The sequence below is a fragment of the Symsagittifera roscoffensis genome, chromosome 4, assembly GCF_963678635.1.
Source record: "Symsagittifera roscoffensis chromosome 4, txSymRosc1.1, whole genome shotgun sequence".
Classification (NCBI taxonomy): domain Eukaryota; kingdom Metazoa; phylum Xenacoelomorpha; order Acoela; family Convolutidae; genus Symsagittifera; species Symsagittifera roscoffensis.
Genome location: NC_087065.1, coordinates 14,304,469 through 14,375,334, shown reverse-complemented (window position 1 = coordinate 14,375,334; position 70,866 = coordinate 14,304,469). Strand labels below are relative to the sequence as shown.

The 70,866-nt window shown below is 35.5% G+C and overlaps 5 protein-coding genes and 1 pseudogene across 7 annotated transcripts in view; 5 read left to right on the top strand and 1 right to left on the bottom strand.

Annotated features, from left to right (window-relative positions):
* The window catches only part of LOC134844206 (dolichyl-diphosphooligosaccharide--protein glycosyltransferase subunit DAD1-like), a 7,882-nt gene extending 726 nt beyond the window's left edge, over positions 1-7,156 (top strand). Inside the window, exon 2 of the mRNA XM_063860786.1 lies at positions 6,931-7,156. Within this exon, the coding sequence (XP_063716856.1) occupies positions 6,931-7,058 (128 nt within the window). The 3' untranslated portion in view covers positions 7,059-7,156. The remainder of the gene's footprint in view (positions 1-6,930) is intronic.
* Positions 1,641-3,977, bottom strand: LOC134844201 (heat shock 70 kDa protein 1B-like; annotated as a pseudogene).
* Positions 7,157-7,805: 649 nt separating the features above from the next.
* Positions 7,806-12,662, top strand: LOC134845304 (uncharacterized). The gene is made up of 5 exons (XM_063862271.1): positions 7,806-8,353; positions 9,469-9,619; positions 9,869-10,177; positions 10,693-10,970; positions 11,099-12,662. Exons 1-5 carry the CDS (start codon positions 7,952-7,954, stop codon positions 12,581-12,583), a joined length of 2,625 nt encoding a protein of 874 aa, XP_063718341.1. The 5' UTR covers positions 7,806-7,951; the 3' UTR covers positions 12,584-12,662.
* Positions 12,663-17,718: 5,056 nt separating this feature from the next.
* On the top strand, positions 17,719-20,362 carry LOC134844548 (NADH dehydrogenase [ubiquinone] 1 beta subcomplex subunit 5, mitochondrial-like). Its single transcript, XM_063861275.1, has 4 exons — positions 17,719-17,972; positions 18,867-18,928; positions 19,546-19,652; positions 20,051-20,362. The coding sequence occupies exons 1-4, from the start codon at positions 17,723-17,725 to the stop codon at positions 20,238-20,240; spliced, it is 609 nt and encodes a 202-aa protein (XP_063717345.1). The 5' UTR covers positions 17,719-17,722; the 3' UTR covers positions 20,241-20,362.
* Positions 20,363-24,735: 4,373 nt separating this feature from the next.
* On the top strand, positions 24,736-49,852 carry LOC134844753 (probable mitochondrial glutathione transporter SLC25A40). The gene is made up of 6 exons (XM_063861568.1): positions 24,736-25,563; positions 26,207-26,974; positions 47,906-48,034; positions 48,511-48,698; positions 48,953-49,090; positions 49,380-49,852. The coding sequence occupies exons 1-6, from the start codon at positions 25,453-25,455 to the stop codon at positions 49,831-49,833; spliced, it is 1,788 nt and encodes a 595-aa protein (XP_063717638.1). The 5' UTR covers positions 24,736-25,452; the 3' UTR covers positions 49,834-49,852.
* Positions 49,853-53,613: 3,761 nt separating this feature from the next.
* Positions 53,614-58,260, top strand: LOC134844009 (mitochondrial dicarboxylate carrier-like). Of its 3 annotated transcripts, none has more exons than XM_063860452.1 (4): positions 53,614-53,912; positions 54,534-54,954; positions 57,161-57,322; positions 57,606-58,260. In XM_063860452.1, the coding sequence occupies exons 2-4, from the start codon at positions 54,793-54,795 to the stop codon at positions 58,227-58,229; spliced, it is 948 nt and encodes a 315-aa protein (XP_063716522.1). In that variant the 5' UTR covers positions 53,614-53,912; positions 54,534-54,792; the 3' UTR covers positions 58,230-58,260. The 3 variants fall into 3 exon arrangements, with proteins under 3 accessions (XP_063716522.1, XP_063716521.1, XP_063716523.1); XM_063860451.1 differs by having other exon boundaries at positions 54,505-54,954; XM_063860453.1 differs by having other exon boundaries at positions 53,694-53,715; positions 54,417-54,954.
* Positions 58,261-70,866: the final 12,606 nt, after the last annotated feature.

The window sequence follows — 70,866 nt, the reverse complement described above, 5'->3', positions numbered from 1 at the left end:
CCATTTTAGGCGAAGTGGTTTCATATACCAACTGAAATATTGGTTTCATATTCCTTTTATAGGCGAAGTCCGAAATGTTCCTACTGCTCTGTAACTTGAGGAATAGTTTTTTTTCCGACTAATTGAAAAATGCGGAGGAACTTTGTATTCGAGTGTTTTTGTTTTTTTTTCTTTGTTTTTCATGCAAAATCAGGCACCATAAATAATTATTGGAAATGTTCGAGTGAAATATCATATTAAAGCCCGTTTAGTCGTGATTTGAACGGCATTAAAAATTTACAAAAAGTTGTCCCGGTATGTAACTTTTTTTTGTCTTAATTCGAGCAAATAAAGCGAGCGAGCAGGCTTACAATAGCGGTTTTAATAGCTTTATAGCTTTCAGTGGCTTAATTTAAGCCGGGTAAAGTTAGTTTTTTTCAAGTAAATTTATTTTGTTAGAGTTTTTAAGCGTCTATTAGGAATCAAAAATTCAAAAACACTGGAAAAAATTGCAAGATTTTAAGAAATTTGATTTTGATTTATTTTGTTTTCTTAGTCATTTTCTACCAAAAATTGGTTTCTAATTTGCTTATTTTACTATGACTATGACTGTCGAGTATGCCTTAACTCCATTTTTTGTTGATATCCTTTCATCACACCACGCAGAAACAACGACACTAATTTGAAAAACTTTTTTTGTTGTTTTTATTCAAGACTATGGTCAGAACATTCTGTTCTACTTGCCCTGTAACAGTTATCCTTGTTTACACAAGCGAAGCGTAAGGTATAATTACGAAAAACATTTCCAACCTAAGCCGCTAATAAATTGTTCGTTTGGTATATTTCATTTAATCATATTTAAGCCTATTCAAGCATAGGCAATTTAATAGCATATGTGCCTGCATTTTTCACTAGTCTTTTTTCATTTTACCCCACGTTTTACGGCCTTCGAAAGTGTCAGTAGGGTGATTTTTGACATTTGTTTTGAATTTTTCAATTTTCTCAAATATTGAATGCGCAAATCGGAGATGAAGATTTCAATCAAAAGAACAAATCATGGGGATCTCCCCTTTAAGCGGCTGATCCCTAAATTTTGGTAGAAAAAAAACTTATGGCCCCAAACAAGCTCATTTTTTGGGTCCAAGTTTGATTGGCTGAATTTTTCAAAACCGGATTATCGAAATAGTTTTTGTTTGGTCGAATTTTTTTTGCTTAGCATTGGCAATTTGATAAAAACAGGCTGTTTCATTGGTGCCTAGTTTCAGTAGAATTTGAGGGGTTTGAGTTCTATTATTTTACTCTAACTGTTAATGTTTTCAGTAAAATTGTTGTGTTGATCGACATGTTCATGTGTTTTCGAGATCATGATTATGTTGCGAAGTTTGTTTAAATCGAAGGAGGTAATTTCTTTCCGAAATGTAAGGCGAATAAGTCGGTTTAAGGCGGATAAGTCGGTTGCTAACGTAATGATAGTTTTTTTTTGGTAACAATATGCAATACATGTTAATTCGAATATTGCATGTTGTATATAGTGTTTTACTCTATGAAGAAAAAAAATCGTAATTAAACAAATGAATTTGCTACCTGAAATTAAACAAGTAAAATAAATTACTATCTAAAAATCATAACTTTCAGTTTGAGTTTCGCAGTTTTTAATCATATTCAAATTTAGATTCTCTATCAGCAGTGGTTCAGTCCACCTCCTCAACTGTAGGTCCACTTCGACCTTGAGCAGCTCCATTCATGCCTCCCATTGTAGCACCTGCTCCCCCGTTGTTCCCTTGTCCACCACTGTACAACTTGGTCATCACTGGGGCCACTTTGTCTTGAACTTCCTTCATCTTGTACTCAAACTCGTCTTTTTCGGCCAACTGATTTCGTTCCAGCCAAGTCTCGGTTTCCTTGATGATGTCGCAAACCAGCGATTTGTCCTTAGGGTCCAGTTTGTCAGCTACGGCAGAGTCTTCGACTGATGATTTGACGCTGAAGATGTAGCTCTCAAGAGCGTTTTTAGCCGACACTCTAGCCCGACAAGCATCATCCTCGGCTTTAAACTTTTCGGCATCGGCAACCATTCGGTCAATGTCCTGTTGACTCAATCGGTTCTGATCGTTCGTGATTTTGATCGACTCGTTCTTTCCGGTACTGGTATCTTTGGCAGTAACTGTCAACATGCAGTTGGCATCGACGTCGAAAGACACTTCAATCTTCGGGACGCCTCGAGGAGCTGGTGGGATTCCTTGCAAATTGAAAGATCCAAGAAGGTTGTTGTCCTTGGTCATTGCTCGTTCGCCTTCGAAGACTTGAATTGTGACAGCTGGTTGATTGTCGGCATATGTCGTGAAAGTATTCTGAGCGCGAGTTGGAACCTTGGTGTTTCTCTCAACTAGTTTAGTCGTCACTCCGCCAGCTGTTTCGATTCCTAGTGACAGAGGCACAACATCGACCAGAAGAACATCGGTGATTGCCTCGTCTTTCACATTGGTCAACACAGCCGATTGTACCGCAGCGCCATAAGCGACCGCTTCATCGGGGTTGATCGAGCAGTTCAGCTGCTTGCCATTGAAGAAGTCTTCGAGAAGTTTCCTGATCTTAGGGATCCTGGTTGATCCTCCGACCAGGACCACCTCGTGAATGTCGTTCTTGCTCATTTGTGCGTCCTTCAGGGCTCTTGTCACTGGATCCAAGGTGCTTCGGAAAAGATCAATGCAGAGGTCTTCGAAGCGGGCTCGAGTTATGCTGGTATAGAAGTCAATTCCCTGGAAGAGTGATTCGATCTCAATTGTCGCTTGCGCACTTGAAGATAGAGTTCTCTTAGCGTTTTCAGCTGCGGTTCTGAGTCTTCTCAGGGACCGTTTGTTCTGGGAGGGATCCTGTTTGTGCTTTCTCTTGAACTCTTCAATCAGATGCTTCACAAGTCGGTTGTCGAAATCCTCGCCTCCCAAATGGGTGTCGCCTGCCGTCGATTTGACTTCAAACATTCCATCCTCAATTGTGAGAACTGAAACGTCAAATGTTCCTCCTCCCACGTTCCTTTCACCAGTTGCCTTCTTGTCCAAACCATAGGCAAGTGCAGCTGCTGTTGGCTCGTTGATGATTCTCAAGACGTTGAGTCCTGCGATTGCTCCGGCATCTTTGGTGGCAGCTCTTTGAGCATCGTTGAAATAAGCTGGAACTGTGATAACAGTGGAAATCAGCGTCCTAGGTATGCTTCCGCTGTTTCTTTCATTTTGGTCAGAACCATTGAGCTGATTTCTTCGGCGTGGAATTTTTTCGTCTCAGCTTTGTATTCGACTTCAATTTGAGGCTTATCGTTATTGTTGAGCACTTTGAATGGCCACAGCTTAATGTCTTTTTGAACAGTTTCTTCGGTGAATTTTCGTCCAATGAGTCGTTTAGCGTCAAAATTGTGTTGTTTGGGTTCATAGCTGCTTGATTCTTGGCCGCATCCCCAATCAGGCGTTCCGAGTCGTTGAAAGCGACATAGGAAGGAGTGGTTCGATGACCCATGTCATTGGCGATGATTTCCACTTTCCCATTTTGGAAAACCCCTACGCAAGAGTAGGTGGTGCCCAAGTCGATTCCATGGTGCCCAAATCGATTCCAATTGCAGGAGCTGATTTGACCATTTTTGATTAGTCGCTGAATAGATTTTTGAAGTGTTGAATTGAATGTCGAATTGTGACTTTTTTGCAGAAATGTTATGCTTGAGATATAAGCGTTGGAAGGATCGGAATGAAGCGTAGCTTTGAAAATGTATTTTTTTGTCGATTTCTAATTGATTGGTAGTAGAAATTACAGTCTAGCATTTATACGATAAACGCATTCTAATTCTAGAATACTCTTTGAAGCGAATGTTCCGGAACAATCGCGTCGAGAATATTTTGTACCAATATGTTGTACCATTTTTGTAATCTAATTCGGAATGTTCTAGATCTACTTTCATTGTTGTTTTCAGTGTATGGAACTATATATTCGTTCAATCGAAAGTTTTAGAATGTTCTTGTAATGGACTATTTTTCATTTCCCTTCAATCGAATACTGTTCATGCCATATGCCGGATATCTTTAAATATTTCACTCCTATGGTACATGGTAAAGAATAACCACACCTATAGAGAACTAAAACAATGGTTGAGCTTACGCTAATTTTGAAACTAGTAACGAATTCTCCCTTAGGACGGAAGGACAGGGGAGAAACTTAAATTTTCTCGAGGGTGGGGTGGCGGATTTGATCACAAAAAAAATTGAATCTTTTGTGGACCTTTTTTAGAACTCTATTAGCACTCATAGAAATCTATTTTGATAAAATTTTCTGCGCTTTTTATTGTCAATTAGTGAGCTCGGAATTATGACGCATGCGATGTTAATTCTGACATATAGCATTGTTGGGTTGTTACCGCTACGTAATTTTTATAACGTTCTGTTGTCTTTTTAGCATGTTATTTTTGTAGACAAATTGATACAAAGATATGAAAATGTTGTCAGATTTAGCTTTTCTCGACACTGTCAATTTTTTTTCAAAACTTTTTATACTATTGCGGTTTTCGTCTCCTTTTCTGTCTGCTTGTTTGTGCGATGTTTTTGTTGTATTTCAAGTTTTCTGCTTTATGGTTGTCGACTTAAACTCCGTCGGTTCAATTCCCGAGTTGCGTCTTGCATTAACTACATATATGTAGCAATCGTGGACAATATATAAGCAGTACCTTTCTTTGAATTATTCGGCTGCTTTTTTAAAAAGATATGCTGTAAATCATACTCATATTTTCTTTAAGTTATGCGTCAATTTGCTGAAGACTTAAATGATGAAGTATCTGCATGGACAGTTGATTTTTTAAAAAACAAACCAAATAACCAGAGGCCGATCTAGTATTTTTAGAGAAGTGGGGATTTCCAAATTACTTATTTTGGCCAAGCATTTCATCCCAACTTTTATTGAACCAAATCTCCTTAGCTGTGGTTCATGTTAGAATACAAAGGCGCGTTTCTGTTCGGAATCTTTTTGCAATTATCAGTTTGATGATTGCATTTGATTCTACTCATTGCATGCCAACCTGAACAAATTCTAGTAGAGTTCATTTCGATCCGAGGACAAATCACGACGGGGCTTTTTAAGAATCGATGAACATAGTTCAGAATCTTTTATAGGTCACGGTGATTTTTTCAGTCGTTTTTTTTCAGGAAAAGTTTCTCCAGTCTCAAATTTATTTTTCGCGGTTCGACTTTAATTCTTTTTAAGTTCAGCTCGTTTAGTTTGTCTAAAGGAAGGCAAAAAATCACAGAAGATTGAAACAATTCATAATTTTTTTAAGTTTGGTCGGAATTTTCTGTGTTACTTGCACATCAACTGCCTGCTCTTGTTATTCATTACATTACACTAACCCATAAAACCCACCGAAATTTGAAACAAGTCATAATTTTTCTTCAGTGTGGTGATAGTTTTCTGTGTTGCTTGTACAGCAACCGCCTGCTCCTGTTATTTTACAAAAATTGTTTCAAGAAAAATTGTTCTGGCTCAAGTTTAGTTATTCGCGTTTTGAAGAGGAACATTTAGGTTCACTTTAATTGCATTTACTAATTACTCTATTCAATAAAAATGGAGATAGGGAAAAAAATAGGAGTAACTTTCAGTTTAAGTTGATTTGTAGTGTTGATTCTTAAATTTCCCAGTAGATTAATAAAACTTTCATTGATCTGGGTTGCATTAATAACACTTCTTCCTAGTAAATGACCTTTTGATGTTATAAACTTTACTAACTGTTAATAGCGGTAACACTTTAAAAACTTTAAGCAGTGTACCAAACAATGATATGTATTCAATCAGATTTCAGTACACGGAGACGAAAAGCCAGTTTCCCTATTTTCAGAGTAAAGGGCTTCTCAGGCCCAAGTGGGCGAAACCCATTGTAGAAAACGCTCTTTACCCTGCTTAAACCCTTCTGAAATGAGTCGGCTAGGGTTTAAGCAGGGTAGTAAATAACCCGCCTGCTTAAATAACGTTAAATAACAGTTATTAACAGTGTAAATAACCGGGGTGTTATTAACAATGAAACCCTGTTATTGATTCAGTTTTTTCAAATTGGTTTAGTTTTATCTTTACCATGAAACATTATTGAAATTCAAAGAAATTTAAGGCCGTATATTTTTTGTTTGAAAATGCGTCATAAATTATCAATATCTTATTCTGGGTCTTTGGCAAGCTCACTGAAACCTTTTTGTTGGCTATGTCTTCGGTTATTGGTAATTTATATCCGTTTTTTTCTAGGATTGTTTATTCTTTCGAGTGGTGCTTTTTTGATTTTTTTTGTGTCTTTCCAGTGGCGTGCGCGAAAATTTTTCTAGGTATGGGGTGACTTTATCAAAAAAAATTTCTACGCCGCAGGCAAATTTTTCAAAAAACAGGGCAAAAGAGGCGTTTTTTAGGCACTTTTTGGAAAGTTTTGACCAAAAAATTTGCGTTTTTATGGCGCGCTCCCTCCTCAAAATTAGTTATATTTGCGCTCAAGGCGCCTTCAGAAAATTTTGGAGGCTGGTCAGCCAAAAATGGATATCGTAAAGTTATACCCTTTAGAGACATTTGGCAACCAGAATTGAGAGGGAGGGGGCGGTCGCCCCCCTCGCCTCAGCACGCTACTTTGTCCTTCCCTCCCTACCGTGTGCTTCAATTTTATTGTGTAACGAGTAGTTTTGCAGCATTAAGTATATTGATTAAATGTTCAATTATAGCGATTTAACTTTGGGAATAGTTTAATTAGTCAAGTATGCCTGTTTTAATAGGCCCAACATAGTGAACAATTCATAACAAAGTTAAATTCATAACAAAGAACCCCGAGAACAAGAAGCCCGAGAACAAATTCATAACAAAGAACCCAAGTTAATGAAGAAAAAATTATAACGGTAATTTTCTGCGTGTGTTTGTGAGGGGAGTGTAATTGTGTTGCTGTATGTTTAGTGAGTCTCCGTATCCAGATCAACCCCGAGAACAAGAAGCAGTTCGAGGTGACCCCTGAGAGGGCATTTGCAGACTACATCTTTGCACAGGTCATTCTCCATCTAGTAGTCATGAACTTCATTGGATGAAAGGACACAAAGAGAAAGAGAGAGAGAAGAATAAAGCCTTATGAAGAGGAAAAGTGAGACGCAGAACATCACAAAAATAAAGCCATTTTGAGACATGATAAATGTTCATATAAATAAAAAACATCTTCAAGTGAAAGGATATACCTATCAAAGCTCAGTGATTCATGACAAAAGAAGTTGAAAATTGAAGGGTCATTGTTTGACATATTTTGGCGTTCCTCTTTTGATAAATTTTTGAATGCGTTTTTTGTGGATTGGGACTTTTTGTGGTTCGATTTTGGAGCTGTAAGATTTTAGTGTCAAATAAAAAGCGCTTTAATATGGTGACTGGTTTGAGGAAATATTGACGACAAGGTGTGATGATATATAATGACACCAAATTGATATAATGTTCGAAAATTGATTTGTTTGATATATGATGCTTAAGTTAAATGTAAAGTTATCATGTTTATTGTTGTTCATATACTTTGTCCATATTCCAATTAATACTATTATGATCTACATTATTTTTTTGCGAAAACCTTTCAGCAGGAAGCAATCATAAAAATTGGCTGCAATATTGATGAGAGACGCTTCGTTTTTACTGCATGAAAAACTGAGAACGAAAAACTGAGAACGTTATGAGAACACAAATGTGATTCAAAATGAAACCAAGTGTTTGTCAAAAATGGACTGTTTTAAAGTTTGTCAGTACCGTAAAAAAAGTTTATGCAGTTTTTCTATTTTCAATTTTTGTTTTTCAGAAATAACAATGTGAAATAGAACTATTTTTGTTGTGGTTCAACTTCAAAAAAAAACAACTGGTAGTTTTTAAGCTCTGAATTTTGTCCCGATGACTGTCCTGGAACGCTTATTTCTATTGTCTATGTGTCACAATCTTCATCTACACAATCATGCAGCAGTCATCAATTATTAACGAACAATTCGTTTCCGATCTAAATACAGCGACAAAATTAAAGCCAATCGATAAAGCGGTGACTCAAAAGGACGAAATTAACACACGGCAAAAACAAGAAGGTTTTTTGTCAGCAAAAGACCAAGAGTTACAATTTCAATCAGTTGTGCTGGATTTGACCTCCAATGAAATCCCATCAGAGAATCGAATAATTTTAAAAGCTCGACGGAAGATATCAAATTGTGATTCAGGCAGAAGAAAAGAGGAAAGTGCATCTGATGTTCTGAGTCAATTCTGGTCCCTGGTGTTGTTTGTGTTTTGTCAGTGGAGGCGTTGTCTGGCTAGTCTGAAGCTTATGGCCAGACGAAACCATCCTGAGTTTGTGGCGCTTGTCAACTCCGTAAGTATTGAAGTTTTCAAATACTGAGTAAACCTCAATTTAATTGATTTTCTACGATTGCGATTAGCAAGCGTTATCAAACCGGAATATATACTATTCTTTTGGGCTTACAACTAATTAACAAAATCAGTTGAATCACTTATGGCTGCTGACATGCTCAAATTCATGAAAATTTAAATTTAACTATCGGGTACCAGTTACTATTCATATTATATCTAGAACTCATAACGTTGTATGTACAATTATAGTTTTGATATTAATTTTCTTCTGATGGTTTTTCGGTTTCATGGTTGTCGACTTAAGCTCTGTCGGTTTATTTTCCAATATATGTAGTCTGTTTTGCATTCGCTACTTATATAGTTATCGTAGATTCTATGTGGGCATTACATGAAATCTTTTCCGAAATGTTTTTTGACGAAAAATTTTGGTTAATTTTCAGCTTATTGGGTGTCGTCTTCAATTCTGTCGGCTTGTTTACAGATTTTTTTTCTTGAAATATTTGGAAATACTTTTGAAATCAAAAAGTTTCTGGCGCCAATTTTTTGAATGCACATATTCAACCTGACGAGGACCTCTTTGAAAATATCAAATAAGTGCAAACATGAAAAAAGAACGCTTTTTTTGTTTAAGAGTAATGAACGTAGTGAAAACTCTTATATAGGTCTTGCTGATTTTTTTTCGTTTTTTTTTGTTCGGGAAAAAGTTTTAAAATATTGATGCACCTAGGTATAATGCACTTTTAAAGTTCAATTGAAATTCATCTGCTGAAAGTGACGTAAATAGCAGTCGCCAAATACGAAGGTGGAAATGGCGAAAAAAAAACGTGAACGATTTCTAGTTTCGAAAGTGGAATTTATTTTTAAGAATTCCCAGCGGAATAAAAACTTTATCTATTGATCCAGTTTTCTTAAGTTGGGTTAATGTTATCAAAAAAGCGCCAATCATAAATTGTTCTAGAAATTCGAAGAGCTTAAAGGGCATCTATTTTTTTCTTTGAAATTCGAAAGTTGAGATTTTTCCAAGAAAGTCAGTGTTTTTTTTATGTTTCCTGGCGTTCATAACTCTTTTCAATCCTCGATTGGCTATGTTCAAGTGTTGCCATTGCATTGCTTCAGATCCTATTGCCTTTACTCATATCACTGTTTGCTGAAATAGGACCAGTGACGACTAAGAAACTGTACATAGCTTACAGAGAGGGGCCTTTCTTCCCGAACAACTCCAACATAGTGCCACCTAACTTCATCGATGTCTATACTGGAAAGCTAGGTTAGTTGACAGTAGTTGCCCTAGCATAACATGAATGGTTCCCGGTTGCATTATGATACCAGAGCTCGTTCTATGATCTTTAAGAGGAAAATATAGACTAGATTCTTTAAGTAAAAGACAAAAAACCCGTCTGCTCTAATTTAAGTATAGATAGAAAAGTCAAATATAAAATAGAAAACTGTTTTCTAGCTTTAGTTTCGGAATTTGTTTCGCACTGTTTCCTTTTGTTTGCAAATCGATTTTTTTCAGAAGGCCTATCGCACATCTATGCAGCGAGTAATGTGGTTGTTTTTATGAGTTACACTCATTGGTCTATCAACTGCCAAGACTCGAGAGACGTCTTCTTGGAACTAGCCAGAGAGTTCTCGGAGTCAGACGACGAAACCACAGAAAAAGTGGCCTTTGTGGCCATAAACTGCTGGCTACCAAAAAGCCAGTGTCGCAAAGTATCCAGGGCAATTGGGCCGTTTCCGAGGTTCATCATCTACATTCCAGAGTTGTCGAGACACGTGTGGTACAGTGGACCGGTTACCGTGACTGCAATTCGCAATGAAATAGGTGTGTATGTGTGTTTACATTTGAGAGCCCTGACGAGATAGTAAATGTCAATGAACGTAGTAAATACACTTATAATGACCGCATTGAAAACGCATCAAAAGGATACAAGCTAAATATTTTCCAGTTCAAATGCCGTGAAACGTGTGAATGACTGGTCAAAAAAATACTTTGAAAGCGAATTTTATTGCAGCTAAATAAAAAAAATTTAACCATTGACCCAGTTTTCTCAAATTGGTTTAGTTTTATTTTAAAAGTTTGCGATCATAAAAAATTATGGAAAGTCAGAGCTCTAAGTTAATGTTTTTTTTCTTTGAAGCTCGAAATTGTTTTTTAAAAATCCAATCACTTTTATTATCCAATATGCGTCTTGCAACTTGCAATAGTAGTAGATCCTCCGCGTCTCAGAATAACGGCACAATTTTGCGAAAAGCAAAGTTGGATAATGCGCCTCTAGTAAATGATGCTACTGGGATGTTTAATCAACTATTGAGATAATAGTGAAAAGTTGATTTCAGCTCGCCTCTTGCAACCATACACGGTGGTTTCGACGATAGAAGAATTGCGAGAAGCCATGACTAGACATCCGTCTACTCTGGTCCTCGCTCCATCCCAGACAACCCTCGCCACTCATTCATATCTGACTCACTTTCTCAAGGTACTCCACATGGTGGGGTCCAGGATGTCTTCTATTGTTCAGGTTGCTCCTTGGAGTACTCCTCAGATGATTGTGATTAACGATCCAACTCTCAGGAGATACGTATGTGCTTTGGATTGTGGATTCAGCATACAAAGGGTAAGCTGGAAGCTCTGGAGAAACAAAATTTTTTATTCCTATTATATTGACTATTTCAGTAACTGGAATTAGAATTTTGATACATTAAGCCCTAATTTACGAAATAAAGTAAGACTTTGTCTTTTCAGTGCAACAGTCTCACGACGGAAAATATAGCTGTTTTGTACCGAGGTCAAAAGTCAATCAAGTTCATTCAGCTCACGAACGATGAAACTTTGTTCGATAACATCTTCAGTGCAGTGAGGACTCTTCTTGCGCCCTCCATCGGCGAAAAAGTGTGGCGTGAGTCACCTATGCTGTACATGTACATGCCTGGAATAGTTTCAATTCCATCGGTCAGTGCTAGAAGCTCGATTTCACTGGACGGAGTTCTGAAAAATAACAATGATTTCACGTTTGTTCTCAACTCAAATAGTCCGAAGTTAATTGAAGATTTCCTTGATGTTAAAAATTTATTAGAAAGGTGTAGAAATCATTATAAAAAGCTGTACTGCGTTTCGCAAATTAACAACCGGGAAGTCAAACGTAACGACAGTGAAAATGGTGCTAGTGTGAGTTATTGTCAATTTTGTTCAAAACACGCGAATGTTTCGAAAACAGTTAGCCTTATGCATCATAATGGATCCTCTGATTTCAATCGCTATTTTCTTCTTGGTCTTCAAAATTCATTCCAAAAGTTTTGTTACCCGAGTTTTCACGAATTACAAGCTGTCATAGAAACTGTTGAAGAAGACGTTGCGTATCAAAATCGATTATCAGGTATCAAATCAGCTTTATTTGCAACTCGCAAAACGAACTTATTAGATGAGCTCTTTTTGTCTTTGTCGACATGTACGCATAACAAGTCAATGACCTTTGCAATTAGTTCCCAAATCCATCAGTGTGACCCTGACATAGAAACTTGCCTGGGTTTAAATTATTCTTACCTTATGGTTTACGACAGGTTATCAAACAATCAAGTATATAAATTATCGCCTCTTGGTTCCATTGAAGATTTTCTACAGGTATTATCTGATATAGTTAGACAGTCATACAGTGTAATAACATCGAACTTGATACATTTCCTCAAACCACCTTCCCATTTTCTTCACGAGAAACTTGGAGTGGCAGTATTGTCGAACGAGTTGAGGAAAACTTTGAGCTACACGAGTAAGTTAAAATATGGAGATATGAACCCTTCGGATAACAAAGGCGTCACGTATGCCAAACTGTCATCCTATTGCCGCTCTGACGATATTTGGTCAGGTGCCAACTCGAATAACTGTCTCGTTTTGCACTACAACAGCTGGTGTGGTTTTTGCAAAACAGTTATGCATGTTTTTCAAACTGTCGGAAGTATGATGACGTCGGCTTTCCCGAACGTGACCGACTTCGTGAAGGTCAACTCGGGAATAGAGAGGATACCGGAACAGCACAAATTCGCCAAGTTTCCGACCATAGTTTTCTACCCGGCGGCTGAAAATTGTCGGAAGGAATATGTTGTCGATGAAGATGGAATAAAGGTCCAGAAAATTAGCCAGATGAAAAACTTCACATATACGTACCCAGATGATATTGCAGTTACAGTGCCTAATTTATATGGATTTGTAAGGCTTCATTCTGGCGTTTATTGATTAATATTTTTCGATTTCATTAAGAGTTGATGAACGTAGTTCAGAATCTTATATAGTTCGTGATGATTTTTTTTAGTTTTTTTTTTCAGGAAAAGTAGTTTGTTCATGTTCAAATGTACTTTTTTGCGGTTTCAATTTTGATTTCTTTTTAAGTTCAATTAGTTTCCTTTGTTGAAGGAAAGGCAAAATTCACTATCGAACACAAAAAGTGTAGAAGTCACGAAAAACGTAATAGGCTTCTAGTTTCGAAAATGGAATTTAATTTTCAGATTTCTTAGCATAATTATAAAAATTTTACTTATTTTTCCAGTGTTCTCAAATAGAGTTAATTTTATCAAAAAAATGCCACTCATAAGTTTTTCTAAGTCAGTATTTTATGTTAGTAGCGTTCATTGGCTCTTTTCCAATTTTCTGTTGGCTATGATCATTAATTCATATTCACTTATTTATGTTACTGAGTTTTGTTATGGCCGATTTTTTCCATGAATTTGGTTTTAGTGCTTTGGATTGGAATCGGCAATTATTTGCTGAAGATAAGCTTCAAGGTGTTTGTTTTTGTTTTACATCATGTGACCTTGAATCATTAATAATAATCAGTGTCGTACCTCAGATAATGTTTATTGAAGAATTATCTTCGTATTTAATTAATTGTTGCTTTCCGATTTAATTTATTGCCGAGGCTGTATATTTTACTTATATCTGCAAAAAAGAAATAAATGACTAAAATTAGCTATAATTCAGTGAAAGTGAAGCAATCAAAATTATATGATATCCTATCGGACCCCTAATTCTTATCTTGGAGTATTCTTCGTTTTCTGTTTTTTCTCCTTTTTTTTGCAAGAAAGGAAAGACCGAAAATTGAAAAGCCTGTGATTCAAAAATATTCAATTGAGGGGAGGTGCGAGTGGTGGGGGGCCTTACTGAAATGAATTTTATCGTTGCTTAAGTTTCAAAAAGTTAAGTCCCTACCAGCATTTTTTTTTGCTTTTTTTTTACTGAACATGCCGAGAAAAATCATTCAGTTTAAATCAGTTGCTCCCAACATCTATTCACGCTCGCGATTAGCAAGAGTATCAAATCGGCATATAAGTTTTTTTCAGGTTAAAAACTTCTTTAACAAAATCAAATGGATAATTGGTCAGCACGTGCGCTCCATTAACAAGCTGACATGCTCAAATACTTGAAAGTTTTATTTAAACTACTGCACTACCGGTTGCAGTAACTGTGCACTTAAGAAGCTATATCATTACTCTCGCTATTGAAGTTTCGTTTTTTCCTTCATTTTCTTTTTCCTTCACCTCACGAGCATCAATTTAATAGTGTTACCAGTGGTTTTACAAGGTTAATTATGACGACCAAATATGTTTGTTATGGCCTAATTGCATGCCTATTTTCAAAACAATCGGACGATGTGATCAAAAGTTTAAACTAATCAGAAATTTTTAGGTGGGGAAAAAGAGCCAAAGTACCTTTTTTTGCGCTTGCGATTAGCCAGAGTTATCAAACTGGAATATAGACTTTTTTCGGGTTAACAACTAGTTTAACAAAATCACTTGAATCACTAGACTTCATTCACGTGCACTCTCTCCACTCACGTGCTGTCAAGCTCAATCTCCGGCAAACCTGGCACAGAGGTAACAAGTACGTAATAACTAATTACTGTATGGTAGTTTCATGGGGACTTGAAACTTTTGAAAGTTTTTTTTCGGCTCAACTGGTGTCTGCTCAAAGATTGTCAACCTTGTTTCCGCTTCATAAGTTTTGTTCAATTACTTGTTCAATATCTTGCTAGGCATGTTTGCCTAAAATTCTTGTTTGATAAAAACAGGTACTATGAAAGTGTATGGGATTGGGTTTTCTTAGTTTTTTTTAATTGAAACGCTTTGAAAAATTTTATCACTTTTTGCAAAAAAAATAAATTTTTTCTCAAAAACTGTTTTACCGTTTTCAAAAAAGGGTATCCATAGGAAGACCAACTATATGAGAAAAACTGCCGCTGGTCTCTTTTTGCTTTACATCTTAGTCTACAACCTTCGAAATCTGTGGGGGGAATATTTGACCAATATTTTTGATTTCTCAAAAACTTACCGACTGAATCTGAAATTTTAATTTCAACGAAAAGAACGGATCTGAAAAGCTTCATTCCATTAGAGGCTACGCCCAACCTTTTTTTGAGACATAAAGTTATGTCCCTCGGAATAGTAAATATTTTGACCGTTTTTGAATCTTTTTAACTTTACTCAGAAACTAACCTTCAAAACCTGAGGTTGTCAGTTCAATTGAGGGTAGTGGTAAATTCCCCTGCATTAGCGGCCACCCACAATTTTTTTATGCAAAAAGACTTATCTTCCTCGGAAAAGTCAATTTTTCGAGCTTTTTTTTTTAAATTTTATGATTTTTACCGGAAAATACCCTCCCATATCTGAGATCTGTGTTCAATCCAAAGAACTGGTTGTAGCAAGTGCCTTGAATACGCGAATGTACTCAAATTTTTCCAGACCTAAAAACTTATGGCTCTCGGGAAAAGTCAATATTTTGATTTTTTGACCTTTTTTGGACTTTTCTCGATAACTGTCCTGCCAAATCTGATATCATAGGTTTAATCGACGCAACAGATTGTTGAAAGCTTGTGTATATAATTTACTACGCCCAGTTTTTAGAAAAAAATGTCGTCTCTCACTAGTGAAGGTTTTTGAACTTTGACCACTATTTGGAAGTTTTTTGACTACTCGTGAAAATTCTCAGTTCAATGTGTTCAATCTCGCAACCCGAGTATGGGAATCTTCTCTACTTTACCGATGACCACCTGCTTTTTGAATTTTGAATTTTCTTAAAACTACCCTAACTAAATCAAAAGCGGTTACTCCTTTGAAAGAGAAAGGCTAGGTCTTTGTTAAAATTCCAAAATCTTTTTTATTCTGCTCACTTATTTTAGTAGAGAAACAACTAAGGTTTTGGACAAAGTCCAATTTTTGAAACTACGCATGTCCAGCATCAGTATAAAAAATTCCAAAAATAACAAAGACGTAGCCCCAGCCTTAGCTGGGTCCTAGGTGTCCTTCATTGAAACATACGAAAATTTTGGTTCACTTATTTTTGTTAAAAAATTTTCATGTTGTTTTTGGACTTATACTTTCATGATTGTGTAGTATCGCAAGTGGTGCGAAGCTCCGCTTCGCCTCTGTTCTGTGTAAAAAAAATCAGTTGTTAGTATCTTGATATGTCTTCGTAATTAGCCTGATTTGCACAGCAGATTCAAACGGCTCCTACTAAGCTTGAAAGTTATTTTGATTTATTCCTGTAATTTGAAAATTCAATTTGAAGATTTTCCTGGTCATTTTTTCGCTTGAAAGTTTATGCGTCTTAATTGTTTCAGCCGATGTGCGTCATTTAGAGGGATATGAAATTTTTTACACGTTTGTGTGCTTCAGAGTGGGGTGATGCGAAGATCAGTTTGAAAGCTTTATAACAAAATTTTTTGTTGCGACAATTTTGTTTTCGGCTTAAGGGGTTCTACCCAAGTAGTGTCGGCCTAGTTACTGATAGAAATTTTTCGTCCTTAATGCTAATTTGACATTGTGTTACATTTTTTAAAATTGAAATGCAATCGTAGAGATTTTTTTGGCTGTGTAAATTTTAACTCATTTTGTCTGCTAGCTTGTCATTCTATTTTGGTAACGTATCGCCAAAATAGAATGACAAGCTTTGCCTGCGACTCGCCCGCCAATTTGCAAATCTCCCACCACTTTGCCTGTGTCAGAATTATGACATATTTTACAAAAAAGTCAATATATCTCGAAAGCTAAAATTTTGGCGGTCTCGTTTTTCATGACTGAAATCTCGAAAATCGTCGTATAACAGATTGCAGTTTTAAAAAAATAGCACCCAAATATTTTGTCACCTTTTACGCTGGATAAAATTTGAAAACTTTAAAAACATCATAGCTTGAAAAAATTGCATGGCAGGCAAAAAAAAATTGCATTTCTTTAATCCTATGATTCAATTACTGTGTGCTTTAAAGAAAGGGGTGTCAGACAGGGGCGGATCTAGGATTTCCTCGAGGGGGGCGGATTTTCAAAAAATTTTCGAAATTTTGTCGACTTTTTTAGGTCGAGCTAATTGACTTTCCGAGCTCTCACAAAGCACTAAAAAGTCCCTGTTCTGGCCAAAATTTAAGCGCCGCAGGCAATATTTTGAAAAAAAAACAGGCCAAAAAGGCGCTTTTGGGCATTTTTTGGAAACTTTTTTTACCAAAAAATCGCGTTTTTTCGGCGCGCGCTCCCCCCTTAAATTTAGTATATATTGGCGCTTTTAAAAAGATTTTAGGTTCAGTGAGCCAAAAATGGATAGCGCAAAATAGTTCAAAGGAGGGACCCTTTGGAGCGTCTGCCCCCCACCCCCAAACTCGCTTTGTCTTTATAAAATGCTGAAAATTTTCAGTAACTCATTCATATCTCGAAAACTGAAAACTTTGCGCGGATCAATTTTAGTCTAAGCAAGAAGTCTTGATGTTGTAACAGCTAGTTAATTGACGAAAAAATCCAAAATCCCATGTCTGATCCAAAATCTTTGCTTCTTGACATCGTTATTCAGATGTATCATTTGAAGATGTGTGTTTGCCTCTGATAGCAATAGCCGATATGTACGTTAGAGTTAAGCCTGCAGGGATGGACCACTGATTAAACGTGTAAAGGTTCGTTCGAAACATGCAAAAGCAATAGGTTTGAAAAGTAGCTCTATTCTAATAGTTTTTTTCTGATTTATTTTCCGATTGCTTCAAATTTGACATGCTGAAAAATGAGGATATTCCGAACTTATTTGGTCTGCATACTTGACCCTGTAAAGTCACGCTTTACACAATAAAGTGAAGCGAGGGGAGCTGAAAAGCTGTAAGATTGCGAGATTGTGAATCCCTCATTAAAGTATAAAATGCAGCGTGAAGCATACTGGTAATGCAGCGCGAAGCATATTGGTAAATTTAAACAGGAAATTGATTTATAGCCGAGATATCAGCTCTTCAACTCAAGCAGTGATCGTAGATTATGACGCGTCTCGAACCAGTGATCTATACATCGAGGGGCGGGAACACGAGCCAATTTACAGAACCTTCGATCAAAATCAATTGTTTCAGATTAGAAAATGCTGTGCGGCGGTCTTTTGCGCCGAACAGGAATTATCACCATTCAGAAAATGCCTCTGCTGAAACCGGCTCAGTTGAATTCAGGTTTGAGAGATTCAATTAGAAGCATGGGTGACTCAGCACAGAGCAGATTTGTGATGAGACTTTCGAGACACAACAGAACGAGGTTCATGCGACAACTCACGTTCTATCTCTCACTGACTGGAATTCCTGCCACATGTTGGATTTATTATTCATTGACCAGACAAGGTCAGTCCACAACCACATCCTGATTGAGTTCGGCTTCTCTGAATGCAATTAGTTTTAGAAAACTATGAAAATGCAACGTGGAATTAAAAGAAACAAGACTGCTCGTATCAGGGCAAAGCCCTGAATGTTCCGACTGCCCTTTAAGGTTTATGGAGCAGTAATAACATTAAAAAATTCAATGAAATAAAACAAAATGAAAAATTTTTTCTAAAATTTAAAATTTTTTGTGAAAATCATCACCCCACACGCCATATAAAGTACAAAAGGATAGATTTCGCTCCTTGTAACAACCAATTATGGCAAACAAGCTTCTTTTAACCAATTTGGAACGATTTCTAAGACGGATTAACTCTCCGCTTACGCGTTAATAGCACGAAATATATCGCGCGTTAATTGTCCTAAATTGACCAAAATGGCAATCTTTAAACCCCCGTAACTTTAGGAAAAATGATCACAGATGAAATATCTTTTCAAATTTGAGCTCAAGACAACAATACCTTTCGAATGATATAAAAAAATTCCGTCAAAAATGGCTAGTTAAAAAGTCGAAATTTGTCTGAAGAAAAAAAAATCCACCCCGAGCACAAATATTCCGTTACTTTCGTATCGAAATTCGGAACGATAAGCGGGGGATTGTCTCCAAGGAAATGTATCTATTCTTTTTTCGGTGCTATTTATCTTCTGTAAGATAGCGTTGTCAATTTTGAAAGGGATGCTTCTTAGGTTGGTAAAATCCTTTTTTGCTAATTGCAAGTGGAAATAAATTGTTCGAATAGTCTTTCTTTTGAAACAAGTGCTCAAACTTGTGTAGGGATTAGAAGAACTACTTCGAAAAAATGATGCGTCTATGAATTGGTTTGCTAATCGTTGATTTCAAATTGTATTTCTTTTTAGGGATTGCGGAGCTAGTAGATACTCCCGAAGGATACGAACCTCAGTTCTACGAGTACTATGGAGTGAGTATAATGCCAATGCTTCTCTCGGTAGTATATAAACCAACCGAAAATAAACCAGACTAAAACACCGACCAATTACATCATCATCTCACAATTATATAACTCCTATTGAAATCAAGCTAATTTATGCTCAACTGACGTAACTTTTGATTGGTTTGTATACTCTGCTCATTTTGCTTCGCTTAAATTTCGACTGATTTTTCCACATGCGTTCTTTCTTTGCTTTTTTGTCCGCAGGAAGAATTATTTTTGGTACGGCCAAAAAGGCTCATTCAATGCCGATAATTGGCAAATTGCGGTTTTCATGTTTCGTAGATATGTTCATCGAGATTGTGTAATCTCAGATGAATTGACCGCTGTTAAAATTCATATGTATGAGCTAAGTGTGTCTTGTAATGTGAAACGCTGTGTTTTGTATTGTAAAACATCATTTCAGATAAGTCTAACCGTTAAACCAAAAGAACGAAAATTAAGTCTGCGAGTATGAAAAGAGTGGAAAATGCAATAAGGGTAAAGAAACGATTAGAACACCTTTTGTTATACCGAATAGCTTGAAAAAGTCCCGAAAACATCGAAGCCAAAATTCGGAATAAAAAGTAACGATAAAATGTGTTTAGCATCCAATCACGCGTTTCATGGCCAAGCACTTCGCCTATCACCCTCAGAGACACTACGAGAAGGAGCTGGGCAAGTGCTACAAGATCAGAGAAACTGTCCTGCAGAGGTGAGAGACCAAAGTGTAAATCGGGTGCGAAGAGATAAAGTTCAAAGGGAACGAACCTATTTTTTCAGATAGTTACAAAAACTATTTTATAGATGTGAAAATTATTTAACAAATCACTCAAGATAGCAATGTTCTAAAACGGAAACATGTGAACACTTAAGAAGAAAGTTAGAAACATTTTGATAGTGCGTGAAGGATGATATTTGAGGCCAATATTTTGTATCACTTCGCAAAAAAATCTGTCAAATTTTTTCAGCCAATTTTGATAGATCTAACAAAATTAATTTTTGTTTATTGATAATGAATCTTTTTCGATCTATATTCTAAGTGGATTGACGGTGTAAGAAGTTGCATCAACTCTAACAATTATGCGAAGTAAAATTGAGGGTTATGTTTAGAATGTGTCAAGAGCGAGCCAAATTGATCAACAGGAGAACTGGAGAATCGCTAGACATCAACGAAGAGCTGATTTTGGACAAGTACACACAGGGTAGGAACTTCAACGAGAAACTGCAGCTGATTCAATCCCCCAACCACATCTACAATGCCAAGAACGTCATGGAGTACTCGTACGATAAAAAGAAGTAAAGAAACTACATGAAAAATGGAGTGTAAACGCGAATAAAACGGCATGATCGATGAAACTCTAAATGTATTGGCTAACATTGAATATTCGAAGGCAAAAATTAAATTAGATTTAAATCTGTAAATGCAGTTTCCTGAAAATCGCTTTCGTCTAGACTGACCTGACCACGTGATATCGCAGCTGAGTCAATGCACAATCAAAAGTAAGTTTTTTGGGTGATGTATTACAATAGGTGGCAGATTCTGGTTAAATAGCTGGATAGCTCTTTGTTATACTTCGAACAAGACAATTGATGTATTTCAAAGTCAAATTTTTTGGCAAAAGCAATGTAAAATTTGATTTTTTTTCGAACAACAGTTCGTCTGGCTGAGTAACGTACATACAAAAACGATCTTATTAGCATGTACAGGTGATTAAAAATGAAAGGACTATATTATGCATAATATTTCTCAAATGTAGCACATGCACTACTCAAACATTTCTTAAAAAAATTACCACCTATTGCAACATATCACCAATTTATTTTGCAATAGCAGAGGATATGTGCCGATAACAGATAAAAACTACATTTGAGGGTCCGTGAACTTTTAAATGGCGTAAGCCCAAACTAAAAGCGTCTCTGGAGCCTAAATTTTAGTTCAATCTATGAAGTTGTCCCTCGGATGGTCAAAGCCGTGAAGTTCTTTTGATTACACATGCGTATTTTTATATCACGAATCCTTTTTCTAACCCAATTTGGAAACAGGCTCATTTGGTGACTTTTTGCTGCTTATTAATTTAATGACCTCTGTTGTATTGACTTATTGGTGACTAGTATTTAATTATTGACAAGAAACCGTGGCTTTTTAATCCCGAGGTCAGGGGTTCAATTTAGGTTATATTTACCTTTTTAATTAACTTTTTTATACCATTGAGGTAATTTTTTCCGTTTCTTAGCGAAGTGCAGCGACGCCTCTGTGTTAAGTTTTATTTTGGCCGACATTTTTTTTGTTGAATGTTATCTTTAGTGAAATAATGATTTTTTAAAGCAATATACTAATTATAGTTTCAACAGGAGAACCCATGGGGTGATGAAAACTTTTGTTCAATTTTGAAAAATCAAACCTTTTCAAACGTATGTCTTCTGTCTTTTACGTTAATGTTTTAGTCCATTTTTCGTGGTATTTTTGGTCGAGTTTAGAGATTTTTATTTGCCATTTTTGCCGCAGTTCAGACTCTTAAATAGGCCTTGATGATTTTTTTTTGCTTTTTTCTTTTGGCTATGTTTATTCATTCACGTTCGCTAATTTTTGTTGCTGAGTTTTTCATGCCTTTCCTATTTTTCCATGGATTTGGTTTTTGTGCTTTGCATTAGAATTGGCAAGTTTTTGCTGAAGATGAGCTTCAACTTAATTTTTTTTTAGTTTTACATCATGTGATACTGAATCAATTTTAATAAACAGTGTCGTACCTCTGAGAATGTTCATTCAAGAAGCTTCTTCATATTTAAGTAACCCTGCTATAAGCAAGGGTATTACAATCGGGTACTAGACGTTTTTTTACCGTTAACAACTTTGTCCACAGGAGTCATGATGTACCTCGCTTCATAGTGAATTCGTAGCGTCTCTTGCACCTTTAGCTTGGTGGTAACGACTACGCCTGAGACGGGAAAGGTCCTCTGTTCGAATCTGACCAGGACCAGTTTTTTTTTTCAAACGCTAAATATTCCGAATCAAACAAATTCTGCCTATTTCCTAGTTGCCACATCTACGAATCGTTTATTTTAGCTGTAAACATTTCTTACTGCGGTTGGTTAAAGTTTTTTTTTTAAATCAGGCCAAATTGAGTTTTGCTTTCCACATTGGTTGTAATTTTACCAGCTCGTTTTGTTAATTTTTTTTTTCATTTTTTTATGTTTTGTCTTTTTTATTGGCCTAATAGTTTTCGGCTGAAGAAATATCGCCTTAGTGGCCTCTTTTTGCGTAATTACGACCGTTAAAAGTTTTAGGCGCGTGTGTGTGCTCTGAGGGGGAAAAGGACTTAACATTTTTATTACGTTCAGATAATGTTTTTGTTCGGCATGAAGAGTTTTGCTCAGGTATTTTCGGCTTTGTTACCGCGTCATAATTAAACATTAAAATCCAATAACTATCCGGAGCATCTGGCACAGAGGTAAAACAACAGTTTTAAATGGCAAAAGCTTGCGGGTCGAATCCGGCCGGGCCCTTTTTTTTGCAAAGAGTTTTTGTGCTTTTTCGAACTATCGTCCGCCTGTTTATGTTGTCGGCTTGGTTACCGTAGCTCGATGGTTCTGCTTTTTTGCAAGTTGCTGTAACCCCCATGCTTGAGACGACAAAGCTCGGAAGTTCGATTCCAGCTGAGCCCTGTTTTTTTGGAAATAGAAAATTTTGGCTAATTTAGATTATTGTCTGTCTGCTTTTTTTGTCGGCTTAGTTCCGAAGAAAGGACATTTCGGAAAACATGCCTTCTTTATGGCATTCCCAAAACTCTTCATAGAGCTTCTAATGGTGCAGGCAATTTTGTTCCGGATATTTGGGCTGTTGTTGCAATTTTATTTACAAAAACGATTTTTGGAATTTTTTTTCGTTTTGTTTTAGTTAGTCATTTATTTTTGTATCGCAATTGGTGCGAAGTTCAGCTTCGCCTCTGTGATAACTGTTGCTTTCAAATTTAAATTTATTGCTGAGGCTGTGAAGCAAACGAACGTTATTTGATTTCCTAACCGGCCCCAAATTGTTTTCTTGGAGTGTTTTTCGTTTTCTTTCTTTTTTTTCAGAAAGGAACCATCAAAAATTGAAAAGCCTGTCATTCCAAAAATATTCAAATTCAAATAGTAGAGGCACTACTGAAATAGATTTGTACGTTGCTTAAAATTCAAAACGTTTAGTGTGTAGAACAAATTTGTGTTGCTTGTCTTACTGAGCATACCAAGAAAAGTCTTTCTGTTCAAATCAGCTGTTTGTAGCATATATTTACGCTCAGGATTAGCAAGCGTATTGAAATCGGCATAAAAGTTTTTATAGGTTAACAACTTGCTTAACAAAATCAATTGATCATTTCTGACAGTGAACGCAGATTTTTTCAAAATTGTTTCCGTGCCGTTAACAAGTTTTGTTATCAAACTGTTTTCGACGCATTGTGAAAGTGTTTTGTCTTTTTTCCAATTTGCTGTGTCGGTACAAACGGATTTTTCGTAGAAAAACTTCATCTAACGCAAAATTGCGGGTCGTCATTCAGAACAATTTATTTTGCCTTTTGTTTTGAGGACTTGGTTTTTGAGGTCTCATGTACCGCTTTTCTAATTTAATTTATACTTTTTGCGATAAAAACATGGAAGACAGCAAAAGTCATATGTTTTTCAGGTACATGATCTAAATTGACTTAAATGTATTGAGCTCTTTTGTTTACTAAAAAAACGAAAAAAGTATGAGCTCTAATTTTACGAGGAAAATAGAAAAACGAGGATATTAAAATGGTTGAAGTATCATTTACAACTTCACTACCGAACTTAAGTTGCACTACCGAACACTAAGTTTCACTACCGATTTGAAGTGAGCGTAGTTTAAAAGTACGACTATTCTTTTTCTTCTAACCTAAGGAGCAAATACTGGGGCCACTTCTGGGGCATCTTTACAGCTTTTTGATATCCTGTGCTTTGATCTTCGATTAGTGATAAATTATCACAGTTGATGCAATTCTCATTGTTTAAATCGACCGAAAAAAGCTATTTGCTTCAAATATCAATACAATAATAAAAACTCCATTTCAAAATTTTTCCAACTCAATCTATCTCGCAATACTTTTGAAATGCTTATTTCATAAATATTTTGGCTTTATGCCTTCGAATTTTTTTCATGCAAAGTTAGCGTGGATGCCTTCAGTTTGTTTATATTCCAAAGTATAACATGCCAAATTGTGTCTATTTCCATTTGGTGCCACTTTCGCTGCATTGCATTGGAAATTTATAGGCATATGTAGCTGCTTTATTCGTGACCACTGCTGGTCGGGTCTTAAGCGTTCGTGGCCTAGCGGGCAGGGCGAGTGACTCCGAATCTCGAGGTCGCAGGCTCGCATTCGATAAGTAGCAAATTTTTACTAACTCGAGGCTTATTTCTATTTTTTCTTAATTCACTTTATAAAGCTGCTTTTTTGTCGTGTTCTCACTAGTGTTTGCGAAGCGCAGCTTCGCCTCTGTGTCAAACCTAGTTTTAGGTGGAGCTCACTCTACTGGTCGATGAAAAAGGGAAGGGGCACAAAATTATCTGAGTAAAACTTGTCTGCTCAGATTTGTAGCTTCGAGATATTGTTTTGAAAACCATGTTCTTCGTGAAACTTGGATGATGCAATTTAGGGTGAAACATTTTTTCTCGTTAAATGGCAAACGTTTTTTCTGGTAAAGACCATTGTTCTTAATTTTTTCGACCAAAGTTTTTTGACAATTTTTCTTAACAATGTTTTTGGTAGTTTAATATTCAGGCAATTTTAACGTAACTTACGTGTTTTTGGCTTTAAGATAAGGTGGTATGTAGGTACGGTAGTTTGTTGGGCTTCTGCCGGTTTTTCATTGGCATATGTTTTGCAGCGAAAAATTGATGGTTTATAATGCTCAGCAAAAAGTGTTGTACCGTCTCTGTTGCTAACAGTTGAAATATTTTTGCAAAAGGCTTTTTATTTACATGTGCTGTATACATGATCATATATCCTATTTCCATTAAGAAATCGCCTAAGAAGGCAACCTTACAAGGACTTATTTTAAGGAATGACGATATGACTAGTAAATACGACTCTCATAAAAACCTGAATTCAGCTTAAATTTACTGCGCAGCACTCGAGTTGAAGATATAAGTAGAACGAGAACCACTAAATTGTACCAATAGACACAGTTGAGCGAAGTTCAGTCTATTCTCTTCTCTTTTAATTCTCTTATTTCATTTAAAGCAGTTATGATCATAAACAAAATGCGGTTTTGCACACAACTATACTACTCTACCTTAGCGTTTCTGTTGTTTTGTAAAAACTAAATAAAGTTTTAATCACAAAGTGCCATCTTTTTGTTATATTTTTGAAAAAATGCTCAAGCATAATTGAATTTTATAAAAACTGCCCCTGGTCTCAAACATAAAAATTGCAACTCATTTTCTTTTCGAGTAAATGAGTATTTGATGTGCGTGAATTTACCGGAGCAATTGACCTCAGCTGACCTTGTAATCAAGAATGACGTCACAATCAGACTCTACTTCGTCTCAGAAGGCGGCCAAGTGGTACTTTGGGGTGTTGGCAGCCACTTTTGGGAGCAGTGTCACCCACCCTCTCGACCTAGTCAAGGTGAGTTTATCCACTTTTTAAAGTTCTTTTTCTCTTTAATAGTTTTTAAGTGTCAATCCGAATCCACCAATTGAGGTTTCAATTATTTAGAATATGGAAAGTTTTATTTCAACTTGAGAAAATTTGGCAGTTTACTTCAAATTAATTCAGCCACAGTTGATTTTCTCGTTCATTTTTCAAGTGGAACTCAAATAATTGATGGCTGTTTGTACTACGTTTATGGGCGCTATTGATGAAAACAGATATTTTCCTTCTTCAGGCTCAGAAAAATCTCTGAAACAGAAGATTTCCTGGGCTTACTGAAATGAAGAGGTATTGAAAAAAGTGGTTAAGGTGGCTTCTTTTTCATGCAAGTTTCGAATTAAGTTACATGGGAACTTTGAATTTTTTCTCTATATCTTGTTCAATCTGGGATGAAGCTGACAATGAAACAATCGTTTTTCTCGGTTAGTAGCTAGATTTGATTGCGGAAAATTACTTTCCAATTCTCGTGGAATTCATGAACAATATATTTGTTGTGCGAACGTTTTCTTTTCTGTAGTCAGGTTCTATTATCTCGTAGACCTTTTCAGTTCGCAATTAGATAGAATTTTGACACAAATCAGGTTAAAATGTTGCGTATTATCTCTGGTAAAATGTTTAGGTCCATCATCAGACGAAGAAGACCTACTCTGTGAAGCCAGTGAGTCGGACCATGCTCAATGTGATTGAGAGTGATGGACTACGTGCAATATACAGTGGAATAGGCGCGGGAATAATGCGACATCTAACGTACCAGAGCGTGCGATTCGCCATATACGAGAACTGGAAAAACTATTTCACAGTCAGAGGTCAACACCTGGACTTTGCAACAAGAATCGTCGTCGCTGGAACGGCAGGTTTCCTGGCCGGAGGATTCATTACGCCGGTCGATTTAATATGTGTGCGAATGCAAAATGACGTAAAGCTTCCCTTCATCAAGAGACGTAATTACAAAAACGTGTTCGATGGCTTGGTTCGTGTTATCAAAGACGAAGGCTTAATTCAACTTTACCGTGGCAGCTCAATGGCGTGTTCCAAAGGCGCCTTAATGACCATCGGTCAACTTGCTACTTATGACGTGACTAAAGAGAAATTGTTAGAGCTTCAGTTAGTAAATGAAGGTCAGCTGTGTTATATAATCAGTTCTATAATAGCCGGAACTATTGCCACTTCTTTTGCAATGCCTGTCGATGTTATGAAGACGAAGATTTTCAGCGCTACTCCGGGAAAATATTCAGGTGTGCTATCCTGTTTCACACAAACCCTGCGTGCAGGGGGACCACTGGCATTTTACAAAGGGTTCTACCCTTCTTTTGTGCGAATAGCACCGGCCACAGTGATTACTTTCCTAGTTTTGGAAGAGATGAAAAAATTGTTTGGTTCTACTCTTGTCATCTCAAACTGAACATCTTGTTTTTCTTTTTGTAATATCGTGAACCAGATGCTGAAGCTAATTTGTTATTCATTGAATAAACTTGAGAAGTTATAAACTTATGCGATAAGTTTCTTAAATATATTAATGACCGACCAGATGCTGAATTTATTTCGTAATAAATAAATAAGTAAAATTCGAAATAAAATGGTTTGCTCCTTCCGTCAGAAGCACACAATTATGATCTTTGCAGTTTTTTTCTAGAGGATTCATATAAAGTGATGAATTTGCTGATGAAATTGTTAGATTTTTACTGATGAGGATGCGTAATGGGAACTCGAGGTTCACATTTCTTGCTGTTCGTGTTTAATTTAACTACTACTTAAATACGCGAAAAATATAAATATTTTGATTTATTTCTACCTAGTACAGAAGACCCTTTGATCTTAATAATTCAAAAATACCATGTATTTGAGCTGACTGGTTCTCTAGTGACGCGCTGATTTTCCCCCCAGGAGTCAGCTTAAGCTGCCCGAGCAATATACACGTAAAACAAGGATAGCCAATTACTGCGCAAGTAGCACAGAATATTCCGGCCGTAGTCTTAAAAAATGATAAAAAGTTTTTTCTGCGCAGTGTGACCATAATAACAAGTAAATCAACTATGAAATTTGAAAAAAAAAAACGTTAAAAAAAACTCAAAGTAATGCTCAGAATGTAACCGGGTTGACCAAAAGTCTCTATCTTAGAACTTGCTTTATAGGAATCTTAAAACGTCTTACAAAATTAGGCTCTACGAATGTTACAAGATACCCTTGTGACATTTTATTAAGTTTATTTGCTGATAACTAGAAATTTTGTCTATATATACCTAAACCCCACTACAACACGCTATATGACGAGATTCGTCGAAGTTGAATTTTTGTTGTCTCCAAGTTAATTAAAAACCACTAAAAACGCATAATTAGGAGTTAAATTGAAAAAAAATCAAATTTTTAGCTTCCGAATTTTTTCGAAATGCATATTTTATAGCCCCTATCTGAAATTTTTTTTATAAATTTGAAAAAAAATGAAAATTTCCAATACTGAAATTATTTGTTTTAAGTTTTAAGAAAGTTGTAAGATAGCAAACATTTCATATAAATCTTATAAGAAATCCTAAGATAGGAGATTTTTTTCTGTAGGGTGGTCAACTCGGGTAAAACCACTTTCGACGATGATTGTTTTTTTTAATGAAACTACGAAACTTCCCTATATTTGTATTGATTATTAGTTTGTTCACATTGGATTATGACAACGTTAAATTAGTTATTAAAACCTAAAATATTAAATGTGTGAGTGGGAAGGGTGGAAAAGGGCCGACCAAACGTCTGAGACTATTTTTCACACCCCCTTCCGCTCACCTTTCAGTTTTGAATTTTCAAACTACTTCAACATTGTCACAATGCAAAGTAACTTGGCATGGTGAACACAACAACAATTGTGCACAGATTTTTTTTTGCATGTTTTACATCGTAACATCACCCATTTAGCCATAGTAATAAACGTATAAAACAAGTATAAAAATAAGTAATTTGAAAGTGGGAAAGGGGAAGTGGAGAAAAAAGGCTTTCTGTTTCTCATGCACAGTTGTTGAAAACAAATCAATCAAATTATGATCAGTTGACAAATTTTTTAAATAGGGCTCTTTAAATACATGCTCTGGAGGGACGGAAATTTAGAGTATGTCCAACCGGAAAAAAAAACTTTTGCAAATTTGCAAAAAAAATTAGATCGTTTCATTTTGCTTGTAAATTTTTGAATAAAACAGCTCATTTCCTTTTGAATGAAATAAAAAGAGAAATGGATAAATTAAACTGAGGTAAACTTGAAAATAAATCAGAACTTGTTGGTCCCTCTGCAATTCGACCACGCTTAAAGAAACAATTTGCATTCGTTGCAACAGCTGAGTCTGAGATCACAGTCCCGCCGCAAAAATAACTCTTCTCATCTGCCGACTCTTTCATTCTTATGTTTTTGCCAAAGAAAGACCTTTTCTCTGTCGGAACGAAGCCAATATTTATCCGTTCTTCCGTTTTTCAATTTCCTCACAGTTGAAGATTTTTAAAATCGTAAATGTTAAAAATTTAATTTTTTTTTTGTAAATTTTTGCTCGCAATGTCCAATTATAGGGATAGTTGACATATATGCTTATTAGCTCAGTTTAAACATCTTTGGTCTGCATACCTACCCGTGGAATACATCGTACTCGTTTGTTATATCAAGAACTGGAGGCTTTTAAGAGGTGACTGGAAAAAGAAAAAAGATAGAAAATTCATTGCTTTAACGATGAAGAAAAATTCAACAATTAATATTAAACACAAATGAGAATAGAAAAAAGACTGCTGAACTCCTTTCCGCTCCCCTCACTTTACTAACTTTTCATTTTCTCAGTTGTCTTAAGTTCTTTTATGGCTGTATGCATGATGGGTGCGATTCAAGTTCCCCACTTATTTTACCTGCTATTATGGCTGAACGCGTAATTTAACGATAATGAGTAGGAAGAACAAATCTTTTCACTGTTTTTACTTTGCTCGCCATACAAAATTTCCAAACTTTTTGACAGCGATAATGCAAATTTTTTAAATAGGGCTCTTTTATTACATGTTCGTTCTGGAGGGACGGAAATTTAGAGTATGTCCAATCGGAAAAAAAAACTCTTCCCTTTTGCAAACTTGCAAAAAAATGTGATCGTTTCATTTTTCTTGTTAATTTTTAAATTAAACAACTCATTTTCATTTTGAATGAAATAGAAAGAGAAAGGGATCAATTAAACTGCGGTAAACTTGAAAACAAATCAGAGTTTGTAGGTCCCTCTGCAATTCGACCACGCTTAAAGGAACAATTTGCATTCGTCGAAACAGCTGAGTCTGAGATCACAGTCCCGCCGCAAAAATAACTCTTCTCATCTGCCGACTCTTTCATTCTTATGTTTTTGTCAAAGAAAGACTTTTTCTCGGTCGGAACGAAGCCATTATTTATCCGTTTTTCAATTTCCTCAGTTCAAGATTTCTAAAATCATAAATGTTAGAAATTTATTTTTTTTGTAAATTTTTGCCTCTTTCCCATTCTGATACCCCTGTGGCCGCGGTTCAAGTGTCAGGCCAGGAGCGGATTTAGGGGTGGGGGTAAACGCCCCGCCCTTCAGGATTCAGCTCCCTGTCGGCCCAAAAGGTCGCGTCTTTGTACTACTTTGAGATATCCATTTTTGGCTAACGGAAACTAAAATCTTTCTAAACGCGCCTTTTGGAACCAATATGTATTAACTTTAAGGGGGAAACACACCAAAAAATGGCAATTTTTGGGTTTAAATTTTTTTTAAAAAATGCCTGAAAACGCCTTTTTTGGCCTGTTTTTCAAAAGTTTGCCTGCAGCTCAGAAAGTTTGGTCAAAACAAGGCCTTTTAAGAGCTCGGAAATCAATTTGGTCGGCCTATTTGAAAATCCGTAGGCCAAACTACCCTCCCCCTCCCTCGCCCAAATTTTCGAGAAAACTGAAGATGCGCCCCTGTCCCACACAACCCTAATTTTAGAGGAAAAATTATAAAATAAAAAACACTATTTTATATTTTCTGTTTTGAAATGTGTTTTTGCCTTGTTTTAACACACTTCCTAATTTTACATTGTCGCGACTACGTGACCAAACGTCTGAAACTCTTTTACACCCCCACCCCGCTGGTTTTTCAATTTTGATTTTTAGAAGTACTTCAACATTATCAAAATGCAATGAAACTTGGCATAGTAAACGCACTAACAATTGTGCACAGACTTTTTCTGCATGTTCTACATCGTAACATCACCATTTAGCCATGATAACACACGTACAAAACAAGTATAAAATAAGTAACTTAAAAGGGGAAGTGGATAAAAAGCCATTCTCTTTCCAGACTTTCGCGATCAAGTTTTGTTATGTTGATATTCTAACATTCACGACCCATCTTGCGACTTTTGCGGGCTCTTGTTCAGACTTCCGCGACTTTAAATCTAGTCGCTAGCTTGAAATTTTGGCCTGGTTTTAGGCGCGACGTGATGCGACTTCTAATGTCTGGGAATAAGTCGCAGACCTCGACCCGAGTAAATCGCATGCCAGTTTCCGAAATACTAATGGGTCATTGTGAATATAAAGTGCCATAGTTGGCGAAATGATAAAAAATACAATGAATTTTTTTGTCGAAAATAGCTGAAACTTGATATCGTGTTAGAACGGCTTATACAAATCAGTAGCTGAAAACAAATCAATCAAATTAAGATCAGATCACAAATTGTTTAAGTAAATAGTTCAGAAGGCATCTTCAGAGCATGTTCAGTCGGAAAAATGTTTGCTTGTTGTGAAAGAACAAGGAAAAGTTTCTCAAAAACTTTTTAAACAAGAAAATCTTGAACTCAAATTTGAGAGGAAGCTGAAAAAGACCGCTAGATTTGCCATCTCAAGTGGAAGTTATTGGAAGATACATTATAAAGCAGCAAAAACTTCGAGATGCTCCGGTGTTTTCGGTCGAAAATAAACTCTCTTGTTTTGTTTGCTTGCTGAGGCTATTTTCCATCTTTGAGTTTTTTCTGAAATTTTATTTATGGAAGACTATTTAAAATGATTTTTGATGCTCTTCACTGCAATTAAAAGTGTGAGCGTGAACAAGTGAAAAATTTTCTTCCAAACTTTGCACATAAATGTTTTTTGAAAAAATTTTCAACAACACTTCATGTTGTAATATTCCGAGGGGAGGGAGACTGGAAAGAGCCCTTTTGACTTTATGAACGATAGAAAGATGAAAAGTATGCATAAAACATGTGCTCACAACCGTTGAGTCAAACGCTTTGCAGTTATTAAACTGTTATATTGGCTTTAAAAAAAAGACGATGAAATATAGGTGAAAAGAAAAGATCCCATAGCTGAGATTAAATTTGCAATTCTATTTTTTTTGTTAAAAAGGTTTTATGAGAAACTTAAAATTATCCTAAATTTTTTTTTTCACTTTTCATTAGACAAAAGGAAATACCAAGGAACAAACGTTTTGATTTTTTTCCGCAGAAAGTCAAAAGTTGATTAGCTCACCTTTTTTATTTTTTCTTGGATGCTTTCATTGACACATGCTCAAAATTGGTTGTTTTTGCTATATGCGTTTTTTTTGTTCAAAAGATTTAACCAGTGTTGGTACCTAAAGTTTAACTTTAATTTTTCAGGTCTTTTACAAAAATTACCTGGGATAGCTAGAAGCGTCTATAGTTCATGCATTTTGATTAACCATTTTTTTAATACTTTTGACGACAATAGAATTGCAAGTTATTGTTTCTTGCCAAAATGTATGTCTTAGATATTTCTTATATGAAACTTTGTACCATATAGTTCCTGAAACTTAGGACGAAATTGTCTTCGAGATAGTTATTCAAGTTGAATGTGAAAAAATACAAGTGCAGTCGATAAAATTTTAGCAAAACGTATTCTCAACTTTTATTTCCTAATGTTATGAGGCTAACTAGTTTTTGAAGTCGTATCATAATTTTTTTTTTAATATTATTGAAATAGTTTTTAAAAAATCTGCGGCCGCTGTATGACATACGCGCTAAATATTTTCGTCAGAAACCTAATTTATTTTAAATTTAAAAAATTCTTAGAGAAAGTTGAATGCATCTTTTCAGTCAGGTCTAAACACTTTTGCGCATTTTTTAGAATAACAAATCTGAGAGCAATTACCGCCATTTGTTTCTTTATTCATGTAGAATTACCGACAGTCCACAGTGGAGTTTTTTGGGCAAGCGGCTTACAATGAAAACCTGCAACCGATATTTCTCTTCAATATTAAATCTCGAGAATTTGTTTGTTTGCTTTGCATCATAAAAATGCTCACAGCTATAAAAGGCGGATTAAAATTATCTGTTTAAAACAAATAAAACGGGCCTAGGAAATTAGACGATAAGCAAATTAGACAGATGCTACAAAAACGAAATTAGACAAAAAATTTTTTACAGATCTGGCATTTTAGACAAAAAACTATGAAAAGGAAAGGGCCCAAATTTTTTTTTTCTGAGGAATCAAGTTTAACAAATACAAAAAGAACATAAAGTGATAATACCTATCAAAACAATTACTTTAAATGAACATAAAATGTCAAATCCGAATATCAGGAGAGTTTTGAATTGAATGAAATATGCATGATTGACATGTAAAGTTTTTGGACGCCGAAATTTAATTGCTGTCTGCAAACAATTTTATTCTCTCTCATTTTCGTCTATATTCTCACAATTGCAGTTATGTAAAATCGTCTAATTTCCTTTTAAGTGCTTTCGTTTAATTTGCTTATCGTCTAATTTCTCAACCCCCTTCTCTCAAACTTGGTTATCATATTTTTTTGAGAAATTGGCTTCCTCAATTTCACCCAAAAAAGGGCATTGTAATCTCGATTTATTCGCTCAAAAATCAAGCAGTAGCAATTCAGGCAAATTTTAGACAATTTAGATGAAACATACACTCTTGATTAGAAATCAGATTCTATTATCAGAGCTCAACAAAGTTTAACAAAGGTTGCATAACGTCAGAAAAATTGCCAAAATTACTGGTGTCCTGGTAATTTTGCTAAATTTTCGTTCGGACAATTTGAACCGAAAAAGACCGATTTCTAAGAAATGTTCATTCCGAGGTTAGCATAATGTTTTGCACCATGTAATTTTTAGCTTCTTGTTGTGTCTACAATTAACCCAATTCGAAAAAATGGGTTTTAAAATATCATTTTAGTTTTTTCATTTTGACACTGACAGTGAAATAAATTTGAAAGCTTATTCGATCCATTTAATCTATAGTTTCATTCTAATTGCCGATGGAGTCGCGGAGACCTCTCTTGAATTATTGAGCCAATGCCGTCTGTTGTTAATCTTCTCCAAAGAGGACTCCGTTGTCCAGTTTGCGGAGTCCTTTTAGCAGATTTCTCACTTGTTTCCTCCACGTGCCCTCCTCCTCCATCCGCTGGACTAACACATTTCCAAACATGTTCAACTCCACCAACTCGTGCAATTCGGCTAATTTGCTCACTTCGTTCCAGTCGCGTACCAAGTTACATGCCAGTGCAAATTTCTGAAACAGAGCCTCAATAAAACCGGCCGGTTTTTATGAGTGAATGTCCAAACTTCATTTTTCTCAAAAATTGTCCCACAGGGTAGCATTCAAGGAAATTGTAGTTTTTTTGGTTGTCTCGATTATCGGATATTTGAAAATGATTGAAAGATTAAAAAAAGGAAATATTCAAAAATTGAATATCCCGTTGTTCTCAAAACACCACTAATAATATTTCTTTAACCAGTTGTTAACTATAAAATTTATTTGCAGTTTTTTCTTGGAAACACCGCGTTTTTTTTATTTTTTTTCTTAGAATTTAGAAATTTTCTTGAGTTTTTGGCTCTTTTTCCTTCCCCCCTTGTCGTGGCCTTATTAGTTCGTAAGTAAATTTTTATTACAATCGTACAATGTGGTCAGCAAAGTTACATGTAAAAATTTGCAGGTGGGGGGGAAGAAAAAAGAGCCGAGTTTTTATTTAAACAGTTTGGTTTCTGATAGTACATTTTTTCTATGTGTTGATTTAATTTATCAGTACAAAACGAACAAAACCAGAATTTAAAACGTGCTTCGTTCTCAAATTGGTGCAATGTGTTTTTCAAAGTTCGGGTCAAAATTTTTAGCCCAAAACCGATCTTTTTTAAAAAGTTTTAGTCAATTAAAAGTTAAGCCAGATATACTGGATCATTTTTGACGAAACTATATCAATGTGAGCTTTTTATGTAGCCCAACAAAATTTATCTAAGATATAATCTCTAAAGATTTGTGCAAACATTTTTAAATGATTTTAAATATAAAAATGGTATTTTATATGCTTAAAATTAAATTTTTTGGCTATTGAACAAATATCAATAAATTTTCCGCACTCAGTAAAAAGAGAAAATAATCGTTTATATCATAATTATAATCGTACTTTTGGCAAAATTATAATTAATTATAAGTGCTAATTTTAGATGTTTAAACGATTTATAATCCATTATAATGATAACATTTTTGGTGAAAATTTAGTAAATTATAATCAATTATAATTGATTATAATTTTTCCGAAAATCTGTTATAATCTCTTATAATCTATTATAATCTTTATATTAGATTATAATCCCTTTTTCTATCAAAATATTATTTAACAAAAAAATGAAAAATAATGGATTATAGTTTAGCTATTCTGCATTAAAACACAGTAAAAATCAGTAAGAAGTAGGAAATCAGTAAACCAGGGCCCTATTTTGGTCAATTTTTGTGCGCCGCAGGCAAACTTTTGAAAAAACATGCCTAAAACGGCTTTTTTAGGCATTTTTTGGAAAAATTTCCTAAAAGCGTTTTTTTTGGCGAGCGCTCCCCCTCAAAATTAATTTTTATTAGCGCCAAGGGCCGAAGGGTCCTTAACCAAATATGGATATCTCAAAACAGTACAAAAGGGGAGCCCTTTGGGTAGGCAGGGGGTCGAATCCCTGAAAAAAGGCGTCTGCCACCCCCCCCCCCCCCCCCCTAAATCCGTCCTTGCAGTAAACAGTAAGAAAGTTAGCAGTAAACAGCAAGAAAAGAAACCAACTGAAAAGCACACAAAACAAAACGAAATGGAGCGATGACGTTTTTTTGAATAAAAATGGATTATAATCGATTAAAATGGATTATAATTCAATAAAATTGCAGAAATAATTTTTTCAAAAAATTATCGATTATAATCGACTATAATCGATTATAATGGGTTTTTTGTTTCAGAAGAGGCTCACTTTGATTTAATTTTGTCAGCAATTGATCCGGTGTTTTGGCGCCAAACCAAAACACCAAATACAACTTTCGGGAAAAAACTTTGGGCCGGGAATGTACAAATACATTGGACCATATTGATTCTGCTAATTTTCTGTAAGTTCTGTTCTCCTCATTTTTTATCTATGGCCTACCAAATTTCAGAAAAACGCGCTCACGTTCTATTCGTTTTGTCCGCATAATTTAAATCAACACTGTGCCTGGTTTTAAAATAAATCATAAGAAAACTGAAACTCACCTTGAGTTTCTTCAAATTAACTATCGGTTTTAATTTTTCAATGGAGTTGTAGGAACAGTACAGCTCCTCAAGAGTGTCCGAAACAGCCTCGAGACCTGCCAAGTTTTTGATGTTATTTCTGGCCAAGTTCAGAATCTTCAGCTTCTTGAAAGTGGTTAGGTTCTGAATCTTCTCAATTTGGTTCGTAGACAGTGATAACTTCTCGCAGTTAGCTGCAATTAGTGCCAAGTTGTTGTCCATTTTTGTAATGGGTGGAATAATTCCCCACCTGAGAAGAGAAATTGAGATGGTCTCAGTTAAAGTGATAAAATTGCCAAAAAATTAGACATTTTCCGTTCTGCTGCTGATTTGCTTCATATTTTCAACTGCTAAGAACTTTAACTCAAATCTGTTTTATTTTGAGTTTTTATTAAGTTTCTAACTGGTTTCTCACGATATAAGAATAATTGTGTTTTGATATATATAAAAACAAATCATAAAATCCTCTTAGCATGCACCCACATTTTGATATGCTTGTCTTCTTTGAAATTGGGCTCCGGATACTTCATATCCAGAGCACTGATCTCCAACTCCATCTGCTGGTCAAGGGTCAAGGTCTCCGGTGGACCTCCAGACCTGATCGATGTTTTGTCATCTGCAGTTTGGTGAAGTTACCCCAGACCGGCAAAACTCGCAGTTTTGGACTCTTAATTGTGACAGTATTTCAAAAACTTTCACACATTTAAGGCCTACCATTTGGCTTGAGCCAGGGGCGGATTTAGAGGAAGGGGGGGGGGGGGGGGGCGGACGCCGTACCGCTCAAGGATTCGACCCCCTGCCAACCCAAAGGGTCCCCCCTTTGCACTATTCTGAGATATCCATTTTTGGCTGACTGACCCTAAAGTTTGAACTGACCCTGAACCTTTGGCGCCAAAATATACTAATTTTAAGCGGGGAGCGCGCGCCGAAAAAAAAGTGATTTGTTGGTTAAAGTGCCTAAAAACGCCTTTTAAGCCAATTTTTCAAAAATTTGCCTGCGGCGCAGAAACTTTGGTAAAAATGGGGTCTTTATAGTGATGTAGGAGAGCTCAGAAAATCAATTTGGTCGACCTAAAAAAAAGGTTGACAAAATTTTTGATTTTTTTTTGGACAATCACCCCCTCCCCCTCAAGAAAATCCTAGATCCGCCCCTGGCTTGGGCATTGAGTTTTGAGGCTTTCTTGCCATTTTAGATATTCATATCAGACATTTTGTTAATTTTTATGGAGTGGTAGTTTACAAGAGCGAAAAGTTCATTTTTATCTTTTAAATTAAAAGTTAGTGCCAGTCAATTTAGTTTTGATTGTCTGTTAGAGCTAAGCTCACAAAAATGAACGATTGCAATCACTCGAAAAGTTCACGTGAGTCTTGTTGTGCTCCGGGTTAACTTCACCTCCAGTTCTGTCCGCCTTGCTCTTCGTACTCTTGGCCTCCTCGGCGTGATTAGTTTTGTCCTCTTCATTCATCTCCTCGGGAATCGGTGACTCAGCGGGGGTCTCTTTTGGAAATCAATTTTAATTCAAATTAATTAAAAGATAACAGGAATAATATACAAGGCATATTGATAAAATCAGCTTTAAGTATAGAGGCTATTTGAAAACAGGAAGCTCACCAGGTGCGTATCTTTGGATTTTATCAAATGAGGATTTTCAAAGAAAAAATTGAAAATAGTGTACTCTTTGTTTGAGGTCGACCAAATGGTTTTCCGAGCTCTTCCATATCACAACAAAGACCCCCATTTTTGATGAAATTTTCGGCCTCATAATCAAATGATTTCAAATTTTTATAAAAAAATTTTAAGCCTTTTTCACGTTTTGAAGCACTTTTTGGAAGGTTTTGACCAAAATTCAAGTATTTTGTAGGAGTGTGCTTTCATAGGCGCCTTTTGGGAGCGGTAAAACAAATTTGTGTCCTAATACTGAGGCCCATATTGAATATGTTGTCAAAAGTTTCTCAAAAAAAGTTTCATATCTTCATATCTTCGAAGGGAAGCAGCCAATTTATTCACATTTTACAATCTTTTTCTAAAAATCTTCGGCACATATTTATTGTTACCGTGCATTTAAAAACTTGTTTCTCAATAATTTTATGCGAATAAATTAACCGATTTAAAAATTTGATCAAAAGATGATGTTTAAAAAACACATTGACCAAAAGTTTCAGTGATTGGGATTAGGTGCTGCAATTTTTTGGGGCTATATAACCTTATTCTATGCCTCTAAATTTTCTAAAGGCAGCGAGAACGCCAATAATATGGGGTTGATTCTGAGAAAATCATGAGCCAAAGCACGTGATTATCGAACGAACCCACTGAATACTCCAGCGTGTTTTTTCCATAAATTTAAAATAAAATCATCATCCACATTCTTGTACAAGGAATTCTTTGATCCACCTTTGTCTATGACGATTTCCCGCTTTTATTATCTCAATTAAAATGATTTCCCTTTCTTGGCGTCAGAATTTTTGACGTTCTTTGATGAATCTTGCTCAACCAATATCAAATTTGCAGTTGATTTTCGCTGGGCTAACTTCTTATTTCCTTTTTGCTGTTTCTTCATGAGAGCATATCGGTCCTTGATTCTTTTTTCCTCTTCCAGTCGCTCAACATGGCGCCTCTCTCGCTCCTTCTGCTCGTAGAGATTCAGAGCTTGTTTTATACTCGTGTCCAACATTTTCTAACTTCCTGGTAACTTTTATATTCCCCGAGTTCGCTTTAACACATAAAACAATTTAAAAATTTTTGCCGATCAAAAAAAATTCAAAGCAATTAAGCAGTTTTTTTAATTCTAGAAGTCATAAATAATGCACAATTGTAAACACAATACTTCAAACTGTTATGTCACTTCAAACTGTTATGTCACTTCAAACTGTTATGTCACAACTGTCAGATGAGCAATAGTGAACGGCTCCGGTGAAAACTGTGACAACAGTATCTCTTATAGAATACTATGTGACGATTGCACCTGTGAATTTAAAATAAAGTCATCTAAAATAGATTTTACTCGATTTAATTTTCTTATACTTGAAAAATACCATTGTAAAACACGCCAGAAAAAAAACAGCTAGATTTTAACATGGGCTAAAAAAGAGTCATCACATGATGGGAGGCTGCGCAGTGATATCAAAGCAGTTTGTTAAGGGCGTGGAAAAACTCTCCCAGTATCTTTTCTACCCATTTATGACATTAGGTAATGAATTTGTCATATCTTAGAATAAGATCTATCATTAGCAGTCAATTTAGATACCAAGATGTTGAACGAAGGTTTTCGAAGGTATTCAGTGGCTCAAGCAAACTTTCAGCGAAGATAATCACGCTCTGTGCTCATCTTTTGTGCAGATGTACTACGAAATTGTAAAAACAAAGCTTTCTTTAGCACAAGGAATTTGAATATTGAAACTTCAGCATCACTACACCAATAATTTTGGCAGCCTGTTAATAACTGATCGTTAAAAGTGCATAAATGGTAATATCAGGTCGAAGTCTTGATTGCTGGAATGCCGTCTCGCATACATAAGAAAAGTTTTCAAATGAAAAAATAGTCAAATTATCTGGAAGAATTTTTTTTTCAGTTTTAAAAAAATTTTGTCTCACCACACACCAAATTTGAAGACCAAAAAAAAACAAAGAATAAATTTAGCATCTGGTAGCGTATTATTGAACTAAAACTGGTTGCCTCAATTCAATTCGGAAATATTCAATATTCCATGCTTTAATATGGCTAAAACATCGCGCGTTAAATCGCGGTCGTCGATTTCTTAAGCTTGTATTCTCAGTATCTAAGCAACTGAACTACAATCGACTATAAGCAATCAATCGCCAGTTAGAAATTTGAGAAAAAATCAAGAAAAACCACCAGCAACGATTATGATGGATTTTGATCAATTCTAATAGATTATAATGGATAGGATTAATTAACTTTTTCAACAAGCCTAAATTTTTAGGCATATCAGTATGAACAAAACTTCAACAAATGCGTTTGCCAAATTCATAATCAATTTTTGCTTTTTTGGTGGTAATTTATTCTTTTTTATTTTCTTCACAAACATTTTCTAAAATTTCAAAACGAACTTTTATCTCATGTTGTCTTTTATCTCATGTTGTTACACCTAATAAAATTTGATACTTTCAGATTCTTAAAAAAATATTCTGAAAAATGTTAGCCTACTACTTTTGATTTGTTTTTTTCTAACGCTCTCAGATTTTGTAAACATACTTTTTAGTTTTGCGAAACGGTGTTTAGGGTTTTTAAAAAATGAAGACTGTCGTGTTTGCGAGTAGATAAAGAGTAGAGAAGACGCCATGCAACGCAGAAATTGTTGAACAGTCGCGGATCATAGTTCCAAAGATAGTTTTTTTTATTGACGAGATTATCTGGTCAGTCTCAGAAGAAGTGTATTGCAATCGATTAAGATCGATCACCTATCAATTCAAATGTTTAAAAGAAATCGATAAATTCGATCAGCAACGACTGTTATGGATTGCAATCAATGATATCAGATCATAATGGACTGGAGTCCATTACTTTTTAGAAAGCTTAAAATTTTTTAGCCTATGGACGCAGAAACTAGTGCTAATTCCCGCACCGTAGTTTCATAATCAATCTTCAATTTTATGGACGGGTTTGTCAGTCTCTAACATTGAATTTTAAGAAAAAAAACTATTGAATTCAACATCAACAACTTCAAAAAATTAAAATAGATTGGACTAAAATATCATTTCAACAACCATGAACTTTCATACGCGTTTTAGTACATTCAAAACATGAACAATTGTTTTTTCAAATTGAGATTAACTTTTGACTTTTTTTCTCCGCTTATTTTCTACACAAGTACTTTCTAATTTTTCAATTACAAAATTTCTCTTACATTTTACTGGCTTCTCTTTTTATTTGATAAATTGAGATTAAACATTAAATTGAAAAAAAATTTAAGCCCATTTTAAACTTTTTTCGAGGCTTTCAACCTTTCTTTGTAAAATTTTTCATGTTCAAATGGGAGCAGCTAGAAAAATTTAGAATGGCAAATTAGATTTCTTTCTAATTTTTCAATTACAAAAGTTCTCTTACATTTTACTGGCTTCTCTTTTTATTTAATAAATTGAGATTAAACATTTAATTGAAAAAAAATTTAAGCCCATTTTAAACTTTTTTCGAGGCTTTCAACTTTTTTTTGTAAAATTTTTCATGGGCAAATGGGAGCAGCTAGAAAAATCTAGAAAGGCAAATTAGGCGGCAAAGGAATGGGTATGTGTGATTGTTATTAAAAAAAAGAAAGTGTTTTAAGTGTGAGAAGATTTCTTGTTTGTTGGCAGGTTTAGATTTCGAGCTGGCGACATGTAATACAGAAGCTGTTGCTAAATCCCGGACTGTAGTTCCAAATACAATCATGAATTTTACGATACTATCAAGTTACTCTTGAAAAAATTTTAACGCAATCGATTATAACCAGTCATTAGCTGATTACAATTCGGTAAAAAAACTTAAAACGATTATGATGAATTGTAATCGATTATTTCACGTTTTATTGGTTTGGGTTAAAACATAATTTTATCAAATCGAAGCTTCTAGACGAATTTCATTATCTTCACAACATGAAGATCCGCATTTGGTAAAATGATATTCGCTTTTGGTTTTTCTTAAGTTTGTTTTCCATCTATTCTCTTCACGTTTTTATTCTATTTTTTCAAATCTAGTTGATTTCACATTTGAATGACTCTAATTTATATTTAATGAAATGAAATTCGTTTTTACCTTGTCTTAACAATTGTTAGTTCACTTGCAATTTATTTTTTCTTTAATTTTTTTTTACACACATCTCCTAGGGGCAAGTGCGCATATTGGCGGAATTAAAGAGGAAAGAGTAAATGTATGGGACGGGACGGGTATGCGTGATTGTTTTTAAAAGGAGTAAGGATGTTAAATGTGTGAAAGAAGTTGTTTCTGTAAGCAGGTTTAGAATTTGAACAATTTTGATGTAACGCAGTATCTGGTGCTATGTCAGGGACCGTAGATTTATAAAATATATCATCAATTTGACTAGATTGTCTTGTCAATTTCGAAAAAATCTACTACAGTCGATTAAAATTGATGAATATTCATTCCGAGCTTTGGGAAAAAATTGATAAAATCTATCATCAACAATTTTGATGGAATGTAATGATTGTTTATTAGATTATATTGTTTTCCACAAGCATAATTACATTTTTCAGTAGAATCAGTAATATAACAAATGCATTTATCAAACTAAGGTTGATTTTTGACTTTTTCTTTCATTCATTTGTTCTCACAATAATTTTTTTTAATTATTTTTTTTTCTGTAGGTTACTGATTTTATTAATATATGATAAGCTAAGATGAAATATTTAATTGTTTTAAAAGTTGTAAGCTCATTTTCATTTTTTTTTGTTTTTAATTTCTTCGAACAAAGTTTTTAACTTTCCTGAGTTTAAAAAATTTCAATTGATCCATGGCCTCTTAGCGGGGATAAAATGGGAAAAAATAAACTAGGGAGAACGAGACCAGTATGTCTGATTGTTTGTAAATGAGAGTAAGTTTGTTAATTGTGTGAACACCTTCGTGGTTGTGATTAGATTTTGATTTTAAGCAGGCGTCCAGTGACGCAGAAACTAGTGCTAATTCCCGGACCGTAGTTTCATATTCAATCATCAGTTTTATGGTTGGGTTTGTCAGTCTCTAACATTGAATTTAAAAAAAAAACTAATAGAATTCAACATCAACATTTTCAAAAAAATAAATTAGATTGGACTAAAATTTCATTTCAACGACCATGAACTTTCATACGCGTTTTAGTACAATCAAAACATGAACAATTGCTTTTTTCAAATTGAGATTAACTATTGACTTTTTTTCTCCGCTTATTTTCTACACAAGTACTTTCTAATTTTTCAGTTACAAGATTCTATTACATTTTACTGGTTTCCTTAAGGATTAAACCTTAAATTAAAAAAAATTAAGCTTTTTTTAAAAACTTTTTTCGAGGCTTTCAACCTTTTTTTCGTAAAATTTTTCACTTCCTAAAATATTCCTTGCGGGCCAGAGGGCGTGTTTGCGGGGATAAAAGGAGAAAAAATATGCTTGGAGGGTCGGGATGGTTTTATTGGTTTGGGTTAAAACATAATTTTATCAAATCGAAGCTTCTAGACGAATTTCATTATCTTCACAACATGAAGATCCGCATTTGGTAAAATGATATTCGCTTTTGGTTTTTCTTAAGTTTGTTTTCCATCTATTCTCTTCACGTTTTTATTCTATTTTTTCAAATCTAGTTGATTTCACATTTGAATGACTCTAATTTATATTTAATGAAATGAAATTCGTTTTTACCTTGTCTTAACAATTGTTAGTTCACTTGCAATTTATTTTTTCTTTAATTTTTTTTTACACACATCTCCTAGGGGCAAGTGCGCATATTGGCGGAATTAAAGAGGAAAGAGTAAATGTATGGGACGGGACGGGTATGCGTGATTGTTTTTAAAAGGAGTAAGGATGTTAAATGTGTGAAAGAAGTTGTTTCTGTAAGCAGGTTTAGAATTTGAACAATTTTGATGTAACGCAGTATCTGGTGCTATGTCAGGGACCGTAGATTTATAAAATATATCATCAATTTGACTAGATTGTCTTGTCAATTTCGAAAAAATCTACTACAGTCGATTAAAATTGATGAATATTCATTCCGAGCTTTGGGAAAAAATTGATAAAATCTATCATCAACAATTTTGATGGAATGTAATGATTGTTTATTAGATTATATTGTTTTCCACAAGCATAATTACATTTTTCAGTAGAATCAGTAATATAACAAATGCATTTATCAAACTAAGGTTGATTTTTGACTTTTTCTTTCATTCATTTGTTCTCACAATAATTTTTTTTAATTATTTTTTTTTCTGTAGGTTACTGATTTTATTAATATATGATAAGCTAAGATGAAATATTTAATTGTTTTAAAAGTTGTAAGCTCATTTTCATTTTTTTTTGTTTTTAATTTCTTCGAACAAAGTTTTTAACTTTCCTGAGTTTAAAAAATTTCAATTGATCCATGGCCTCTTAGCGGGGATAAAATGGGAAAAAATAAACTAGGGAGAACGAGACCAGTATGTCTGATTGTTTGTAAATGAGAGTAAGTTTGTTAATTGTGTGAACACCTTCGTGGTTGTGATTAGATTTTGATTTTAAGCAGGCGTCCAGTGACGCAGAAACTAGTGCTAATTCCCGGACCGTAGTTTCATATTCAATCATCAGTTTTATGGTTGGGTTTGTCAGTCTCTAACATTGAATTTAAAAAAAAAACTAATAGAATTCAACATCAACATTTTCAAAAAAATAAATTAGATTGGACTAAAATTTCATTTCAACGACCATGAACTTTCATACGCGTTTTAGTACAATCAAAACATGAACAATTGCTTTTTTCAAATTGAGATTAACTATTGACTTTTTTTCTCCGCTTATTTTCTACACAAGTACTTTCTAATTTTTCAGTTACAAGATTCTATTACATTTTACTGGTTTCCTTAAGGATTAAACCTTAAATTAAAAAAAATTAAGCTTTTTTTAAAAACTTTTTTCGAGGCTTTCAACCTTTTTTTCGTAAAATTTTTCACTTCCTAAAATATTCCTTGCGGGCCAGAGGGCGTGTTTGCGGGGATAAAAGGAGAAAAAATATGCTTGGAGGGTCGGGATGGTTTTGTGTGGTTGTTATAAAAAGAAGCAAGGGATTTAAATGTGGGAAGTGTTTTGTGTTTGTGAGTTGACTTAGATTTCAAGCTGGCGGCAAGTAATGCAGAAAGTGTTTCTAATTCCCGAACAGTAGTCAGGGATAATCATTCATTGGACTAGATGTTTTGTCATTATCTATAATCTTCTACTACAATGGAGTAAACGCGATTTAAGAAAATTGACCAGAATTAAAAATAAAACTTCATTTAAACCCATCATGTACAGTTTTGGAGGAATTTAATTGAATAGTTTAGATTGAATTGGATTGAATTAAAATATTTTTTCATCAAGCCTGTCAGAGCACCTTTCAGTAAAATCAAAACTTGAACAGTTTTAATTATCAAATTGAAACTCAATTTCGGTCTTTTGTTTTTTTTTCTATTTCTTCTCTGCGTGATTATTTCCTGGTTTTTTCTTACATTTTACTTACTCTTGTTTTTATTTGATAAACTGAGGTTAATTAATACTTAGTTTCAAAAAATGTTAGCTCAAATTCAATTTATTTTTTGATTGATTCTTACAATTGTGCCCTGGGGGTAACTGAGCGAGCTTGGGGTGAAAAAGTCTAAAGAGGAAATTGTCAGAGGACAGGACTGTGGATTGTTATCAATTGCAGTGAGGGCGTTACATGTGTACAAACGTTCGTGTTTGTGAGTAACTTTAGAGTTAGAACAGGCGTCATGAAACAAAAAACTGTTGCTAGTTCTGCAAATTGTTTTTTAACAAATATGTGTACATCCTATCTCATTATTGGGTCCAATCATTGAAAATCGGGAGTAACTGTGTCTTCGTGTATGTTTTAGTTTTTTATTTTTATCCTCGCGAAAAATCAGGTGCCTCAAATAATCAGCAAAATGGATCGAGTGATATATCATAATAAGAGATTGTACTGTGACTGTCAAATATACCTAAATTTCAGGTTTTCTTCAGATCCTTTCATCACACCACACACAAAAAACAACAGTATTTTGAAAAAAAAAATAATTTAAAAAAGTCTTAAGTAATTTTTTCGAGAATATGGTTGGAACACTCTGTGCTATTTGCACAGCAACCGGCTATTTTTTGAATTTCCTAATAAACATTATGGTTGACTGTGTGTCGCGAAAGTGCACTTATAAGCCATTGTAATGGCAACATTTTTTAATTTTTATAAAACTGAATTTAATTGCTTTTTATACATGGAATGCATCTACCTCGAAAAAACTCACCGGGTCGTATGGGGTACCATAAAAAAAATTTGCTATTTTTCAAGAAATACCTGAGGTTCGAGAAAACCGGGCTTGAGTGTATTCCGTTCAAACTTCATGGTATGTGATGAAAATGATTGAGCTAAAATTTTACGACACCCAATTTAATTATTTCCTTTTTTCGTTAGTTTAGTTGTTATTACCTTTCAGTTTGCTTTATTGAACCTGCGGCAATTCCCTTTACTGAACAAAAAACTCAAAATTTAGCAAGAACGATATTTGATTTTTTTGTTTAATGTAGTCGGAACATTCTGTGTTACTACGCAGCAACCAGCTATGGTTGTTCGGAAGCAAGGTTTTATGGTCTAGCTTCCAACATTACTCAAAATTTGCCTTTGCATTAAAAACACTAAAACTTTCGCCATATTAACCTGAATCACAAATTTTTAAATATAAATATTAATTATTCAAAATTTTATCTCCTTTATGAAGTCAGCATACCAATCGCAGAATTACAGCATTAAAAAATAGCATACACAGCGTACAGTCAGAAATGAGCATTTATTTGTTTTCTGTTTTTTTAATGTGATTTTTTTCTGCATGGCATATAGCTACGACAAGTAACCAAACGAAAGTTAGTCCCATTTAAAGTCGATTCATTTTAAAACAAGTTATTGTTTTTAAGTGTCTGATTCGAAAAGAAAAGCTGACCTGGTAAGTCTTTACAGATAGCTAAAATGCTACATAATTTTTTATTGCACGTTGAACTACTAATGGCATTTTAAAAAACTTTAAATGCTTAATTTTAAAAAAGAATCAGCTACTGCTGAAATAATAACAAAAACATTAATTTTGAAATTTTATTTCAGATCTTCTTTTTCTAGAAAGGTAACTTTTCATAATATAATTCGTTATAGCGAGCTGAGATAAATTTTTTGAGCTTATATTTGCCAAAAATCTTTGAATATATATAGATTTCTCTACACTGGAGTTTCCTTCTTTAACATCTTCATTCATTCTTAAGAGAATAAATTTCTAAGATATGTAAAAAACGGAAACATTTTAAATGGCTCTGAATTTTATTCTCTTTTAATGAAATTTTTTAGAAATTGCGCTAAAATGACATGAGACCAGGGGCGGATCTAGGATTTTCTCGAGGGGGGGGGGCGGATTTTCAAAAAAATTTCCAAAATTTTGACGACGTTTTTTTTTTTTTGTTTTTAGGTCGACCAAATTGATTTTGTCGACCTTTGTTGCAGTCAAAAAAGCCGTTTTTGGGCACTTTTTGAAAAATTTTGACAAAAAATCGCGTTTTTTTTGGCGCGCGCTCCTCAAAAATAGTATATATTGGCGCCGAAGGCGCCTTTAGAAAAATTTTAGGGTCGGTCTGCCAAAAATGGATTTCTGAAAAAGTATCAAAGGGGGGACCCTTTGGGTCGGCAGGGGGTCGAATCCCTGAGGGGGAAGGCGTCCGCCCCCCGCCCCCCCCCCTAAATCCGCCCCTGCATGAGACACCTAAAATTTGGCCGTGCTGGCCCAATGGTGTTCTCCCATACGATTTAGATTTGTTTTAGTAATATATAGAAAAACATTCTCCAATTATATATATAAAAAAAACATTCTCATATTAGTAATATATAGAAAAACATTCTCCCGTTTGGAAACTATTTATTATGATTATGATTATGATTATGCACAATCATGAAAAAAACGATTCTCTCATTTCTCTTTTCTTTCATGAAATCTAAAGAAGCTTGTTTGTTCATGTTTTTTCAATCACAAAAACAGAAAATACATTGAACTTAGTGTAGTTCAAAACTAAGAGCTAGCGACTTCTTAAAAAAGGACTTGTGCCTTTGCCACTTTCTTTTTCTTTTTTAGACAACTGGGTGCCTTTTTTTCTTTTGTATTGTAGCTGATGAAGATAGTGGTGACCTCTGATGACCCCCAGCAGCAGCAGGTGAAGAGACTGGCCAGATGGTATTTCGGGGGAGTGGCCGCCACTATGGCCGCCAGCTGCACCCACCCACTCGATCTAGTCAAGGTATTTTATGCCAGGCGCAGGTAATCCAGAAACAGGCGGCAAAACTTAAAACCGACGCATCGGGCATAATATTTTTGAAACCTGTTTCGACATTTTTAGATTTTTCGAGTTTAACCAAAAGCATCTAAGCCGTTTGCATGCTAAAACAGGCATAAATAATCGACAATACAGGAACTTCATACCAATGTTTTCCTTCGTTCTCCTTATTCCTTAAGTGTTGCAACGTCGCGTATCCGAATGGTCTGAGAGCCAACCTTCAAGGAGAGATTCCAACTTGAAAGAAAACTCTTCGAGAAAACTACCAACAAACTTATGAGATAGTTTGGGCTTTGCTGATTGCAAAATCATATGCATTTTTGCTGTAAACTAGTCCACTGTATTGTCGTTTTAAAAAAATGGTCTAATTTTAGATCAATTGATCAATTGATGGAAATTTTTCAATTTTTAAAAAGTTACTGGATTTGTGACTAATTCAGGTGCACCTTCAGACAATCTCAGCCAAAAGTGAATCAATGTCAATGAGTAGGACATTTGTCCACGTGATCAAGAATGACGGCCTTTTTGCACTGTACAATGGCATTAGTGCATCAGTACTCCGACAACTCACCTATTCCACTGTCAGATTTGGGGTCTACGAGAGTGCGAAAAACTACCTCATATCCAGGAACAGATTTTATCGGCTCTTATCTTAAACCGTTTTTTCATTCCTATCAACAACTTTTTTGTCTTCTCCAACAACTAAAAAAATGTTTTTTATTTTTAACAACAATTTTTTTTTAAAGTTTTTTTTGTGGACAAATGAATCCAAAAACAGATGTTTTTAATGAAAAGCCTTAGGATCCAAAAAAGCCAGGCTAAATATATAAAGATCATACTAAAAAGAAAAAATTGCCAAAAATTGTTCCTGTTTAAATTCAGTGGTCGAGAACTAAACCTGGCAACCAAAATAGTCCTCTCTGGCTCAGCTGGTCTCATCGGAGGCGCAATTGGGACCCCGACTGACTTGATAAATGTTCGCATGCAGAACGATATTAAATTACCACCAAAGAGTCGCAGGCAGAACCTTAATTTTTCAGCACAGTGAAAAACATCGATTTTTAAAAGCTCAGCAAAAGTATATTCTCTGACAAAAAAAAAACACAGAAGTTGACAAAATTTTAACTGTCTTTGCATAAAATCCAGTTTTTTAATGCGATCTTTTATTTTAAAATTAGCACAAAAATATAGAAATGTAGAGCTGAAAAATTTTTGAATAGTTTGTTTTTCTTGGCAGTTTAGTCGGAAAACAACTGAGCAAAAACAATTTTTTCAACTAGTTGTCAAAAAATTAAGTGTCTGTTTGCAGGAACTACAAACATGCGATAGATGGGCTCATAAAAGTAATCAGCCAAGAAGGTTTTTCTCGATTGTTCCGAGGCTGTACTATGGCTAGTGCTAGAGGCTGTTTTATGTCCATAGGACAAATGGCTAGCTACGACACTATCAAAGAGCAAATTTTACAATTCGGCCTAATGAGCGAAGGGCAGGCATGTTACTTCACAAGTTCCTTTATTGCCGGGGGCATTGCGACACTGCTAACTATGCCGATAGATGTAATGAAGACAAAAATGATGAACTCTAAGCCAGGCGAGTTCCGAGGAATTGGTCACGTGTTTTTGCACACATTGAAAGTTGGACCGACTGCCTTTTTCAAGGGATTCATGCCTGCTTTGATCAGAATGGCACCGCAAACTGTTTTAACGTTTCTCTTTTTAGAAAAATTGAAAAATAATTTTGGAATACCAGTTCAAGTTAAATAAATATACGGCTTGTGACTCATCAAAGATTATTCAATGAAATTACTAGATTTTAATGACTTCTTTTGTAGAATCTGAGTTTTTACTCATAGATTTCCAGAAGATAAGAGCTTTTAATTTTTAATTTTTTATTATGAAATGGGTGAAATCTAAAAGCAGTTTTTGCATTCATTTTGATGCGTTCTTTTGCGTTCTGTTTAAGTTAAAACATTTTTCTGAAAAGCTAACCAATATGAGTCTTAGTGCATTCTTTTATAGTTAATAACTACTATTGTGAGAGTCATTTAACCGATTGTGTCCTCTTAACTTTATTTTAAACCAAACAAAACTTTATTTCATATCTGAAGAATTGTACATCTAAACTTGGCGCGCAAAGTCGAAACATACGCATTTTGAGACGCAATGATTGTGTAGGATTGGTGATCCCAAAGTATAGTCGGCTAAATCGCAAATTTGTCTTAGATAACATTACCTTGCGTCTATAGAGGTTTAGAACTGTACGCTACAATAGTTTAATGGCCCAGTCGAGTGGTTAGTAGCCTAGGGTGAACAAGTCAGTACAATCAAAATTTGGACAAACTTCAGGTTTTAACTTCGTTTTCGATACTGTCCGAAAACCCGAAATTAAAAGTTTCTATACATGTCGCAGCATCTTCGACCCTCATAGGAACCTACATAGCACTAATAAGGAGGTAACAACTTTCCGAGATCTCGGAAAATAAACTTGTTGCCCATGTATAAAGATATGCTATAAAAAAGTCTAGGGACCCTCAACAACCAAGAAGTCGAATCGGAAAAAAGTTTGATGTTCTTATCCTCCAGAACCCTAATAATGAGTCTGCAAGAAGGCGGTTCACTATGAGGTAACAACTTTCCGAGATATCACAACATCCACATGTTCCATACGTATTAAGATAGGCTATTAGAAAGTCTAGGGACTCCGCCAATATGAAGGCCGAATTCCAAAATTTGTACAACCGAGCACGTTCATAGCACCAATAAAGCAAGTGTAGAAGTCCGGTGGAGGAGGAAACCAATAGTTCAAGAGATCTGGAAAAAACCACCTGCCGCCCATATAATAAGATAGGGCACAAAAAACTTTCATATCTCCCGCCAACACAGTGAACGTTTTTTCGAAAACTTTATACCCGACCATCTTTATGGCTTCATTAAGAAATACATGCAAACTTAGAAGACCAGGAGATTAGAATTTACAGGTATTCAGCGCTGCCAAACGCACTAAGTAATTATTCATCATCCCTGGTTTCCCGAAGCCATTTTTCAGCCCTCAGTGAACGCAGGGAGCTAAAACTTTGGGGTATGATAAATATTGGCGGGATATGTCGTATTTCATAGTTTGAACTAAATCCAACTGTTGGTACCGAATTTATTAGCCCTTGAACAACAACACCCCTTAGACCGGAAATAGGCAACTTACGCAAAAAATTAATAAGCAAGGGCATATTGATTTTATAGCGGTAATAGACACAAACTACAAACTCCGAAAAACGTAGCTTAGTGAGTAGAACCCTTCCGTCGACTCTTTCCGATGTTAACATGTTTTCCCGGGAAAAATGATTTTGGACCGTAGAAATGTGATTATGTGGGAAGTGTTAATGGGATATGGATGAAACCGGGGTGACTGGGGTTGACCTTTAAATGACTTTTAGATGTTTAGGACAAAAGTTGCAAAGACGACCCCGAGATTATCACCGGAAAAGGGCGTATTTCCCATTCCCAACTCTTTTTAAACAAGAATATATCAGCCAACTTATAATTTTGGTGGATGCTTTTTATTGGAAACTAAAGCAGAAACTGAAAAGAGTATGGATTTTTCATGGTGATATTGACATAGTGAATTAATTAAAATGAACATGGCCAACATTGGGTTCACCTTAACGTCGCGAACGCTTTATTAATTAAAAATCAATTAGACTAAACAAACGTAGTAACGTAGGGAAATTGGCAGTATTAGAGCGTAGGATAGAAAGTAGGTCTCCTAAACAACTTGAACGGACATGATTATTTTTTAGCTACATGGAGGTAATTTTTTGGCACAAAATGACATCTAATAAGCAAATAACTTTCCCCTAATAGGTAGAAGGTCGGTATTGGAATAAAGTATAGCTGGGATTTTAGATACTTGGAATGAGTAAGCTACCCCTGCCCGGGAGGTCATAACGTTAAAGAGAAAAACTAATTTAAAATCTTGAGAGACTGGCTAATTAAACATATTTGGCCTAGAGGTTAAATTGGACATGATATGCGCTCAATTTATTTCGAGATATCTATGGTGAAATTGGAATTCATGACGTGTTTCGTCAGTGGAAAAATTCAGTTTGGCCCCTGCATAGGATGTACTACAGTAGATATCAGGACTTGTTGGGATAATCCTATTTCTAATTAAAACTACATCTCAAGTAGACAAACATAGCAAAAAGGTTATGTGTAGCCTATCGTTGGAGAGAACAATTGTTATGTGAGTGCAACGGTTGGTTCTCGGTTAGTTGGAGAACAATTATTGAAACGCGAGATTACCAATATAGTAGATATTTGGTTCTCATCAGAGTTGAGAACAGTGATTCCTGAAGTTAGTGAGATCAGTTAAAAAACATCAAAGGAAAAGTGATATGTGGAGATATGAAGTGATTTTATTTTTAGCAGGTCGAACAGAGTAGTCGTGTGAAATTCTTGTGTATAGTTGGTTAGTCATGATTCTCTAGAGAGAGAGAGAGAGAGAGAGAGAGAGAGAGAGAGAGAGAGAGAATTGGAAATTAAATTGCAATTAGGCAATTGTGCTGATAAATCGCGGACTTTTTCTTATCATTTGATTATTAGAGTTCATTCTGGCCACTTAGAGCCTTCTGTAATGGACTTATGTTTTCTGATTTCAATTACCATTGGAAATGGTTGTGATCGTATCGAACTGACGAGACAGCCCCAAGAGCAGAACAAAGGGGGCAAGTAACATAATACACCTCGTCCCGGGCTGTATTGTTAACAGATCATTCTCTCGTAGTTTCGAATTCGTTTTTATACAAGTCGAACGTAAACTGATTCTGATTGATTGGAATCTTCCATAAATTGGTCCCCTCAATAACATAAGAATTAACTTTAAAATTGCTCAAAATTAAAAAAAAACTTTCAATTGTTTTACTTTTTTTAGTTGCCTGCCATTCAGCTCACTGTCTGCTTGTCAGCTTGTTCTCACCAGTTTGCCTGTCATTCAAGAAAATTGCGTCAAATTTGAGGCCTGCGTTTTGCTTGGCAACCACAAGCTACCGCGGATAGGCGGAGAAAAATTTTGTTACATCCATAAAACAATTCAAAATATTTTCTGTCAGTTTTCATCAATCTCCAGCAGGCATGAACACTGCAGTAAATGTATGGCCTCAAAACCGATCGAAAAGTCCAAGTACAATAAGGAAAATGATACTTCAACAACTACAGCCCGATTCAATCGGCAAAAAATAGAGACCAGAAAACCGCATGCTAAAACTACACAAGTATAGCGTCACTTTCTTTTAAATTCGGAACAAAAAAAAGAGAAAAAATCCAAATTAATAATTGAAGAAGTATTCAGTTCAAAAGACTAAGATATGCTTAACCTTTGGCCTCAGTTGTACAGCAAATAGTATGTCAAGAGTTCAAATGATACTTGAAACTAGAGCGGCTCTTCTGGTTCAAATATCGTAGTGCCTTTCACGTAATTTAACCAACAAACTGAAGGTCAGTAAAGTACAAGAAAAGGCCTCTGAAATGTGCTGTCTGTTACCCGACTGCTTTTGCATGCGTTCGTAAATGTAATGGTAGTTGGTGTTGGTTGGTATATAAATTATATTGGTATATGGTCGCCGTGTTTTGATTTATAGCCTCATTTATATTGTAACTAACGTATGTGCTAGTTCTAGCCTTTCTTCCAGACTAAGCACGTTTTTCAATATTCTGGTCTTCAGTTTGAAAATGTAGAGCATTCAATGAGAAATGCAACTCAGCAATTGAAAGTTTTGATTCATCAATGAAAACGCAATTTAAAAAAAAAGTTTCTTCCAACCAAAATCGAGATCCGACCTTTAATTCCTGTAAAACAAAAATAGCCAGATGTTGTACAAATAGCACAGAAGGTTCCGACCACGCATTTTTTAAAACAAAATATCAAAAATGAAGAAATCATATTATTTGAAAAGTTTCATAATTTTTTCGAACGTTTTGATCATGAGTTTTTTCGTTGCTGGTTTTTTTACAGAGCAAAAGGTGATTGAAATGGCTAATTAACCCATTTAATAATAAGGAAAGCATTGAAAATTTTTAGAAGAACTGAATTGGAAATACAGTCTGAAATTTATTTTTTGAAAAAGCACTTTGCGAAGTGGTTCCTTCCTACTTTGCGAAGTGGTCGGAACGAACACTTTGTTTTTGCTCTTTCACACATGTTCTTTCACGACAAGGCATGTATGAAAAATAAAATATTAGAACGCATGAATGAAAAAAGAAATCATTTGCATAGTTTCGCGCACTTTTCCGGGCTCTTTCACATATTTCCGGCATCTTTCCCTCAGAAAGAGCAAAAACATACTCTTCAACAGTTAGAACATAGTTCAAGATGGCCTCGGGCATCTTTCAACTATGTTCTAACTACTACAAAGAGGTCGAAATTATGATTGTTAATTAAAGTTCAGAGTCATTTCTATACTTGCTCGCAGATTAAAAAACTTTGGCTATTGAGATGACAAGATTTTATTGACAATTTACGACCATTATATAGTTTTTGCCTTTACTTTACAAAAAAAATTGTAACTCAAACACAATCATTACTACACTATTCAATTCAATACTTTTTTTAAATGATTCTTTTGACCGATCAAGCTTAGCGGAGCGCAGAATTAGATATAAAACATATTTTGTGACGATTTCTACTCTTCATTTTAAATTCTTATCCAGCGCTTTACGAATTCAGTTTTTATGACTCCAATCAAAGACAAGTCGAGCTTAGCGGGGGGTGGAGGGATGACTTCGAATGTGGTAGGTGGGGTTGCTAGTGTGCATAAAGTGGGCAAGTGGTACTTTGGAGGTGTGGCTGGAACTGCAGCTGCTAGTTGCACCTACCCATTCAGCCTAGTAAAGGTAAGCATCACATAAACATTTTTGACCCAAAAAAATTACACTAACCAACACTTTAATCAAAAGCAAATTGTTAACTGTTCATATTTGGAAAATGAAACCTATTTTTCTTATGGTCCTGAAATCTATTGAAAGACGAAGTGTCTAATAATCATTAAAAAAAAATTTTTTCATATGAGAGATTATTCAATAGACATGTGTCAATTTACATAATCCTGATATGCAAGGAAATTAAAAAGCCCGATGGGTCTAGTCAGGTGATGCCTTAATTAAGCTGTCCAATTTCTAAGATGTACTACGAAGTGCTTAGAAGTTTCAACTGTAAAGTACTATCAGTTGTCCAAACCCTACAACCCCCGTCTTTTAGAAAAAATATCTATTATTTTTTTATTAGTTGTGATGTATAAATCGCGAAAATCATGGAAAAAAAAGATTTATTTGACATCACTAAGATTGCTGACTGTATCAACAAAATCTTCAAAAAAATGGACGATATGGACTTTTGGCACGATATTTGAAAAAATTATTTTTGTCGATTATAGTTTTAGCTGACTATAGGGGCGAATTTAGGGAAACAGCCCACCTTCCTCAGGAACGAGATCCCTCGCCACCCAACAGGACTCCTGTTTGGGTTTGGTACTACTTAAAAACGTCTGTTTCATGCAACGGACCTTAAGTTTTTCTAAAGACACAGTTTACTCCATTGCATGCAAGTTTAAAGGCGAGCGCTTGTTTGTTGGCTTGTTTTGTTTGGCTTGCTTTTTCTGATGTTCACGAAAGTTGATGTTTTTTTTAAAACTTTATTTCCGAGAAAATCTTAGATCCGCAAGTGATATGAAACTTTTTAAAAGAAAAGGTGGAAAAAATCTATCGTCCAGGATTTTTCTGAAATTGACCTTCTTTCAAAGCCAAAATAATTCAGTCGTGACTTAGATTCATATAAACTATTTTCTCTAACTGTCAAGAAATTTCTCAAACTGTCAAGAAAAACGGGTCAAAATGATTCTGACTGCTGCTCAAACTGATTCAGCACAGAAAAATATTCATTCATATGTTTGGAAATTTCCGGGATAAAACTAAATAAAAAGTGCTCATAGTTGTTTAAGTCAGGCAAGATATAGCCCAAAAAATTTTGAACACCCTGAGCTCAACCATGCAAAAAACAAAATTTGTGAGTTTCTATATTTAACCATGTGGATGTATATCGCCAGTTTGCATTTTGTGAATTGTACGCGGATTCCACAACAGGTCAAAATCAGATTTGTTGCGAAATCCGCAACCTTGCTACTTTTCTTTCATCTTTTTTGCTGTTTTGGTTTGCACGAACAGACAAAAAATTCCATACAGACACAAAACTTTGCGCCTTTATAGTGACAGTTTGGCCACGTAATTTGCGAGCTTGGGATTAATAAGGAGCACTACATTTCCACGTTTGTATTAAATAGGTCGAATTCGCTTTTGCTAAGAAATCAATTGATTTTGAATTGAGGCGCCCTAAGTTGCTTGAATAACGTGTTAGTAAGTGCCATTGCATACTATTAAGATGTTTTGCGTCCTAAAAAATTTAAAAAACGGAAAATTTTAATTTTTTGCTTAAGTCATAAATACCTAGTAAAAAAATGAATCGCTCTCTCTCTCTCTCTCTCTCTCTCTCTCTCTTTCTCTCCTCTCTCTCCTCTCTCTCCTCTCTCTCCTCTCTCTCTCTCTCTCTCTCTCTCTCCGTATATCACTTTCTCTCACTATCCTCTCTCTCTCTCTCTCTCTCTCTCTCTCTCTCTCTCCCTTTATCACTTTCTCTCTATCCTCTCTCTCTCCTCTCTCTCTCTCTCTCTCTCTCTCTCTCTCTCTATCCTCTCTCTCTCTCTCTCTCTCTCTCTCTCTCTCTCTCTCTCTCTCTCTCCTCTTTCCTCCCTCTATTTCCAGGGGAAGTAGGAAGTAGTTAGAGAGATTCTAAATTGTCTCGTGCTTAAGCAAGAAACCACCTGAAACGTCTTAAAATTTAAAAAACTGTCGGAATATTTTAATTTTCGACCGAGTATTCTTTCAGAGCATGTTGTAATCTGCGGGTCGATCATTTTCGTATTCGAAACGTTTTTTTTAATGATTTTTAGATTTTTTTAATTGATACTTGTGCTCAAAGTTTCTAAGCCAATTGTTTGATAGTCGCTACTCTTGTTTCGAAGTATGCTCTGGTCATTTTTGTTTGCAGGTGCACTTCCAGACTGTCTCCGCATACAGTGAGTCCCCCTCCATCCTGCGCACATTTGCTCACGTGTTCAGATCAGACGGACTGCAGGGACTATACTGTGGATTGAGTGCGTCCATTTTACGACAGATGATATTCAACACTACTCGTTTTGCCATCTACGAGGCATTACGCTTTTTTCCTCCCTTCTACAATTATATTCTTTTTTTTATTAAACTGAACACCCAAGTCATTTGAAGAAACTTTTTGCTGAAATTGACTCTTGAACTGTTTCTTTTTTTTTGCCTTTTATGATCGGGTCAATGAAGAGATGGAGAAAAATTTTTCTATAAAGTTTTTCAACTTTATTCGATATATATTTTTTAAATTCTACTGAAGATGAGAACTTAGAATAGATTGCAAAAAACGACCTTATTTTTCACATGAGGGAGGAAAAAGAGTCTCTCAGGGTTCCAAAAACTACCTCATTTGCTCTGGAAGCCCGATTACTATCGATGCCAAAATAACCATATCCGGATGTGCTGGGTTTTTGAGCGCGCTTATGTCTTCGCCAGTCGACATGATTGTAGTTCGCATGCAAACAGACATGAAAACATCAAAAACTGCAAGACGCAACTACAAACACGTTTTCGATGGTCTGTTTCGTGTTGTGAAAGAAGAAGGTTTCATGCGATTATTTGGAGGATGTTCGATGACTAGTTCAAGAGGCGCTTTGATGTCTATCGGTCAAATGACTAGTTATGACACAATTAAAGAGAAAATTTTAATTTTGGGGTTATTGAACGATAACCAGTTATGTTACTTTGTCAGCTCGACCATCGCAGGAGCCATTACAACATTTCTTACATTGCCACTCGATGTTTTAAAAACAAAAATGATGAATGCGAGACTAGGAGAGTTCAATGGTTTGGCAGATTGCTTTTATCAGACTTTAAAAATTGGACCAACAACGTTTTTCAGAGGCTTTTCACCGGCTTTCATGCGACTTGCGCCTCAAACCATTTTGACGTTTTTGTTCCTTGAGCAGTTGAAAAACTCATTCGGTCAAATTGTTGTGGTAAATCAAACGTGATTGTAAAATTTGTTTTGTTTATGAGAGAATAAAGTGGGTAAATACTACGTTTTGTTTCGCTTCTAGGATCCCACGATTAATCTTTTTGATTGTTTAATTTTTGTGCCGTGACCGGTCGGTCAGAAAACCATGCCGTAGAAAATTTCAGGGTTGCTCGGCCAGCTAAAATGTGTTGGTGAGTCAAAAAAAAGTATGTCGTAAAATTATATCAAAGGGGGTATTTTGGAAACAATTGGCAGTCGCGGAGGGGGGTTCTGAGGAGTTCGCACCCCAAAACTTTTTTGGTACTGCTAATCTTAAAATTTTCTTTGAAATTGTGTCTTCTTAGACACTTACTTTTTTGACGAAAATATAATTGCGTTTTGCTAATGACTCATCATCAAGTTCTTGTTTTTATTCAAAAACTACTTCTTTGTAACTTTTGATGCAAACTGTGTTGCACGCAGCTTGATTGCATTTATTTCATGAAAATGGAAAAATCTAGTGATTTAGAAGAGGCAACGATTGGTAATTTTTCAACAACAGAATGATTTTTGTGATTCCACTAGTAAATCCTCCTAACAAGAAAATTTTTAAAACAATCCTGATTGGTTGCCCTTAATTCCAAGATGTTTTTGAACATTTCGATGACAATTTAATTGCCCTTAATAAAATTCTTTTTAACAGTTCAACTACCGGACTTTTGCACGGTCTTTTAACAGGACGAAATGGTCAAAAACTTTTAAGAAGCTCATCACAATTTGTTTCCGTCAGGACTGCGCTCAGCATTTTTTATGTGGTTCTCAAATGCACAGGCGACATCTTGCATTTACGTTTTCAAAAAATTGTTTTACAAGAAGTAATAAAAATTACTCGTACGCTTTTTTTGTCTTTTTTTGTCTACTTCAATTCATAGATAAGTCTTGAGACCTGCATTTTTCAATAAACACAGTTTTTCTTGAACAAAAAAACTAAAAAATTTTTTGTGAAAAATACTTTAAAATTACTATAAAAACACATAAACACTTCTGCTCCCAAAACCAGCCGCAATTACAAATAATTTTATCAGATGCAAAAAAAAAATAAATATGCATCCTCAAAAAAATATAATCGCTACTAGCCTCTGACCATTGAAAATGTCTACTTTGACCAGCTACAACTTATTTTTTGCGCGTCCTCCGCACTATCAAGTCAAGTTATGTTGATCAAATTTTGTTTCATATTTGAAGGCTTACAACAAAAACACGATAAAGAGATTCAGGATTCTCCAAGTTTGATAGTGTATACTTAATCACATATTTACAATTGCGCATGGAACATTTTTTGAGCATGTTGAAGCTTTTTCAGATAAAATATTTGTTTTTTATCTACTAGCAGATGTTCAATAAGGGCGTCTACGCTATGCTTTGGATTAATGAAAAAAACCTGAACCGAACTTTTCAAAATATTCGTGGGGTTGTGTCTTCGGTCACCTCCTCGTATCGGCAAAAATCTGTTTGAGCTACTTCTGCAGCCTGGGGTCTAAGAAATTAGACGACAAGCAAATTAGATGACCGCAGAGAAACGGAACTTAGACAATTCCCGTAGCCAACGGAGGCTGTTTTCTAGATAGAAATTTAAATAGATTATCAAACCAAGTTTTCTGCTTTTTCTCTGAGCAGAAAAGATCTATTTCATTTTCTAGTTTAGAAACAAACAGTTCTGGGAAAAATAACCAGAAATCACTTCGCTGCTCAACCGCAACGAGATAAACATGCTTCGAGTATACACAATGCAGTAGCAATACAATGCAAATTAACTTTTGTTATAACAAGTCCTATTTACATTAGATTGCTAAAACTATTAATCTTTTCCAAGGCATGTGGCCCAGTGTTGAGCACAATCGTTTAGCAATTTAAAGGGTAGGAATTCAAGCCCCACCACGAGACTTTTTTCTAGCTAGAAATAGCCTAGTTTTAAGTAACTCCTGATCAGAAGTAAGATGAGAAATAAAAAAAAATTCTGGAAATTCAGATTATAGGTAATGTGTTTTAGGTCAGAAATAAAAAAATTTCTCGGTACGGGTAATTTTTTGTGAACTTTGACGACAAGAACAGAGCCAACAAAACTTTGTTTTGCTTTGAATTAAGTCAAAAAGAGTAAATAATCACAGAACTGATCAAAACTGTTATTGTAAGTTAATTATAAAACAGTAGATCAAAAAAGTAAGTTACATTCTTTGAAATGCATAAGTTATTGAACTATGACATTTATGACCTGATTTGCGGTTGTACAGCCAGTGATTACTCAGCCAAAAGTTAATTTAAGTCTGTAAAAAAAATTTCACTCAATTTTCTAATCGTCTTACTCGCTGAACGTCTCATTTCCTAAACCCCTGCAGCCTCTTATCTACGTTCTTCCATTGCAATTTGTTGTTGACGTTTTACCAATGAAGCTAACTTTAATTGCAATTAAAGTTAACTTCATTGATAAAACGTCAACAATAAATTTTGACACTTCTACTACAACTGTTGGCGCAACTCAATTTGGCTTCTATTTCGAAGTCATCAGAGTGACAACCAAAATCGAAATTCCAACTACCTGCACCAAGTTCACTTTTATTCGACACTCGGGAATGCATGAAAACGCTTTTTGACATTTTTTTTGGGTCCATCAAGACCTGGACCTGTTTTAAGCAAACCAGTTCTTGTGACCGCAAATTGTTCCCTGATCGATTGCAATCAAGACATGGAACTTTTTTTTGTCGTGACAACGAATAATGGTCTAAAAGGCTTCAAATAGTCAGATAAATAACTCTCAAAATTGATCGTTATTCCGCTAGAATGGAACGTTTGGTATGAGCTTTTTCGAACAGCAACTGGATACAACCACAATTTGGAATGGCCGAAAAAATTACTTCTTGCAGACACTTGGCCTTGGAAATACTAGTGAAAAGCCTAGATCCATTTCAATGCCATTGAAGAATTTTATATACAAAAATATAAATAGAAAATATATAAAAAGCTATTAAAAATGTAATCCGTAAACTCGATACCAGATTTTTTATAAGTATTTTTTAGCTAACAGCGGAAGTTGTTAATAAAGAGTTAAGATGTACCACTGGTAACTATTGTATCTAACTAAGTTTAAAAGAAAATAAAAGTATTGGTTGAATTAAAACTGACTGTAGTCTAAAAAGAGCAACTAGTGATCCGAAGTCCACTGGACTTCGTAGAGTTAACATTAACTGGTACGTAATTAGATAATAGAGGTCAAAGTTATAACATACTAAAAATACTGAATCACAACATTCCCCACTGCACAAAAATTAATATCTGCCCGCTCATCGTTGTAGCCAATATCACATATATACTCCATCTCCCCTCGCTCCACTAGGGCCAAAGAAGAAACCAAAAGTAACCACGTTTAGCACCAATGGATTTTTACAGAGAGTACAAATTACAATGGAGGTGATTATATAGTAATATATACAGGCTACTTACAGGTTTACACAGATATCAATACTGAATGTACAAAATGATATGTACAACTGGGGTTATGTAGAATTTGTACAATTAAAGCAAACTAACTAAATCACTAACTAGGTAATAAAAAAAAAATTTTGGGTTATCCAATGGATAAAAGCTAAAGCAAATACGTAAAATATCATGTTACCATAGTTTAACAGTTTTCAGAATTTAGGACCGTAGTGTTGTATCTAGCATGGAAGTTATCTGCCTCTCGTCTTACATCGGTGTCAATGCCCAAGGATATGTCACTGCCGTCATCATCCTGGGTATTACTGGTAACTTCTACCAATGGTGGCGATACCCATGCGATCCTTGTCGCCTGAGAGGAGGGTGTTGAGAGTTGATCTTGTGCGGTTTCAGCAACCAGGGTCGTATGACGTGGGATCTCATCAATGGGTGTAAGATAATCCGAGGGGGACGTCGTACAGTACGTTAAATTAGGTCGTGGACTCTTTGCGCCGGAGAACGTAATTAGCGGTTCGTCATCGGAGTCTACTGCACTAATGGTCTCCGTTCCGAGAGTCACTTGGTCGATAAACCGCCTATCACCGTAGAATTTCGGGGGGCCTGGGTTTCTTCTTGCAGGAAGTTTTGAGGATATTGGGGTCTTTGGTGTCTCCACTGTCTTCTCCGGAGAGTTATCCACTCGAATTGAGTCGTCACTTGTGCCCGTTGGTATATTGATTGTTGTCTGAGTGTTTGACTGGCTTTGTACGGTACTCCTTGGCTGATCTAAATCACTATGAAGGTTAGCAGTCGGTGTATTACATACAGTTTCCGCTTCCGTACCCAAGTAGTCATCAATGACTTTATCCCAAAGGTCTAACTCTAACGAAGAATCTAGGTTAATAAAGTCGAATTTTGAACCTTTCGAGCTCGTGATGAATGTTCTCCTCTTTTTGCATGTATTTCCACCCGTTGGTGTGTAACTCGTCGAAGGGCCTCCTATATTTGAATCTCGTCTCGAAGGGGAGTTTCTTTTTCGCTTGCCTGCTAAATCATTACTATTAATTAGCAAATTCGGTCTTGCCGAGACTGTCTTAGGAGCTGGCGGTTGGATTTTGTTGAAAGCTAAGTCAGATTTTCCTATCACATGTCCGTTGTCTAATGTGACCGTATGTTTCGTGTCTGACAGAGGTTTACTCCCCAGTGGTTTAAAATACGGTTCGCCTTCCCTCCTGTTAACTGTTTTCCTAAACCAGTTACCTCCTTGGCTGAAAAGATTTGACAGTGGGGCTCGCTGGAAATTTCTATCTACTTTGTCAGCAGGTCGCTCTCGTACCCTCTTTCATCTATTGCTCTGTCTTCCAGATAGCCATCTTCGAACGCGTCGTCAGCCCCCCAGTCTTGTTCTCTGTCCTTCGTTAGGATTGATTTCCCCTTATCTAAACTAATTGCGTGAGAGACCAAAGATTTGCAGAACGTATTGGGAGATCTATTAAAATGTTTTTAGAAAGGAGAGCATCCAATGGATGATTGTTTCGTCGAGCGTATACTCCAAATAATTTTATCAATAGCCGTATTTAAGGATGGTTTTGGATCGTTGAACGACATTGCCAGTAGCTTAGCTTTGACAGTGTAAACGAGTCTTTTTACTACTCCGTTGGATTTATGATCGACGACCGTACATAGGATTAAATTAATGTTGTTCTTCTCGCAGAAGTTTCTAAAATCAAACGAAGTAAAACACGACCCATGGTCAGCTCTAATGGACTTTGGAAATCCGTGAAGATGGCAGTAATGTGTCATGAAGGTCGAAATTGAAGAAGCCGAGGTATTGTTCACTACCTTTGCAGACGGAAACTTTGAAAAGCGATCAATGCATAACAAAAAGTATTTTGAGTTACCCCAACTCTTGTCCAATGGGCCAGCAAAGTCTAAATCTACTTCTTCATTTGATTCGGTCAGAATTGGTAATTTCTCAGTCTTGTACGTCCCTAGTAACACTTTTAGGTTCTTACCGGCCATTATACACTGAGTGCAATTCTTTCCGTGATGGTAGATCTCTCTGTATAGGTGTGGCCACCAGATATTTTCTACCAGGGCTTTCATCCCGAACTGTCCTGTGTGAGTCTCGTGAAGAAGTGACAGGAATGGCGATCTTAATGCAGCCGGCACTATCAGTTTGTTATTGTTGAATAACAGTCCTTCTTTCACGTGAATGACCCTTTGGAAGTTTTTTAATTAGGCTCCGAAATTGTCCAATGGTTTGCCTTCCTGTACCGCCTTTTTTTTTTACCTCCTTGAGGATTTTATTTTCGTCCGTCATGAGTTTAATAAGCTTATTTGAGCAATGATCTGAGAGTGATAACGGGTTGTCAGGCAATCTGAGATCTCCCTAGTACTTGGCCAGTAATTTCTTGCGTAAGTCTGACATTATATCGTTGTTAAGATTCAAAAAGATTCCTTTCTTTTCTGGCCTGAGGGAAATTTTTAACAAGTTGACCGATGTAATAAATTCTTGTAACTGTTTTTTCTTATCTGAATTTAATGATTGATTGATTAATAGTACTGATTGGGCAAGAAAGAATAAAAAAATTTTGTCTGATAAGTGAAAGTAATTGAAATCAAATTTTGATAAATTTAATGGAACACAATTGCTTGTGCAAGACTCTGAACGCGAGTGATTGGAATTACAAATTCTGATAGTGTCGTTTACGTAATTCAGAATATTCGAGAAGAACGACCGTTGGATGCTTAGCGATAATTCTTTCTTTCCGCCCATTGGATTATTACAATCCAAGTTACTGATCGTATTTAAATCCAATGGATTATACACTTCGTTCTTTTTACAATTATTCTTTTTACAATCGCTATTTACAGAGAGGTTTTCTAAAATCTTTTGTACTGTAGCCACTACAAATTCGCTATCATAGTGTGATGTTGGGAGTGCTTTTCCTGTAGGTAGTCTCGACAATAAATCTGTAAATCCCCTTTCTTTTCCCGGAATGTACTTCATCTTGAAATTAAATGGTAAAAGTCGGTTTACCCAACAGGTTAATCTGCTATGCACAGTTTTGTTACCCTGATTTGCATTTAATGCTGATAGCAATGTCTTATGGTCCGTTACAATTTCAAATTCAGCACCATACAAGTAATTTTTAAAGTGTTCTGTAGCCCAGACTACTCCCAACAATTCAAGTCCGTTTGTCGAATATTTACTTTCATGGTTGTTTAAAATTCGGGATGCGAATGCTAATGTTACCCAATTTTCTCCATCCCATTGTTCTAGGGTAGCTCCTAAGCGTCTGTCTTTAGTCTGGACATCATTTTTATGTCGAAATGATTATTCTCTATTATGTTCACTATCTGTTGTTTTAATTCTTCAAACGCTTTAGTATGTTCATCATTCCATTGGCAGACTGATTTCTTCACGAGAAGTGGTCGTAGGGGAGAACTTAGGGAAGACAAATTCGAGACGAATTTCATATACTGATTGATCGACCCAAAGAAAGACCTAAGTTCAGGTATATTTGTGGGGTTTGGTTGGTTTTTAATCGAATCTGACTTTCCCACCAATAGTTTCACGCCCGAGTTTGATATCTTGAAAACTAGCCACTCTATTTCTTTTTGGAAGAATGCACATTTCTCCCATTTTACCGCCAAATTCTTGTTGTCCAAAATGTTTAAAATGTTTGTTAGTATCGCTTTGTGTTCATTTAATGAACCTTTCGAAGCTATTAAAATGTCGTCGATATAACAATCTTTCAATAAGGAATCCATCACCCTCTGGAATTTCTTTGGCATATCACCCAATCCGTAAAATCCAGTTAAAAACCTATAGGTTCCATTGGTTTCGCCCCCCACAATACTAAAATTACACTGTTTGCTGGTGTCTGTGCTTAATTGTAGTTGGCTGTACGCGTTCTTTAGATCTAGACTACTAAACCAAACTTCCATTGACTCTTTGTTTGACAGTTGGAGTGCAATATTATCGATCAGTTCATGTATGTTTGGCATTTGTTACTTGTTCTTGAATATCTGAATATTTAATAGTTTCGAATCTAATGCCAACTTGATGCTACCGTCTTTTTTTCTTGTAATCACTATTGGACTTATAAAACAATCTTCATCGCATTTGTTTAACTTTACGATATGCCCCTCTTTTTCCATTCTATTTAGTTCCGTTTTTACGTTATTGAGTAGATGTAGGGGAACTCTTCTACCTTTGAATTGGATAGGTTTGAATGGGGAGTGGAAATGAGTAACTTTTCTGTCCAATGGTATTTTTCCCACTCTGTTAAATAACTCTTTGTTCTTATGATACAGATTAAGGGTCGTGTCTGAATAGTTATTTAACTTACACAACTCTGGGCGTGATATGTTGTTGACGGGTAGTAGAGGCTGTCTTTGGGCTATCTCTATTCCAATTCTCGGGAGATTGTCGTTTCCCAAGATGTTCCTCTCATGTCCAGAAGTGATAAAAAATGGGGTTGCGTCCGCGATCCATCCATTGGATTTTAATCTCAATACCACTTTACCGTTGATGTCGATTGTGTCGTTGGTGAATCCGCAATATAGTTCCCTCGTTTTCTTCTCAAGTATCTGTATCTTCAACTGTGGGTTTCTCAACTTCAATTCGTGAAGTACATTTTGTTTCAGGAAGCTCACTGGGCTTGCCGAATCCACTGGAATGTTCAAGTTGACTATTGCATCGTCTCCCAAACCGATGTTGACAAGTTTCTTGGTTTCCAAACCATTGGTACCGTAGATTGTTCTAATGTTGAGAACGGAAAAGTCATCGTTATCGCTTATCCCCTTTTCGGTCCTAGCGTTAATAACTCCGCAAAAATTTTGTTCGCTTCTTACCTGAAGGTCTTCTGGGGAATATGAACAGTTCTGACTATTTACAGCTTCATCTACAATATTTACAGCGGGTTTTCTTCCTTTCAATTTACAAAGTCTTCTGAAATGTCCTTTATATTTACAAATATTACACACAATTTCTTTCGCCGGACACACATTCAGATGACCCTTCGTAAACGCATTCCCGAATTTCATACAAAGTGTTTGATCTTTCTATGTTCAAGCTTGGTTCCTTTTTTACGTTGTTGAAGTTTTTATACACTCTCTCACTATTTCCTGTCGTGTTGAAAGATCTAGTCATATTGGTTAATTTGAGGTGGTTATAGTAGCCTTTTTCGTCAATGATTGCTTGGTTTAGTGCATCCAATGGATTGAGAGTTTCCGAAAGTAGTCTACGTTGTAAGTCGCAGTTTTTCATGTTAAAAATAAATACGTCTCTGATCCACTCCTGTTCTGCATTAATTCCAATTTCACATGATCTTGCTAAATCTGATAACGCGCCTCAAAATTATTCATAGGGTTCTCTATCCTTTTGTTTCCTGCTCAATAATTTATATCGTTCAAATGTTATGTTGGTTGGTTTGATAAAAGCCAATTCTAGCAGTTCATAAAATTTCTTGGATGAGATTCTTAAGACTTTTACCCTTGGATGTTTCTGGGCGAAAACTCTTTTGCCTTCCGCTCCTAAGGCCAAGTATAGGATTGACCTAACTTTTTTATCGGCCTCATATCTCCTCATTCCTCCGAATTTCCGTTTTTCTCCTGCTAGTCTTTTCTCTTCAGCGTGTTCGTAGACTCGCATTGTTTCTTTGTTCCTTGCCTCCATGGCTTTCCTCCATGTTAACAACAACCACCAGGCTTTTATCTCGTACTTTACATTCTTCTGAAAGTTGATGCACAATTTAGAAATCAAAAACTACGATTATCTTTTGAACTATAGAAATTTGAAGGTTTCACGTGTTCAAAGATACACTATTCGGTGTTATTGGAAGTTAAGACTTCTGTAAGATCATAATTCGTGTTTACTCAACTCTAAAAGCTTAACTGAATCTAACACAACTTTTAGAAAGCCTTTGATAAACTGAATTCCGCATTGAAAAAGAATCAAAGTATGAACAATAATCAACGGGGGGATATTCATTTCAGCAGCCGAAGACATCAACTTCATTGGAAAACAATAAGAATAGTAACCCAAAAAGGATGCTTAATTTCATTTTTTTAAATAATGAAGCAACTCTAATCACTAGAAACCGAGTAAAACTACACTGCTCCTTGTCCTGCCTGCTTCAAGCTCTCCATAGCTCTGATCAAATAAAAAACTAGCATAATTTGAGCATCTTTGTTTAAAATGCCTTGAAACGCCTCGTGTTACTGAATGGAACTCAGTCCACACAAATTCTTCAAAATTTTTTTTGACTTACAATTTTTGACAAAAATTCTTTTACAAAGTTTCTAGTGCACTGATCTTGAAATTTAAAATTGTCCCCACCTAAATGCAGACAAAAAACTGCGGATTTCCACAATTCTCAAGCTCATCCATTCTCATGTGGTAAAATTGAGTCCGAAGATTTGCAGTCTCATTTCTTATCTGTTTTCAAATACGTCCTTGAGCCGGAGCTGCTGGCGAGTTGTCACATGAGATTAGGAACTTCAATCAGCAGAAGTTCAAAACTCCTTTAGTCTCACAAACTAACGGCAAAGCCAATAATCAGCAGTCTCAGAACATTTTTTGATTCCCAAATGCGAATCGCAAGCGCGATCTTCAGCACTATCAATTCCAAAAGTTTGACAGCGGCCATCTTATCCCAAGTATGAGGAAAGCAGACCTATTCATCTTAACGACAAATTCGGAAAACAAAAACTCCTATTAAGGAACCCGTTTACAAGCAGCTTTGAATATCATCAGTTCTTAGTAAAATCGGAACGTCAAGGAGGGGATCATCAGCTTTAATCACAAACGCCATCTATTCTCAAATGCTGAAAATGAGCACAATCATGAAGATTCCCATGCTTAATCTATTCTTAAAACTTGAAGCAATCTCGATTATCACTAGTCTCAAATCCGTTGATCAAATTGAGACTGCAAACTCAGTTATCGGTAGTCTCAAACTTTTCATTGCGCACAGCCACAGACATTAGCAGTCTCTCGACCGCGGTTTTTTCAGAAAGACGGGGTGTAAGTTCTTTGTCTATCAAACCTCGTGTTGCCTTTGATAGATTTGAAGCTAAAAAAAAACCAAAAAATAGTTTCTCTAGCTAATGAGCCAACGATATCCAGATCTATTCTCAAATGCAGAAAGCGCAGCCATCTTCAGCCCCATCTAATCCCGAAAACAGACAGTTGACCTCAACATCTTCGTCCCAAATCCTGCCTTTTCTCGAATGAGGAAAACAAGCCTGACCATAAGTCAGTTCGAACTCAAGTATTCAATTAGACTAGACAGAATATAAAAAATCATCAAAAAGAAACATTTTAATTAAAATCAATGGCCAGCTATGATGGACGAATATGTTTTTTGATTTTCTTAACAATCGAAACTTCTTAGATTGCTTTTGTTAAAGACATCTACAAAATCACGATTAATTGTAATCTAGATACGTTTCACTTAGGTGTATGCTGACAATGCACGCAAATGCAGAACGTTTGAAAAGTTACATATAAATCTTTGTTATATAATGGGTTACCCAATGGCAATTTAAGACTATGAAAATGAGATAAGTTCAGTACCAGGTTGTTCCATCCGAAAAGATTAAGCAGACTCTGGCCAAAAAAAAATGTTTTATATACCTTTCGTGGCCCGATTTTTAACAAAATTTCCGTCTTTTGGATACTTCGAGACTCAAAAATTGAACTTAATTTTAGTTTCTCATAATCAAAGGGATTCATTTTTTATGACCTGCAATTTTTTGCTAGCAAATCTCGTGTTGTCTTCGACCAGTTTGTAGCCCAAAAACCCAAGCGATTTGGCCTCTAGCTATTGAGCCAAAAACAAACAGCCTTTGGTTCTACCTTCGTTTCTGTCGTACAATGAGCTAATTTTATTAACGACAAATCATCACATGCTTTCAGTTTATTATAAATGGTTGCTTCAGTTATTTCGTCCTAGTGCAATTTTACAGCGATGGTATTGTAACCGTCTAATCCCCCGAAGTTCGTGTCGCCAGAAATACATTCCAGTCATGAGATTTGAGCATATTTGCATACAAACAAAAGTTTAAAAACCATGTTGTTTTCCCTATCAAATTTAACTTTATTAACCTCAGATTAATAGCCGCAAGCCCCATGTTAATTTTCCGTTATCTGTAAACTTCAGCAAAAACTTAATATTTTTTAAATTAGGTTTGATACTGTAGTTTTTCAGCTATCGCGATTTTTGTGATCCGCCTCACAACCTCAGAAACATCAGCACACTCACTGAACTTACTACGGAGTTTCAAGTTCCATCAACAATGAAAACATTTCAACGAGCTGAAAAGTATCATCCTCTAGCACTGAAACAGCAAGTTTTTCAAGTCAGCGACCTTTGTGCTTAGTTCAAAAATAACCAAGACCAGTTGAGCATTAGCACCACCAAATATTGGCGCTGCTTTTCAATTTCTCCATATGATGCAGGAATCGAACGATCTTGAATATGACCTGTTCAATTTTGTCTACTGTTAAACTTTGAAGCCACCATACGGCAAGGCTGTTCACCGATACGTTGCTTGATTGTACTGTCTTATGTTTTCCTGATACGGACCAACAAAAAACTACAGCACAGAAACAATCTCCGCGTTATGGAAGCAGGTCACTTGACAGCCAGTCTCTGCAAAATTATGGGTCCTATACACCTAAACACAATTTTTGGAAAAGTGAAGAATTTGTTTCATCATCGGAATCGCAGTATTCAAGCAACGAATTTGAGTGCATATAAAATTTTTGCGATAAGTCAACAAGCCGAAAGGCCAACAATCCAAAAATGAGATAAGCAATCCAACAGGCCAAAAATTGTTAATCATAAGTACTATGACAACAAATTGAAACTGTTGTTACGCAATTGTTACGTAATTTTGATGCAACTGACCTTATCTGATAATTTTATGTCTTCTCGATATAGCGGTTTATTATCAGATGAAAGCTATTATCAGATGAAGACGTTTTGCCTCTCGTGAAAATCAGGCCATCTACAGCTAAATCATTCAAAAATGTTTGTTCGATAGTAAATCACTCAACACGCACACCTTTTGAGCTAACGAAAGATTCTGCGGCAGAACTATGAATCCAAAAGAGATTAAAAAAAACCAATGCACAAAAACTCTCATTTTGAATCTCCAAAGAAGCAAGAACGTGCATTGACCGAGCC

Bases quoted from the DNA above. Each gene is read 5' to 3' on its own strand.
- LOC134845304 (XM_063862271.1), top strand. From the start codon at position 7,952: ATGCAGCAGTCATCAATTATTAACGAACAATTCGTTTCCGATCTAAAT. The intron at 9,620-9,868 runs GTTAGTTGACAG...GATTTTTTTCAG, and splicing joins TGTCTATACTGGAAAGCTAG to AAGGCCTATCGCACATCTAT. The intron at 10,971-11,098 runs GTAAGCTGGAAG...TTGTCTTTTCAG, and splicing joins GTGGATTCAGCATACAAAGG to TGCAACAGTCTCACGACGGA.
- LOC134844548 (XM_063861275.1), top strand. From the start codon at position 17,723: ATGCTGTGCGGCGGTCTTTTGCGCCGAACAGGAATTATCACCATTCAG. The intron at 17,973-18,866 runs GTCAGTCCACAA...ATTTCTTTTTAG, and splicing joins TTATTCATTGACCAGACAAG to GGATTGCGGAGCTAGTAGAT. The intron at 19,653-20,050 runs GTGAGAGACCAA...GGTTATGTTTAG, and splicing joins AGAGAAACTGTCCTGCAGAG to AATGTGTCAAGAGCGAGCCA.
- LOC134844753 (XM_063861568.1), top strand. From the start codon at position 25,453: ATGACGTCACAATCAGACTCTACTTCGTCTCAGAAGGCGGCCAAGTGG. The intron at 48,035-48,510 runs GTATTTTATGCC...TGACTAATTCAG, and splicing joins ACCCACTCGATCTAGTCAAG to GTGCACCTTCAGACAATCTC. The intron at 48,699-48,952 runs GAACAGATTTTA...GTTTAAATTCAG, and splicing joins AAAAACTACCTCATATCCAG to TGGTCGAGAACTAAACCTGG.
- LOC134844009 (XM_063860452.1), top strand. From the start codon at position 54,793: ATGACTCCAATCAAAGACAAGTCGAGCTTAGCGGGGGGTGGAGGGATG. The intron at 54,955-57,160 runs GTAAGCATCACA...TTTTGTTTGCAG, and splicing joins ACCCATTCAGCCTAGTAAAG to GTGCACTTCCAGACTGTCTC. The intron at 57,323-57,605 runs GCATTACGCTTT...AGAGTCTCTCAG, and splicing joins CTCGTTTTGCCATCTACGAG to GGTTCCAAAAACTACCTCAT.